The following is a 62,625-nucleotide window of genomic DNA, read 5'->3' on the forward strand; positions in this document are numbered from 1 at the left end:
AATTCTTTGTTAATGATTTTTAAAATAAATAAATATTATCTGTCATATTGAATGTTTATTTGTACACAGCTATCAAATAAATATTAATTGGATTAAATTAAATATCTTTGCTCAAAGGTAATAAAATAAATTATCTTTTAAAATACTACACGTTAAAACAATTTTAAAAATATAGAACATTGGAAAGAAGAATAAATACTTGGTTTTATTGTAATGTTTTGATTACTTTTGAGTTTCTATAGTTGTTATATTGCATTCATTTCTTAAGAAGCAATACCCCTAGAGGAATTTTCATATCATAGAAGAAATTTTAATTTGTTAAAGGCATGATCATTTCTAGGTTATATTAGGAAACATTCATACATTTCTCAAGGGAAAGGGCATTTGGTACATTTTAGTTTTTCATGTTTCAAATACTCTTCATCTTACACAAAACTTATTGATTGTTTTTACTAATTACACAATAATGCAGAGATATTAATTTGATATTTTACAACATGCTACACATGGAAATGTTCCCTTGGATATTCTGAATTAATGGTGGATGAATTTTTGTCTGTCTAATGCAGCTCTGATACTGTGTCTGGATAGTATGCATCAAATGCATACTGTCTGAGCAATCTTCTAGCAGCCAGTAATAGATCCTCAGGACATACCATTAACTCTTCTCTGGTTATACAATCAAACATGTAATTTCACTGCTAATAGTGCTCCTTAGGCTACAGAGATGTGAAATGGGTATTTTCAAAGTGAAGTTGCTAGGTAACATTAAGAAAATTGCTATGAAAGCAAAGTTAATGATCGCAGCCAGTACCATTTAGCTAAGGCATTTAAACTAATAGCAGCATCAGGGTGAATTTACTGTACATCTCCAGCTCCTTTTCTATGCTTTGCTGGAGATATCTTTATTCTCCAAACAACAATTAACAGTTAGTGACTTCATTCTTCCAATTGATTAATGAAATTAACAAATTAATACAACAGGCAGTTGTGGAATGGTTATTTTTCCCATTTCACTATTAGCAAAATAATAAGCAAAAAATATTATTTGATGGAAAATAAGAAATTAAACAAATTAGGAGAAACAGTCAAACACTGCAATTTGTTGATATTAGCAAGACAGTACCCCTAGCTCTGCTTCAAAAATTGTTTGCTATGCATACCTAATACTCAAGAAATTTTAAAAATATTTTCTCATTCTGAATTATATGTTTCCATTAGTGTTGCAGTGGACTGAATATTTGTTTCCCCAACAAATTCATGTGTTGAGACCGAATCTTCAATGTGATGGCATTTGGAGATAGGGCCTTTGGGAGGTGATTAGCTCATGAGGGGTATTCATGAAGCACACCCCTCATGAATACATTAGTGCATTTATAAAGGAAACCTTAGAGAGCCCCTAGTCCTCTTTCTACTACACAGAAAATAGTCGTCTATGAACCAGCAAGCAGGACCTCGCTCTACACTCAATGTACTGGCACCTTCATCTTGGGCTTCTCTGCCTTCAGAACTGCAAGAAATAAATTGCTGTTGTTTATAAGCTGTCTAGTCTATAACATTTTGTTATAACAGCCTAAAGGAATGATGAAAGAATAATTAATGCAAAATAGAGAATTCTCAAAATAGAAGTAGGTGACCCAGCCCCGTTAACTAGCTTTGATGATATGACTCATGTTGTTGCCATGTGGCAAATTTTTTTAAAGTAATCAAATAGCTTGTGTAAAATACCATTTGGTCTTAGAAATTATTTTTTTAAATGGCCACTTTTTTTTTCCTCTAGAATTAGTGCCTGCAGTCACTGGGGTTGTCACTTTTCTGGAGGGTTCACTAAAAGACTAGTGAGAACCAGCCTTATATGTAGAATCCACTCTTGCCTAATACGGGAAGAAGACAGGTGAACAGTGGGGAGAACAAAGGCAGCATAAGAAAGGCTAATCTGACCTCTGGTCATGACTATGATGGGGCAATACTTTTCTTTAAGAGTGTGTGTGTGTGTGTGTGTGTGTGTGTGTGTGTGTGGTGATGGGTGGTGCTTACAGAAAGATCTCATAAAATTTGAGGGTACAGGTCACACTGTAGGAAATTGACCTCTTGTTTTGGACTGGAAGGCTGCTGAGCCACAGAAGCCACAGGTTCACCCTGGTGCAGAAAGATCTTGGAAGAATATTCTGAAAACATTTGCCTAAAGTATATTTTACTTACTTAGAGTACATCTGCCATTAAGAAGGAAAGAGGGAGACATTTTACATTCATCCCCTGAGGTTTATAGGGGTCTTTTAGACAAACTAAAGTTCTCTTCAGTTTTAGACTTCTGAAGGCAGGAGTATTTGGAATGGTGTATTTGGAAGGGAAGCAGGGCTTGAAAAAATGGTGGTAGGATTTGTTTGGGAAGGATATTAAGCAATATCTAGTCTGTGTCCCAGAGTCTACACAGCCTTGCAGAGACAAATAAATGCATCTCCTCACTTAGTTTTACAGTTCCAGTGATGATGCCTGGAGTACTGGGTTGGTAGAGTGGCGGAAAGTGTGTGACCTCCAGGAAGTCAAATACTGAGAAGGGTCTGAGATGTGTATTCCAAGCTGGACCAAGAGAGACAGTGCTGTTCTCGTGATAGCATTCTTACTAGATCTGGTTGTTTAAAAGTGTATAGCACCTGCCCCGCTCACCTTCCTCCTGCTCTGGCCGTATGAAGATGCTGGCTCCGGCTTTGCCTTCCACTATGATAAAAGCTCCCTGAGGCCTCCTCAGCCATGCTTCCAGCAGAGCCATGAGCCAATTAAACATCTTTTCTTTATAAATTATCCAGTCTCCGGCATTTCTTTATAGCAATGTGAGAATGGATTAATACAGTGTCTCTCTTTCTCCTGCCTGATCGACGACACAGAGTCACAGTCTATGTTCTCTTTTCTCCACTTCAAGCAGTCAGCACCACAGCTTGGGAGAAGCAAGAGGTACATTTTGAATTGCTTGTTGTGACGTCTTTAATACCAACAGTACTCTATCTTATATTTAGAAAAGGGATTGTGCTCTAAACTAGAAGAGCCAAGTTATGGAACTTGGCAATGATGTCATTAAAGCATATACTTCATAGAATAAAAAATAAATTTGATTGTACAGATGAAATGAATGGGGAAAACTATCAAACCATGTCTTGTTTATACGTTAGTGGTTTGGGACTTTTCACTAAACTGGTATCGTTCTATTTGTGGTTAGTTACCATCCTTTAGCAATGAGGAAATAAAAATCTAGTGTTGCAGCACTATTCACAATAGCCAAAATTTGGAAACAACTTAAGTGTCCATCAACAGATGAATGGATAAAGAAAATGTAGTATATATATACACAATGAAGTACTATTCAGTCATAAAAAAAGAATGAAATCCTGTCATTTCCAACAACATGGATAGACCTGGAGGTCATTATGCTAAGTGAAATAAGCCAGACACAGAAAGAGAAACATCTCATGTTCTCACCTATTTGTGGGATCTAAAAATCAAAATAATTGAATTCATGGAAATAGAGACTAGAAGGATGGTTACCAGAGGCTGGGAAGGGTAGTAAGGGGGTGAGAGGGAGGGAGGGATGGTTAATGGATAAAAAAAAAATACAGTTTGAGAGAATGAATAAGAGCTAGTATTTGATAGCACAACAGGGTGACTATAGTCAATAATAATTCAATTGTATATTTTAAAATAGCTAAAAGAGTATAATTGGATTATTTCTAACACAAAGGAGAAATGCTTGAGGGGATGGACACCTCATTTTGCAAGACGTGATTATTATGCATTGAATGCCTGTATCAAAACACCTCATGTACCCTGTAAAAATATACACCTACTATGTACCCATAAAAATTAAAATTAAAAATTAAAAAAAGAAAGAAAATTTCCAACATAATATTCTATAAGAAATTATCTTAGAAAAATATTTAAAATAATATTACCTATGTTTAGGTTGGATACTGAGTATACTTTGGCTTGAATGAATCAAAAATAATTTTGTGCTAAACAATGACATTTTCAGCAGAAAATAAGATATTGATTTATAAAGTGTTATTTATAGGGTATATATCTAGAATAACTTAAAATAGTTTAGCTAATAGACATTTGACTCCTAAGCCTCTGACTGGATTGGAGGAAATAGGCCAATAAGGGATGTAGATTTGAGGCTTGGAAACAAATCGAAGACAGATCATGCCCTGATTGAAAAGAACTAGGTGGAGAGAGGTGCAAAAAGAACTATACAAAGGTTTGAGTTTTGACAGGAGGTCAAAGGTAGAGTTTCGGGCTATTCATCCATCCCATTCAGACAATGACCTAGGGTGCAAAATGCTTTTAAAGGAGCCATGACCTTCCTGAAGGAAAGAATGCTCTGACCACCCAAAAATAGAAGATTGGGAGATGGAGAAGAAAGAAAATGAGTTGGATCCCTTAGTTTTTCTTAAATAAACTCAATACATTAATCTTCCCCTTTGAGTTATTTATGTGAAGAAGGGTTTATAAATGTTAAACCATGCTGGTGGGCTACGGAGAAATTTCAGTATGCTAGTCTAGAAACCATTTCCAATAATTGTCAAATGTTGTCAGAATCAAATGACTATTTTTTTGAGTTCTGGTCAGAGAGTTTACGTACATAATATGAAATGTCAAGACAAACATGAGTTCGACAGTATTCAATTCACTCTTCACTGAGGAAACTGTAGCTCAGAAATGACGTTTAATAATATTTAACATTGGTCATTTCACCTAGAGTGTGAACACAGGATCACGATTAATCTGAAATTCTTACTCTGGTGATTTACCTTTTTCTGCTCTACAGAGTATTCCAGGAAGAAAGCACCATTTAAGAGAGAGTGAAGCATTATGAAAGGGAGAAAAAAATCACTTGCTATGGCCAGAATGAGCAATGCTGAAAAGTTTCTCAGCTGAAAAATACCGCTAGACTGTAGCTGTGGTCTAATGAAGGATGCAGCTTCTGTCTCATTGTCATGAAAGATTTGTCTTCCCACAGCGGTGACGGTCCCTTCGATGACCCAGGTGGCAGTCTTAATGATTTTTATGAGTAAATGAATTGCTGCAGCTTATATGCATAACTAGTCTTAAATGCTTCCCCGAGTGAAATTGACAGTTCATTTTATTTGGTTTGCACAGTCTTCTTGTCCCTTGCACAACTTTTAAGCAAAGTGAGAAGAAATTGATTAATACTATTTACATTAGACAGGCAATGTTTACTCTCCAGGGCTGCAGATAGGCTCTGTTGAAGAGGTGGTAAGGTGGGTTGATATTTTCCTAGCAATCGTCTTATACTTTCTTCGGGCAAAAGTACTGTAGATAAACTTCTTTTCAACACCTATTTTTCTACCTGTTTCTCAAAATATTTCTGGTAACTCCCCTTTCTTCCTGTTCATCATACAAAAGCTGAACATGAAAGCAAAGTGATTAAAAGCTTAATTTTGATTTGCCCAATTTCCTTGCACACAAAACAATTACTGAGAGACTCAGACTAGAATGTACTTGGTTAGTCTTACCTAAATTTTAACATTATGCCATCAAACTAAAGATAATATTTTAAGACAAAAATCATGAATATATATTATAACCCTGAACTTACAGAATATATAGTTTACACATTTAGGAATTTGATCGAGTTAGTGTTCTCAGAATCTCTAGTCTTTGTCCTTTCACTATATTGCATCTCTCCATTAACAAGCCCTCCCTTTCCTATGAAGATTATTTAAAATCAACTCATTCTCCTTCTCCCTAAACTAGCTATTCCAAATCTTGTTAAGCTTCAATAATATGATCTCCCGCCTCTGTGCTATCAACAAATAATCTGCTTTCTTTTTAAAAAATATAAGAACTTTGTTAGAATATTATTCATATACCACATAATTCACACAATTAAAGTATTCGGTGATTTCCAGTAGCCTCACAAAGTTGTACAAGCACCACCACAATCAATGTTAGCATATTTTTTAACCCCAAAAAGAAATCCCATGCCCATTAGCAGTCACTCCTCATCTTTCCCACACCCCATCTATCCATTCCTGGCTTCTGGAAATCACCAGTCTATTTTCTTTCTCTATAAGTTCACCTATTCTAAAAATGTATACAAATAGAATCATACATTTGACCTTTTCTGTCTTTTTAACTTAGCATAATGTTTTCCAGGTTCATCCACGTTTAGCATGTATCTGTACTTTACCCATTTTTATGGTAGAATAATATTCCATTGTATGATTATATTACATTTTCTTTAGACATTCATTGCCTGATAGACATTTGGAGTTTTTCTTCTATTGAGACCGGGTCTCACTCTGTCGCCCAAGCTAGAGTGCAGTGGTGCAATTTCAGCTCACTGCACCCTCGACCTACCAAGCTTATGAGATCCTCCCATGTCAGCCTCCCGAATAGCTGGGACTACAGGCATGCGCCACCACATCAGGCTAATTTTTGTATTTTTGGGGGGTGGGGGCAGGTAGAGATGGGATTTCTCCGTGTTGTCCAGGCTGGCCTCGAAATCCCGGGCTCAAGAGATCCAACCACCTGTGCCTCCCAAAGTGGTGGGACTATAGCCATGAGCCACCATGCCAGCCTGGAATTTTTCTACCTGTTTAGCAATTACAAATAATGTTGCTATGAACATTTGTGCACAAGTTTTTGTATGAATATACACTTTAATTTTTGAGGCATATATACCTAGGAGTGGAATTGCTGGTGATATAAATTTAATGTTTTGAGGAACTACAAGACTGTTTTCCAAAAAAGCTACACCATTTTATATTTCCACCAGCAGTGTATGGAGGTTCTAATTTCCCTACATCCTCTCCCACACTTTATTATCTATTTTTTTGATTATAGTAACTTTAATCTATGTGAAGTGGTATCTCACTGGGGTGTTAATTTGCATTTCACTGACAGCTAATGATGTTGAACATATTTTCAAGTGTTTATTGGCCATTTGAGTATCATTTTTTGGAAAAATGTCTATTCAGGTCCTTTGCCTATGCAGATGGTCTGCAACTTAATTATAGTTTGACTTAAGATTTTTTGACTTTACTATGGTGCAAAAGTGATATGCATTCAGTGCACTCCTTGACTTACAATGGCATGACTTGCATGAAGTGTTCTTACTTAAATAGGGTTAAATACAGTGGAGTGTACTTACTGAAATGGGGTTATGTCCCAATAAACCATCATAAGTTGAAAATATCATAAGTCAAAGTGCGTTTTTGACTTATAGTAACCCAAGTTTACATCTGTATTTACATCTGTATGTAAATACATCTGTATTTTTAATGGATTATTATTTTCTATTATTGATGTGTATAATTTCTTTGTATGTCCTACATACGAGTTTCTTATCAGATATATGTTTTAGAAATATTTTCTCCCACATTGTGAGTTGTTTTTTCACTCTTTTGATGGTATCTTTTGAAGCACAAAATTTTGGATTTTGATTAAGTCTAATTTCTCTATTTTTCATTTTGGAATTTGTGCTTTTGATGTCATATCTAATAAGGCTATGCCTAATCCTAAATTACAAAGACTTATTCCTATATTTTTTCTAAGAGTTTAAAAGGTTTAGATACGACTTTATGTTTATGATACACCCTGGATTAATTTTTTGTATATGGTGTGACGTAGGGATTCAACTTAATCCTTTTGTATGTAGATATTCAGTTGTCCCAGCACCATTTGTTGAAAAGACTATTGTATCTCCACTGCTTTGTCTTATTTTATACAGCAAATTGAAGCATCAATTCTCACTATCAAATCTGCACAAGTTGGTAGAAATGCCTCTACCTACTTTGTTTTGACCTCATTCTAACACACTAACATGCCTCTTCCAATCTGTTTTCCAGATCCCTTCTTATACCTTAAACTATCCCTTCTTTCTTCAACATTGTAGGATGACCACGTATCATCTAAACCCACACACTTTGTGATGGGAAAAGTCATCATAAATAAGTTGGCAGTAACACCAGATGTCAGTCTAAATTTTTACACAAAACTAGGATATGATGCTATTTTAGTGAGGCTCCAACCACTTCTCTATTGAATGCCTCTTAGCAGTATTCAAATATATGTCTTCCAATATCTTCCATCTTAAAATGTTCCAAAGCTAAAATTACCTCCTTCAGTGTCACCACTTATCAAAATTCCTTTTCCTCACACAGCTACATTTCTTTAAAAAGCCATCTATATTTGTTTTCTTCATGTCTTCATCTGTAATTTATGCTTAAATGTGTCTTCAATCTGCATCCTTCCATAGAAATGTGTCTGGCAAATTCTCCAAAAACCTTCATGTCACTAAACCTAAGAGGTGTTTTTTCCGTGGTCATTTGCATGAACCCTCATCAGCATTTAAAATTGGTTCATCTTTCTTGATATGATCAAAGCCCCTCAGGGCATGCACCTAGATAGGTTCTCATCATCCAGTCTGTTCTGTGTAGCTCACTACAATGGCTTATATTATCAGTCCTCTGCTATTACTTCTTACTTATTTGCCTCCAGTTGAGACCTTCCTCTCAGCATCAGACTCATATCTAATTGAAGACTCACTCAATATCCTGGCCTAGATATCCCACAGACACTTCAAGCTCAATATTTCAGAATGCTACTCATAATATTACCTGCAAAATCCTGCTCCTCAGCCAGTGTTCTCTCTCAGTCAAGAGCGAATTCATGCATCCAGTCATAGAAGCTAGAATCGTTCCTACACTCCTTCAATTCCCATATCCAGTTTTGGACTAGATACATACAACTGTATTTTCTAAACATATCTCACACCTATCTACTTTTTCTTCGCTTGCCCATTGCTCCTTTATTTTAGCCTCCATTGGACCACATTAATTATTTACTAACTGGTATTTCACATCAATTCAAGGCTTCCTCCAATTCACTCCACTCTCTGGAGTGTTCCACTAAAAATCCTTTAAAAATAATGCTTCTGTTTAAAATCAATTAACTGAAGCTGCCAGAAAGATAAAACATATTAAATCATGAACATGTTTTCAAAGAGTATAGTCTCACTCCTGCCCAGCTCCCCAGCTTTATGTTTCTCCCCTCTCCCCCTTGCTACTCCACATTCCAGCTTCTCTTTCTTCCATTTCCTTCAGTTATTTGAACAGGTGCACTCTTCCTCTCCCAGCCTGAGAGCTTGTTTAAATATTTCTTTTTCTGATACATGCCAGCCCCATTTAGAAAGAAATCCCTTGATATGGTATGAACGTCTATATCCCCCAAAATTTATATGTTGGAACTTAATCCCCAATGTGATAAGGATTACATGGGGCCTTGGGAGGTGACAAGGTCATAAGGGAAGAGGATTTACAAATGGGATTAAGAGGTCCCACACCCATTCCACCAAGTAGGACACAACTAGAAGGCATCATCTATGAACCAGAAAGTGGGCCCTCAGTGGACATGAATCTACCACTGCCTTAACCTTGGACTTCCCAGCCTCCAGAATTGTGAGAAATAAATTTTTGTTGTTTATAAGTTGCACAGTCTAAGGTAGTTTGTTATAACAACCCAAACAAACTCAGACACCCTTACTCATCTTGGATTTCTTAGCCTAAAAATTACACCCTGAAGCATCTGTCCCTGACTAGATCAATTCCCTGTTATATGCTCTCAAAGTACTCTGTACTTCTTCATAAAAGTTTGTTTGTTTTTTTTGTTTTTTTGTTTTTTTTTGAGACAGAGTCTAGCTCTGTCGCCCAGGCTGGAGTGCAGTAGCACAATCTTGGCTCACTGCAACCTCCGCCTCTCGGGTTCAAGTAATTCTCATGTCTCAGCCTCCTGAGTAGCTGGGATTACAGGCATGCGCCACCATGCCCAACTAATTTTTGTATTTTTAGTAGAGATGGGGTTTCACCATGTTTGCCAGGCTGGTCTTGAACTCCTGACCTCAGGCGATCAGCCCTCCTCAGCCTCCCAAAGTGCTGGGATTACAGGCATGAGCCACTGTGCCCAGCCTGAAGAATTTAACTGGATGATTATGTAATAAGTGGTTTACTCTCTGTCTCTGCAATAAAATGTGAGCTTAATGAGGAAAGTGACCCTGACAGTCTATATTACTGCATTCTCCGATTAGCAAAGCATCTGACCTAATAAAAAGTACTTGAGAAATATTTTTGAATGAATGAGTAACCCTCCGATTCACTAATCATTTAATTTAACTTATAACTCCTAGTTATAGAATAAAATATGAAAAATTAGAAACAGAGTTAGAAAAACAGCATCATGAAAAATCAAAAATGGAAAATTTTGGTAGATTATATCATCCTTAAAACACACATAATAACAAACATATTTAATGCTTCTTAAAAATGAGGAGCCCTAAGTGTTCATCCTATTCTTTAAACTCTCGAATAAGCCTCATCTCAGCCTCCCTTCTCATCCTGCTTTTGCAAAGATAAACCTTCATGGACCTTGGATTACCTATACCCTTTACCTTGAAACAGCCTGTTTATCTGAGTTCTCTATTTTTATCTGAGCTCACAGCTCACTTTTCTCTGTGGTTATCAAAGCTGCAGTCCTTGATAAAGTCAGTTCTGTTTTCCCTACCCTTGATCTTCATTTTGGTTAAACTTACAACCTCTTATCTGTCCCACTATTCTCTCACCCATTCCATCAATTCGTTCTAAAATTTGTTTTACGAAAATGAATGGTAAGTAACTGATATCCCTGAGTAAACATAAAAAAGCTTAGATGGAGTTTGATTTTTATCAAGCGTACACGTTGTTCATATGATAAAAGCAGTCTAAATCATTAAGTAGGGAACATGCCCATTTACAGAAACTGGCCAATAAGATAATCTTCATTTATTCATTTCATTCTGGATTTAGATGGTATTTCACACTATTTCAACCCAAATTGCTGATAACACTTAAATTTCAATGTTGCTTAATTGCTTAGCAGTGTTAAGGAGCTGTAAAACCAATGCTCAGTGTAATGCGTGGCTTAGAGTTAACTCTAGGGTAGAAGGAATAGCACTGGATTTAGAGTAAAGAGACCGAAATTTAATCAAGGTTCAACCACCCACCAGGTTTGCTGTGATCTTGGGCAAGTCACTCAAACCACCTGCATCTTTGTCTATAAAATGGAAATAGAAATACCTATTTCAGTGGGTTGCTTTGAGAACTTAGATAGTGTAGCCAAAGCATTTGGCACATAGGAATTCTATTATTGTTATTTCAATGCAAATCAAATTTTAATTCTGCATTTATCTGACAGTAATGTGTCTATTAATGAAGATACTTAGGAGATTTGACAGGCTGTCTTTAGGTTTCTTACCACCAACCACCCCAATGTTTAAATTTTAATTTGAAAAAGCTTTTAGCAAAATAATGTATTAATGAACTGAGATCTAAATATTAATGTAACTATCTATATAAACACATTAATATTTCGGTGGAGAGGTAAAGTATTACTAAGTTATTTAACTCAGGGGTTGGCAAACTTGTTTTGTAAAGGGCTAGAGAGTAAATAATTCAGGCTTTCCAGATCATATGGTCTGTTTCTCTCTCAACTACTCAACTCTTCTGTTGCACTGCAAAATCAGTTATAAACAATGTTTAAACCAATGGTCATGGCTGTTTCAACAAAACTTTATTTATGGAGACAGGAATTTTAATTTCACATAATTACCACATCACACAATCTTGTGAAGTTTTCCAACTGTTTAAGAATGTTAAAAAAAAAAAAAAAAAAAAAAAAAAAAAAAAAAAAAAAAAAAAACTTAGCTCAAGGGCCATACGGACACCAGTGGCAAGCCTGCCTTGGTCCACAGGTACTAGTTTCCTACTGAACACGCCATATCATTTACTGAATTGTTATGTTTATTTTTGTTGATCCTCCATACTTCCTAAAACATAAGATCCTCAAGTATAGGGTTCTTTGTCTGTTTTGCTCACTGATATATTCTGAATTCCTTGAACAGTGACTAGTATAAGGTGACCTAGCATCAGGTAGACAGTAAATATTTGTGAAAGAATGAATGAATACAATGTTCTGTTCCGCAGCGAACTTTTTAAAATAGGAATTTCTAGTACTGCAAGCATTTTGAACTGTTTTTTTTTTTCACATATTCTCAGTCTTAGAGGATTAAAGATGTCAAAAGGTAAATTTTGACTTAATGATTATTACTCCAAACTAGGGTGATAATTTGAATCATGGTAAGAAGAGAACCATATGTCAAAGGTTATTAATCTATTTGTGTGTGGCCGTACAGAGTGTGCAATCATGGATAGCTACATAGAGATAGATATTTAGATTGGTGCAAAAGTAATTGTGATCTTGCCATTACTTTCAATACTTGTAATGGCTAAAATCGCAATTACTTTTACATCATCCTAATAGAAAGATAACAGTAGATAGATAAAAATATGCATAACTATTTTATAGACATACACAAGCTCTATTTTGATACCTATATTTGGCAGATATAATTTATTATGGATTTATATACATCATTATGCACATATAAAGTAGTTCTTTGAGTATGATACTTGTTTAATTAGGGAAGCTAAATTGTAATGACACCAATTAATCAAAAACTGAAAAATTATTAACTTTAGAAAAACTAACACTATTAAAATTACAGAGGTTGGGCTGGGCACAGTGGTTCACGCCTGTAATCCCAGCACTTTGGGAGGCCGAGACTGGTGGATCACGAGGTCAGGAGATCAAGACCATCCTGGCTACCACGGTGAAACCCCGTCTCCACTAAAAATACAAAAGATTAGCCAGGCGTGGTGGCAGGTGCCTGTAGTCCCAGCTACTCAGGAGGCTAAACAGGAGAATGGCATGAACCCGGGAGGCAGAACTTGCAGTGAGCCGAGATTGAGCCACTGCACTCCAGCGTGGGGGACAGAGTGAGACTCCATCTCAAAAAAAAAAAAAAAAATTACAGAGATCAATTGGTTTTCTTTTAAAAGCACACATATTAGACCTAAAACCATAAAAACCCTAGAAGAAAACCTAGGCAATACCATTCAGGACATAGGCATGGGCAAGGACTTCATGTCTAAAACACCAAAAGCAATGGCAACAAAAGCCAAAATTGACAAATGGGATCTAATTAAACTAAAGAGCTTCTGTACAGCAAAAGAAACTACCATCAGAGTGAACAGGCAACCTACAGAATGGGAGAAAATTTTGGCAATCTACTCATCTGACAAAAGGCTAATATCCAGAACCTACAAAGAACTCAAACAAATTTACAAGAAAAAAACAGACAACTTCCATCAAAAAGTGGGCAAAGGATATGAACAGACACTTCTCAAAAGAAGACATTTATGCAGCCAATAGACACATGAAAAAATGCTCATCATCACTGGCCATCAGAGAAATGCAAATCAAAACCACAATGAGATACCATCTCACACCAGTTAGAACGGCGATCATTAAAAAGTCAGGAAACAACAGGTGCTGGAGAGGATGTGGAGAAATAGGAACACTTTTGCACTGTTGGTGGGATTGTAAACTAGTTCAACCATTGTGGAAGACAGTGTGGTGATTCCTCTAGGATCTAGAACTAGAAATACCATTTGATCCAGCCATCCCATTACTGGGTATATACCCAAAGGATTATAAATCATGCTGCTATAAAGACACATGCACACGTATGTTTATTGCGGCACTATTCACAATAGCAAAGACTTGGAACCAACCCAAATGTCCACCAATGACAGACTGGATTAAGGAAATGTGGCACATATACACCGTGGAATACTATGCAGCAATAAAAAAGGATGAGTTCATGTCCTTTGTAGGGACATGGATGCAGCTGGAAACCATCATTCTCAGCAAACTATCACAAGAACAGAAAACAAATACTGCATGTTCTCACTCATAGGTGGGAATTGAACAATGAGAACACTTGGACACAGGAAGGGGAACATCACACACCAGGGCCTGTCGTGGAGTCGAGGGAGAGGGGAGGGATAACATTAGGAAATATACCTAATGTAAATGATGAGTTAATGGGTGCAGCACACCAACATGGCACATGTATACATATGTAACAAACCTGCATGTTGTGCACATGTACCCTAGAACTTAAAGTACAATAAAAAAGAAAAATAAAATAAAATATCAAAAAAAATACCACACACATTGCAACATGATTATCTTAGGGCAATGTCAAGTGTCCTGTTGAATCTATGTTTGTCCTTAATAAACATAAGGTCCAAATCATTTACCATAAATCAAAATTCCCATTGGTGGCAGAAAGGAAGAGAGTATGTTTCTTCACAAAAATATTTACATGGAACAATTCCCAGTAAAGTATAACAAAATATATAACAAAATATAACAAAATATATTTGTGAAGTTAGTCTTTACATTTTAACAAGTAATATTGTCTACAAATATTTTTGAATGGATATTTTCTATTATACATTATCATGCATAATGTTAGAGAAAACTTAGCATAATATCCCTATCTCAAGTATCCCAAGTAATCTTTTTTTTCTTTTTTTCTTTTTTTTTTTTTTTTTGAGACAGAGTCTCACTATGTCACCCAGGCTGGAGTGCAGTGGCGCTATGTGCAACCTCCACCTCCCGAGCACAAGCAATTCTCCTGCCTCAGCCTCCCAAGTAGCTGGGACTACAGGCACGCACCACCATGCCTGGCTAATTTTTGTATTTTCTTAGTAGAGACAGGGTTTCACCATATTGGCCACACTGGTCTCAAACTCCTGACCTCAAGTGATCCATCTGTGTCAGCCTCCCAAAGTGCTGGGATTACAGGCATGAGACACCGTACCTGACCTCAAGTATTCTTTTGATAAGGACAGATGGAATATATTCTGCTGTCAGAATTGTAGCTCATCTTTAATAAATTCAGTACTAGAGAAAATAATAAGTAGTTCTTAAATTTTTATACAATGGAGTCATTGCTGGGAGATTTATTTAAAGAGTATTAGCAAAACTCATAATTTAGAAGTTGCAAATCTACTGTTAGAGTTGCATGCTTGAGGAGAACAATGTAACCCACCTTTTAACTCAAGTTAATTAAAATGATTTTATATTATATGCAACAAAAATCTTATGAACATTTTTGCACTCCTTTTGCATCACAACAGTTCTCAATCCTCATCTTTTTGTGTTTCTGTTATCACAGCTAGAGAGCTTAGAAAATACAGTACTTGTTTTTCCTTTGAACTGGAAAAAGGCATTAAGATGAATGGGTTAAATAAAGAAAATTCCATGCAATGCTTTGAACATATTTAAATGTAACATCTAGTTCCCCTACTGGTAGTAATGTTATCCTCAAATGAGTGAACAGGATAAGAATACCTGAGTCACACCAGGCGTGCCTAGTAAATGGCACCTGCAGGTTAGGCAACAGATTGAAGTAATGCATGTAGATTAATTATTCCAAGGTTTACATTTTGAATCATAGAATCAGAGAGTATCAACTGTCATCTGTTCCCTTGGATACTGCACTCCCTTTCACGGAGCCATTGTTAGATTATTGTCCAGCCCGAAAATGAATATGTTTGGGCCAGCTATACAATACAGAAACCCTCTACATTGCTTCTCTGTACCTTTCATCCACTGGTGCTTATTTTGGCCTGAGCATTATACTGCAATGTTCTGAGAAAACATCAATTATTAAAGAAAAAGTGTGTGTGCTCAACTAATACATGAATAATTATTGCAATACATCAAATAATATGAAATATGTCAAGGTAACTGGGAAAGCCCCTCTCTTCATGCATGCACAGGCACGTGCGTGCATACACACACACACATCTCTTATGTTTACATAAAAAGGAATGTACTTTGTGGATTCTTTCTTGTCTTTTCCTCCTCCTTAAAATCATATCTTGACAGTTGCTCTGTGGCAGTATTTAAAGCTCTGTAACATTTATTTTAAAGGCTGCACCATAAATGTATCTTAATTTATTAAAATATCCTTACTGATGGGAAATTGGGTTGTTTTCCATTTCATAGTATAGATAGTACAGAATAAACAATTCTGCAGTGAACATCTTGTGCTTACACCCTGTTTGTAATGTGTGACTGTTGCTCTAGGATAGATTCTTGGAAACAAAATCCTAGGTCAAAGGGGATGCACATGTGAAATCTGAAAATAGGGCTAAATTTTCCTTCAAAAGTGCTTTAACTATACATTTTCTGCTTGTTTCTATTTTATGCATTCTCCTTCACAACAGATACTAATCTTTTTGATGATGGTGAGTTATACGGATTAAAATGACACATTAGTGCATATTGAAGTTCTTTGAATATTAGTGTGGCATAGCACCTCTTCTTATAATTCTTGGAAATTTCTGTAATTCTTGCTCACTGAACTACCAACTACCAATTCTTTTCATTTATTTATTTATTTATTTATTTTTATTTTTTTGAGATGGAGTCTCGCTCTGTCGCCCAGGCTAGAGTGCAGTGGCCCGATCTGCAACCTCTGCCTTCCAGCTTCACGCCATCCTCCTGCCTCAGCCTCCCAAGCAGCTGGGACCACAGGTGCCCGCCACCACATCCAGCTAATGTTTTGTATTTTTAGTAGAGACGGGTTTACACCGTGTTAGCCAGGATGGTCTTGATCTACTGACCTCATAATCTGCCCACCTCGGCCTCCCAAAGTGCTGAGATTATAGGTATGAGCCACTGCGCCCGGCCCCAACTACCAATTCTTAATCTTCATTCATTTTTTCATTGGGTTTCTGCCATAGTTACCTTGGTAATGGTTCTATGTCTACTGTATTTATTAAAAATATTTTCTTTTAATTGTTCTTTGTATTTTTATAATTACATTTTAGCATCGAAGGATATTTAATTTTTCTTTAATCAAATCTGTCAATATTGCCATTAAGGCTTCTGGGGTTTCATTCTTACCTAGAAAGATCTTCCCTATCAAATATTATAAAGTTATTTTCCACTAATATTTCTTATTTGTTTAATTTTAGCGCTTGACAATCTGAAATGTACATATGATTCTATTCTGTGTGAATGTGTGTAGTATAAGAAAAGGGTTGAAGTTTATTAAAATTATTTATTAATATTTCACTTAATTTATAAAGAGTATTCAAAACATCATTTATTGAACAAACCTTTGATAGTAATATTCCAGTTTTATCACAAGTTATATACCTGATGAAGACTGTTTGGTAATCTAACGTGTATTCCATAGATCCATTATTTTCATTCATGTATATGGCACACTGTTTCTTTCATTGTAGGTTAACATACTTCGGGGGGATTTTGTAAGAGAATACCATCATCATTGTACTGGTTTTCAAAACTACCTTGGTTATTCTTTCATATATTTTTATCCATATGAAATATGCAATCAGTTCATATTTCATAAAAAATCTTTTGGCTGTTGATTGGTATCGCATTGAACATATAGAGAAACGTGTGTGTTTGTTTATTTGTATATATAAATATACAGAAGGTGAATAGCAGGAGGTAAAACACTTTACCAGATGCCAATCACTTATTCGCTAGGCCTAAGATGCCATCCTGTCATTGCACAAATATAGATTGAATACAGAGACTTACTTAGAGATGACTTAAATATATAAAACATAATGCTAGTATTTTAAACTTCTCATGGAAAGGATAATTGAGTGAGTTAAGTCCTATTGTCTTCTACATATTATATTGTCTTAATATGTCGTAACAAGCTACAGGGGAACACAAATTGTAATAAAAAAGTTGATTGAGCATGAAATAAGAAGAAAGAAAGTCCATTACTTAATTCAAATATTTAATGGCATAATGGATCCAGCTACTCAATGGAAATTGACAAACCACTTGGCTTGGACAGATAAAGTCCCTGTGCCAAGTTACCCTCTCCTGTGAGAATTCTTGGAGGCCTGTTAACAATATTTAACTTTTTTCACTCTTGTATTTCTAAATGAGTGGACACAAGTTTTCTTATAGATATTTTGCAGCCGTGAAGAATGTGATTGACTCTGAGTAACTGAAATCCTGATGAAGAGCAGCATCAATGGCTACATAGTGAATGCAGCTAAGAAGAAAATAGCTAGGAATAGGCACAGCACCACCTAGCCCACAATATCTGCCACATAGGTTCATGGCTCATCAGGTAATAGCAAATCTCACCAGCCTGGAGGTCACCTCCTGGCTAAGATAACTGGGAATATCAATTCTATAGTGTTAAATGTTATTATATCTAATTTACATTATTCCCAGGTTCTTGAGAAGGACTTCATTAGTTTTCTCATGGCATAGATATGTACTTATACTTTTTTCTTTCAAATTAGACTTCTTCAATTAATTAAAAAATAATTATCATATCTCCCATGGTATTATTTTATGTTTTGTGCACTTGTGTGTTTTTCAAATATTTTGATACATGATATGATGTCCAGACACACCTAGTTACTCTCTTTGGCTTGAACTTAAACAAGTTAGTGGACATCAAAAGCATGGAGTCCATAACTAGATACAGTGTCCCTAGTTAGCTAGTGTATTATTCTGTTTTCACACTGCTATAAAGAGCTCCCTAAGACTAGGCAATTTATAAAGAAAAAAGGTTTAACTGACTCTTAGTTCCACATGGCTGGAGAGGCCTCAGGAAAGTTACAATCACGGCAGAAGGCAAAGGAGAAGCAAGTACCTTCTTTATAAGGCAGCAGTAGAGAGAGAGAATGAGGGTGGAACTGCCTCACACTTTTAAACTATCAGATCTCATGAGAACTCGCTCACTATTATGTGAAGAGCATGGGGGAAATGACCCCCATGATCCAATCTCCTCCTACCAGGTTGCTCCCTCAACACATGTGGATTACAATTTGAGATGAGATTTGGATGGGGACACAAAGCCAAACCATACCAGCTAGAAGCGAGCTTGGTGTTAGTTAGCCAGCATGGGTCCCTACCCTTTACTTTGTCCACTCTATGCCCAGCCTATTCTCCTTTCTTTGACATAGTATGAAAAGAGCCCTGAAGCAAAACTTGGCTGGTATTGTTTGGGCCTAAATGTTCTTGTTCCTCCTAAATAATCCCATTGGCTGGTTATAGCTGAGTACACTAGTGAACACCTGGCTCAGGACATTTGCCTTAGAGAAATTAATTTCATGAATCCCAATTTATCCAAATTAAATTCATGAATCCAAACTTATCCAAAAAGATTATTTTCAGAAATTTGGAGTTGAAAACTAAAAAGGCAGAGACAATTTGATTAATTCAATGGTAGAAATGAAACATCTTATAAAACTAGGCCTAGACAAAGTCACATTGATATGGTTTGGCTCGGTGTCCCCACTCAAATCTCATCTCAAATTGTAATCCCCACATGTGGAGGGAGGAGACTGGATCATGGGGGTGGTTTCCCCTTTGCTGTTCTTGTAATAATGAGTGAATTTTCACAAGATTGAGCTGTTTACTAAGTGTCTAGCACCTCCCCCACTCTCCTGCCACCATGTAAGACATGCCTTGTTCCCCCTTTGCCATCCACCATGATTGTAAGTTTCCTGAGGCCTCTCCAGCCATGCAGAACTGTGACTCAATTAAACTTGTTTGTTTTATAAATTACTGAGTCTCAGAGGGTATCTTTATAGCAGTGTGAGAACAAACTAATACACACATGTAATTCAAAGCTCTGGCTCTATGAAGAAGCCAAAGAAGGGAACAGAGTGGTTCTTCAGAGAAAAGCTGGAGAAGGAAAGAGAGTTGAAGAAAGAGGAGCTATCTGCCTCTGAGGGCTGTGAGGTAGAGATGGAGCCTTGACTCCTGCCTTTTCATTTGGCCATGAACTAAAAGTATTTTGTGGCTTGGATAAAATGCAAATGTTTTGGGTTTTGTCCATGGAAAGCTACAAGCTTTGCCTTTGCCCCATCAATAAAGTCCCTTCTTATTTGAACTGCCTTGATAGGACCTTTCTTCTTTATAATCACATTATGAGTGTGTAAGTCAGGCATTATGAAAGTAGAGAAGGTAGCCACTGATTTTGCTTTGGAATATCACAGAATATTTCATTGAGAAATTAGCATTTGTACTGGTTCTTGAAGAGTAACACAAATTGATAAAACCATGAAGGGAATAATTCCATGCAGGGAGAAATAATGAAAAACTCTGGAATAACTAGAGATTGGTAAAGAAAGAGCTGATCACATTAGTTTCCTTAGATAGCCAAAGCCAGTTAAATTCCTACTAGCATTGGACAATGAACATGAGGTTTTGTTCAAAGACCAGAAAAAATAAAGGTACAAGGCATATGGATATCTAGAGAAAAGCCCTCTAGCTACAGCGAATAGTATGAAGAGAGCCCTGAGGCAGAACTTGGCTGCTATGATTTGAGAACTACCAGAAATCGAGTGAACAGGGGGAAGCATGGTTGAAAATGAGATCAGACAGAGCCTGATAGCCAGAGCATATCAGTTCTGTAGTCCAGCCTAAGAACCTGGGCTTTATGATGATAAACTCAAGAAACCATGGAGAATTTTTGAGCAGAGAAATGATAGGATATGAATTTTAACAGAATAATTTTAAAATGCTCTTCAATGAATCATGAAATCATAATGACTACTTTAAATTTACCAAAGGCAGCTCCAAGTGTGTAATAATGATGCAATCTTACCATCTGGCTTAGCTGATACACAAGCTGCTGAATAATGAGATCAGTGGACATACTGGGTATCCTTCAAGGAATCCACATCCCTTTCTCGGTATAAAAATTTTAGTATCAATTTAATAGCAAATATATGACATTATATTCTATAGCAAAGACCTAAAGCAAAGAAAAAAATATGTATTTTTCAGATTAAGTAAAATCTAACACAAGTGAATCAAAGAATACAAGATAGACTGCCAGCCACAAAAAATGTACAAAATAATGCCTGTCTTATTATTATTAATGTAAAATATGAGCAAATTCATATATTTTGATAATAAAGCTACAGGTAAAGGATCACACTGATATTCTATTTTAAAAGGGCGGGAAGGTCGCCGAAGGCCAGGAGTTCAAGGTTACAGCATGCTACATTTGCATGACTGTATTCCAACCTAGGTGACAGAGTCAGACCCTGTTTCAAAAAATAAAAATATTTAATTCTGTTTTCAGTTCTTAGTTCATATGTTTGTGTTTTACTGTTATTTGGTATAATAGGTATTAAATATTTAAATTAGTACATTAATTGCCACCATGTATGGTCTCTACACAGGAGCAGACATCCTTTCAGAAATCAGTCAGACATGCACATTGACTGCAATTTTATTTTTCCAAAAATGATTACAAGCAAAATTCCCCCACTAAATAGCAATGAATTTATTTTTAGGGATGGCCATGTAGTTTAGTAAAAGCATCTTCATATAAAGTTTTGAAATTATTGTTTAGAAATTAGAATAATTAAGTAAAGGTTTAATATGTTTCTCTGAAAAATCATAAACAGAACAGAATCAAAAACTGAAGGACCTTCTTGTTTATCCAGCCAAGTTTATTTCATTTTATATAGCAGGGAATGAAAGCCTATAGAATCAAATGAATTGTGCACCTTCACAACGCATTACATAGAAAGGCATTTTTGCATTTTCTAAAGGGAACAGAAGAGTTCAAGATGTAAAGAAATAATTTTTCATCTCAGCATGTCCATAAAGTAAGCATATTTATAATTTACTCTCTGTGCCAGAATTCTGGGGGGAACTTAAATAAGGGCATATATAATAATAAAGCTCTGGGCAGATTCTTTAACTTGGTAGTGTTATTAAATCCTTCATCTGGTTTTCAATGTAAGCAATCATGTTAATATTCAAGAAAATAATTAAGTTCAATTAATTATGAGCCACATCAAGTGCTTTGCTAAGATCCATGAACATTACATTTGGGCTTTTTCTTTATAGACCAATCTTTTACTCACCTAAAATAAATTGATTGAAGTTAATTTTTTTCCTAAACTTATATTACTTTTCAATAGTTATTATCTTTATCTTGTTCATTCATAGTTGCCTCTTTAAATTTATTATGCAATAAAATAAGACTAATCAAATAATCATTACTGACATTTTTTATGTCTTCATGTTTTCTATCAGATTTCTCTCTACTTTTTCTCAAGTCTTTAAAAGAATTTTGTTTGAGAGTAATTTGCATTTCCCAAATGCAGAGCAATGCTATGTACCAATTTGTGTAGCTACATGTTAGAAAAATGAGACATTATTTATTCAATTTTATTGATGAATAATAGAGAAAAAGAGTTATTATGACACATGTCTCAAGAAGTAGTACCAAAGTTTGTATCAAGAGAATAAACTCAGAAATTCTTACTATAAACTTGGATTTATTACCTAAAAAGGAAATAAATAATGACTATACATGAAATAATGGCCTCTTTAATTTAACTTAGGAGTAGCTGGCTTAATATCTCAAACACAAAATCACATTAGAAAACTATAGAGAATATCTTGTCAAGGTTACCAATGGGCCACTTTATCAATTAGTGATTAAAAACAACTTTGTGGCTTTTCCTTTAAGGAAAGGAATGAAGTTATTCAAAGAGTTAAGTCATTAAAAGTAGTTTTATGATAAATCTTCCTCTTTCACACATAATTTGGATAGTGTATCTTTAATAAATTTTTACTCTTGTATATCAGCCTAGAAACAGATGAAAGAAATGTTGATGAATTCAATTTTCTATGTCTCCCTGTTTCAAAGTGAGTCAAGAAAGAGCTGATTTAGCATCACACTCTCAGAAAAATAGCTTAATTCAGTTGCTTTGGGATATTTACCCATAAACTAAAATTGTATCTTATAGAGAATTTCAAGAGCATAATTTTTGCTCTTCAAATTTATTATTCAAACCCTAACTAGCAAATGGGCAGTGGAAGTTAATACTAATTAGATTTTTTAAAAATCTGCAAAGAGATGAATAATATTATAGCCAGTAAATGGTTCTCAGTGTCCAGTAATTGAGAAGTTGTCTCTATTAAAATTTTATTCTTCAAGAATATTTATCAGGAGACAGGAGGGTGAACTCTCTCCAATATGTGGCTGAATTTTATATTCACCTGACTGCTTATCATATTGAGTACTCTGAAATTTGTATGGCTTTATGTAGTGAGAATTATCGAGATACTTGTCTCTGAGATAAGAAAACACACAATTGACTGGGAAAACTATGACTTCTTTTGCTCATATACTTTTGAGTAAACATGATATGAGTTAACTCATACACTTTGATGCTGTGAGGGGGTCTCTTTGTGTTAGATTTCCCAACCAACTAACCGATCCAAATAACCAATTCCCATCCAAATGACCCACACACAGTGGAGCAGAGCACCTGGCTCATACTAAGTACACAAAGATCTTCATGAACTGTGAGACTCGGTGTCTTTGTTTTCCCAGTTGTAAAATGATCTCCAAGTTGATATAGCTCCACATATATTTTGGCAGTGGAAGAAAAATTTCTCACTGCTTTAATAAATATAAAAAGGGTTGAAACAGGAAATTTAGAGGGAATTAATGATTTAGCATGACATTGTTTTGAAATAGATTAGGTAATGGGATTCAAAATTGGAGTTTCGCAAAAAATAGCAATGAATGCAAAGTTTAACTGTACATGCATCTCTCTTGGTGATTGCCTTGATTACAATGATCTTTTTCATCTTAATTATATACAGTTAAATAGACACCTTTATATGAAACAAAATCAAATTTATGGTAGAATAATTCACAGGCAAGTTAGTTCCCATTTGGGAAATGTAAAGTGGATTTGCATGGCATCAGTGCAGAACACAAAGGGTGAACAATAGGTTAAATAGAAATAATGAACTTAGATATACAAATACTTCCTAGGTAAAGAGACCTGGTATATACTTTAGTCATAATCTATATAAATCTGTCTATTCTCTATCGATCTATTTTGTGTGTACACACTTAATTCCATCTGTTCTCTCTGACACTTGGAAGGATACCACAGAAGACTAAGGGAAGATAGGTCAAATCTAAAACACCAGAAATTTCCAGCCACCTTCCTTTTAACTATTTGCGCCTAACTTTCCAATAAATGTGTGATTACAGAGGACATGTAAATGTAGACTCTTTTTTCCCAGTGGTTTAATAGACTTTATAAATACTTGACAAAGATATGAGAGTCTAGAGATTTTAAACACCAGTTTCATATTACTAATTTAATATCCCTATGAAAGATATGTATATATCTTTATATATATTATGTATCTTATATATAATATATAAGATATAATATGGAATATTAGGAGCTTTAAATACTTGCACAAGGACAAGACAGCTTTGAAAAGAATTCACTCTTTTTAATTTAAATCTAAATTTCACTTATCTGACTTTGCAGACTCAATGTTCATATTAAGGAATATATGAAAATTTTGAATATTAAAAATGGGTTCTATATTTACACTTACATGTACAGCAAGTCCTCTAATAGGGATGTTTCATTCAATGTTATTCAGTTATAACGATGATGACAAAAAAATGTTGATTCCCAGTTGGGTCCACTGCCTATGTTGTTTGCACTTCTCCCCATGTTTGCACGGGTTTTCTACGTGTACTCTGGTTTCCTCCCACATTCCCACATTCCAAAGATGTGCACTTTAAGTTAATTAGTGTGTCTACATTGTCCCAGTTGTAGCGAGTGGAGGGAGTGTGTGAGTGTGCCCTCCGATGGATGGCATCCTCTCCAGGGTTGTTTTTCACTTTGTGTCCTGAGCTGCTGGGATAGGCTCTGGCCACCCATGCGCCTGAACTGGATGGAATTAGCAGGTAAATAATTGTCTTGTTTTTATTATTCTTTCTTAAATGCATGCGTAGCTCACATTTATTTCAATGTTTAATTTTAGAAGTGTTTTGGTCTTTATTTAGAAGTGTAGTTATATTTTTGTAATCAGAAATATGCCATAGGAACTTAATTTGCCTATGGCAAAATCAGTTTCGTTATACGTTGTTTTGCTTAAACTCCCAGTTTCCAAGAACCTATTGACAATGTTAAGTGAGGACTGCCTATACATTTACAGTATATTATCTACGATGTACTTTTAATGTACCACCTTAATAAAGAATTTAAGATGATCATACTTAGGGGTAATATATTTATCCCTATTAAGATAGCTTCTGTTGAGCTATCTTGGGGAAATGTTGGTTTAGTAGAAAAAACACCGGACTCTGTCAAAGATTGGGTTCAATTCCCAGTTCCAGTATGCCAAGACCCTGGGAAAGACATTCAGTTTAGGCCTCAGTTACTTTCTGTAAATTAGGAATAAGAATGTAATCCATTACCCAGTTGCTGTGAATGATTATTTATTAACCGAATATTTGTTCAAGGTCTTAATTCGTATTGGAATTTAAAAATTAATAATTTTTTATTGTATAAATACAAGGAATATTATGCATTCCGTTTGTGCAAGGCATTCTGCTGGGTACAGAGCTCAATTATCTTGCTTTTGTCCAATTTTGTTTGTGAAAATGAGCTTTGAATCATTGGGCAGATGGTCCTAAGACATTCTTCCCTCAATCGTTTTTCAGCAACTTTTTATTGAGCACTTCTGTGCTTGGCACTGTTTCTAGTTTCTGGTGACACAGAGGTCAACATGACTAACAATTTCCATGCTGTCAGGAACCCATTTATCTTTAATTGTTTGAAATTAACACTAAAACAATCAGAAAACATGAGTATAAATCAGAAGGCAAAAAATAAGATAACTAAAATAGGAGGATAAAGGGGAAAATATTAGCTATTCTGAAAACATATTTTCTGTTTAACTTCCTTTTTAGTAATTTCTAATTGAAATCACTCACACTTCAAATATAAAGCAATTTATAGAACATTATGAATATTGGACAAGTTAATAACACAGTTAAATGAATAAACGTTTATTTGGAAAACTCATATGTAATACAATACTGCTAACTAATTTGTTTTTGACCAACAGAGTTTCATATACCCTTTATTTTTAAAAGAAAAATAAATATTTTTTCCAACAGAGAAAGTTGCTAATATATGTATTTGTGCTTGTTTCTTTTGAAGAAATTATTAGCTCTGTGAATAGTCCCTTTATCATTCAGCAAAATAATGTAAAATCAGCAATAATAAGAATGTTTATGATATCTCTATTAGCATTTGTATTATACTTTTACAGTTTATTGATAGGAATCTACATCTTCTCTTCTACTTACTCATTAAGAAGAAATGAATAAATATTGTATAATCATGTAACAATGACTCTAGAATGCCTTAACAAGGAGGTCCCCAACCTTTTTGTCACCAGGGACCAGTTTCACAGAAGACAATTTCTCCACAGACCGTGCTGGGGGATGGTTTTGGGATAAAACTGTTCCACCTCAGATCATCAGGCATTAGTTAGATTCTCATAAGGAGCACACAACCTAGATCCCTCACATGCACAGTTCACAATAGGGTTCGTGTTCCCATGAGAATCTAATGCCACTGCTGATCTGATAGGAGGCAAAGCTCAGGCAGTAATACTGGCTGGCTGCTTACCTCCCACCATGCGGACCAGTTCCTAACAGGCCATGGGCCACGGACCAGTTCCAATTGTTGACCATGGCTTGGGGACCCCTGGTTTAACATGCTAATGGGTTACAAGTTGCTTTTATAGTACTTAATGCATAGTTTGAAAAACTACATATGTTTTAAATTACTTTAAGGTAGTTCATATAGCCATTAAATCCTTAAACATCTACCATTAATATTTCAGTGGTTCAATACCATTTTTTTTAGGCATCTTGTCTTAAACTTTGCAAACTTAACAGCATAGAAATGTGTTAGGTAAAGTTGAATATGAGAATACAGCACAGCACTTCTACATTGAAATAGCAAATTTGAGTCGTAGCTACCGTTGTCTATTGATTTGAAAATAATGAGTTAAAATTTGACATACTTAACATTCTCAGGTAATCATTCAAAAGATTTGAGAAGGCATGAGTAAATTATTCTTTAGAGAAAAACAAGCAGAGCTATGCTGCTGCAATGAGGAATAAATCTCAAAACTTGCATTAAGTTGAGTGGAGGAAAAGCATGAGGAGAGCTTCTATTCATCCTATGAGTCATCTATGGCACAAATAAGATATTCCAAATGAGCACAATTAACCCAGGGATAGATTTTAATTGACTTCAAAATTCTTACAGATTTGTCAAGAGCTTCTAAGTGACTTTCATGAGAAGCTTTTTGGCTTCCACTTTGACTCAGCCAGAAGCCTAACCAAATAGAAAATACAAAGACAAGCAAACACACACAAAAACAATACGCTTTGATAGTCTTGGATATTATACTGACAATCCTAAGGTACAAAAGGGGTCAAGATCATAAAGAAAACAAAAAGCCAAAAATGTATATTACCATTATGTTATAAAATACTAATGTGGCTCAAAAATCTCTCAGAAACCTATAGACTAGAAATGTGAAGAATGCTTAGATTCACATGTTGATTGCTTTGTAGAAATAAAAAAAAAAGTTGTATCTCACTGCTTATTTACAAGTTTGTAATTATTGTTAGAAAACAATAAAAGTCAAGTGTATGCACGCTATGTAGTGATTTTGTTTGCCCAAACTGGCTGCTATTAATAAGTGATCATTGATTTCAGTATTAAGGAGGTAGAATACAAATAAAATAATATTATCTAATACTGGCTAATTTAAATTCTGGCTACAGTCATATCTAGTCAAACAATTATGCTCACCAACTTCACACTTACTCAACAAAGTAGAAGGGGGGTGTTATTCCCAGAAAAAAAGATTAACTAGTTCAACTGCTTTCAATAGGGGCCTTCTGATGGCTTAGCAAAAGCAGTTAGATACTATTAAGAACTCTTTTTCTTTTAGCAAACAGAGCGTTCAAATTATTCTTCCTACAAACCTAGGGAGCCTGCCATTGTAAACTAAGCAAGATGTCATTTTAAACCATTTACCTCTTGACAAAGGAGGAGAGTATGCAACCAGAGCATTGGAGCAAAGACCCTGTGTTCTTTTATACACAACAACGTAATGTCTTTTTAGCGTATAGATTCTCTTTCTCAATTTATACTTAGGTAATTAAAAGCAAAATGTTGGTATCTCCAGTAAAATTCACGGTAATTACATCAACTTTTAATTCTTTGGATTTCTGTAAGAATTTCATAATGAAATAACTTCCAGAAAGCTTGCTGTGTATTTCTAGTGTTTTAGACTTTCTCTTTTGAATTTTAATTCTACTGTTCAAAAGTACAATTTTTGCAGGACACCAAAATAACCTCTGTGAAATAAATTATTGCTTCAAATTTTTCTATTTTTATGAAATTTATACAAATTTTTGTTATCCATGAAATAATTAAATATTGAAATTTGATGTGAGTTATTATATTGCTGGGTAGCAATCCATGGTGGTTTTATTGAATTGAAGCAAATAAATTAGGAAAGGAAGTACAAGTACAATATGGTACTTTGATTTCTAATATAGTATGTAGTCATTTTTATTAACTCTTCATTACTTATTTAATATACATCTACACAGGAAAGGTCATAGAACTATGCACCTAGAAGATACAAAGACTTCTATCATTTCCATAAAGAGCTTAAGTATTATGGAGAAGACTAAGATATGTTATTTATTTTTCATAAATTTCCTCAAAAAAATAACTCTTAGAAGGCTAGTCAAAGAAGAATTAGAAAACAAAAAAAATGGTAGCCAGTGTATATATTATTGGCCAATTCAACAGTCTACTCTATAAGTCTGTCACTGGAAGCTCCATTTTGGGAACAGAAAGGGTCGTGGAGTCCCTGGCTCCCAGCCGGGGTGCGTGTCTGTCCCCCTGAAAACACCCCAAAGTTGCAAGAAGCCCCACTTGAAACGTGGACAGGCGGCCAGGTTTTCAGGGGGAGGCTGAGGCAGGCCTGGGACAAAAGCAGCGAGGCCGAAGAGGAGGCTGGGGTGCCCCGCCTGAGGTCAGGGCCTTTCTGGCAGCACCCGCGCCCAACCCGGGGGAGTCATGGAGTCCCTGGCTCCCACCTGGGGTGCGTGTCTTCCCCGACAGGGGCATCCCAAAGCGGCAAGAAGCCCCCGGGTGATGAAGACATGCGGCCAGGCTTTCAGCCGGAGGTTGAGGCAGGGCTGGGAAAAAGCGGTGAGGCCAAAGAGGAGGCCGGGGTGCCCCGCCAGAGGTCAGGGCCTTCCCAGCAGCCCCCGCGCCCAACCCGGCGGTCATGGAGTCCCTGGCTCCCACTTGGGGTGCGTGTCTCTCCACCCAGGGGCACCCCAAAGCAGCAAGAAGCGCCCCCGCTGGATGGGGACAGGTGGACAAGCTTTCAGGGGGAGGTTGAGGCAGGCCTGGGAAAAAAGGCCAGTAAGTTAACAACTTGTAAGCTGTCACTTCTGTCCTTACAAGAAGAAAAAAAAATGAACAAGCAGAAAATCACTTTTTTTATTTCATTACAGAACTGAGGTTGCGGAGGAAACCACCACCATGAAATTTAGAGAGAGGGGCCAATTCATGGAGTTGCAGCAGAGATTTTGCTTACCTGGAGCAGAAGCTGCTGAAATCATACAAAGATAGAAACATACTGAATTAGTCCATTTTTACGAGGCTAATAAAGACATACCTGAGACTGGGTAATTTATAAAGAAAAAGAAGTTTAATAGACTCATAGTTCGACATGGCTGGGGAGGCCTCAGAATCACGGTAGAATATGAAAGGTATATCTTCCATGGTGGTGGGCAAGAGTGAATTAGAGAACCAAGTTAAAGGTGTTTCCCATTATAAAACCATCAGATCTCATGATCTGATTCACTGTATTCACTCCCACAAGAACAGTATGGTGGAACCCCTCCCCCCACCATCCTTCAATTATCTCCCACAGGGCCCCTCCCACAACACATGGGAACTACAATTATGGGAACTACAATTCAAGATAAGATCTGGGTGGGGACTCAGCCAAACCATATCACATGTATGAGGTAACTTTGACAAATTGCTAGAGGTTCAGTGGGACAAGTGTAACAGTGAGAAACTCCTGTGAGAAGTCCACATTTTTGTGGTTTTAACTCCAGGTACACTACCAGGTGCTAACATTGAAGACCCAAGAAAGATCCCCTCTTGGCATTAGCACATAGAGGGAAACCAACAAAATTCATCTGAATTGAAGACTGTAACAAAATAAAAAATCTCAAAGAAAATAAGTAAATTGATTTTAATTGAAATTTAAAAACATAGCTTTTTTAAATTTTTATTTTAGGTTTAGGAGTACATGTGAAAATGTGTTACACAGGTAAACACATGTCATGGGGGTTTGTTGTACATATTATTTCATCACTTAGGTATTAAGTCCAGTACCCAATAGTTACCTTTTCTGCTTTTCTCTCCCTCATCTCTTCCAACTCTCCCTCATCAAGTAGACCCCAGTGTCTATTGTTTCCTTATTTGTGTTCATAAGTTTGTTTTTTGCTTTTAGACAGTCTCCCTCTTGTCACCAGGCTGGAGTGCAATGGTACAATCTCAACTCACTGCAACCTCTGCCTTCCAGGTTCAAGTGATTCTCCTGCTTCAGCCTCCCGAGTAGCTGGGATTACAGGAGTGAGCCAACATGCCCAGCTAATTTTGAATTTTTAGTAGAGACAGGGTTTCACCATGTTGGCCAGGCTGGTCTCTGCCCACCTTGGCCTCCCAAAGTACTGGGATTACAGGTTTCAGCAACCACACCCAGCCTGTGTTTGTAAGTTCTTATTATTTAGCTCTCATTTATAAGTGAGAACATGAGGTAATTGGTTTTCTGTTCCTGCATTAGTTTTTTTTTTAAAAGAATAATGGTCTCTAGCTCCAACTATATTTCTGCAAGACATGATCTCATTCTTTTTTATGGCTGCATAGTATTCCATGGTGTGTATGTACCACATCCTCTATATCCAATCTGTCATTGATGGGCTTTTAGATTGATTCCACATCTTTGCAATTGTGAATGGTGCTGCAGTGAACATTCACATGCATGTGTCTTTATGGTAGAATGATTTATATTCCTCTGGGAATCTACCCAGTAACAGAATTGCTGGATTAAATGATAGTTATGCTTTTAGCTCTTTGAGGAATCACCAACCTACTTTCCACAATGGTTGAACTAATTTACACTCCCATCAACAGTGTATAAGTGTTCCTTTTCTCTGCAATCTCACAGCAATCTGTTATTTTTTTTATTTTTTAACAATAGCCATTCTGACTGGTGTGAGATGGCATCTCATTTTGGTTTTGATTTGCACTTCTCTGATAATCAGTGATACTGAGCACTTTGGGAGGCCGAAGTGGGCGGATCACGAGATTAGGAGATCGAGACCATCCTGGCTAACATGGTGAAACCCCGTCTCTACTAAAAATTAAAAAACAAAATTAGCCAGACATGGTGGCAGGCTCCTGTAGTCCCAGCTATTCGGGAGGCTGAGGTGGGAGAATGGCATGAACCCAGGAGGCAGAGGCTGTGGTGAGCCAAGATTGTGCCACTGCACTCCAGCCTGGGTGACAGAGCAAGACTCCGTCTCAAAAAGAAAAAAAAAAAAAAAAACCTCAATGAGCTTGTTAAGCAATAGAAAGCGGAACTTACCTGTAATTAGAAGTTAACCAGAGCCGGGCGCAGTGGCTCAAGCCTGTAATCCCAGCACTTTGGGAGGCCGAGACGGGCGGATCACGAGGTCAGGAGATCGAGACCATCCTGGCTAACATGGTGAAACCCCGTCTCTACTAAAAAATACAAAAAACTAGCCAGGCGTGGTGGCGGGTGTCTGTAGTCCCAACTACTCGGGAGGCTGAGGCAGGAGAATGGCCTAAACCCGGGAGGCAGAGCTTGCAGTGAGCTGAGATCCGGCCACTGCACTCCAGCCTGGGCGACAGAGCGAGACTCTGTCTCAAAAAAAAAAAAAAAAAAAAAAGAAGTTAACCAGAAGCTTTCAAAAATGTAATAGTTGACACGGAAATCAAGGAAAAGAGAAAAATCATTTATGTGATTCCTAATAATAAAATATATCAAAATCAAGGTAGATTTAGAAATAGAGGCATTTTCTAAATGAAATTCAAGGCTGCCAGATTAGAAGGACAATATCAATATAATACAATGTCTTTTCCATTAATTTTTAAAATTTGTCCTATAATGACCTATAAATTTGCCCCACTGATAAAATGGAATCTGAAAATCGGGATACAGATACTGTGGGAAGAATGATAAATTGAACTTAATTACAGCAACAGTCTAGTCCCTGGACCAGGCCCAAGAAAACAAAATGGAACCATACTCAACTAAGATTAACAATTCAGTTAGCAAGTGGCAAGAAGGCCTATTGTAATTGAGCAGTTTTCAGTCTTTGGAGTACATGGAATCACCTAGAAGCTTTTCCACACCCATACTTTTCAGATGTTCTGATTTGTTAGGCCTGAGCCAAGGTGCAATTCTTATATTTCTGCCTGTTAAATTGCTATAGGTAATTCTGATATATACAAAGACTAAAGACTAAGAACAATTCCTTGAGTACAGTGACAACCTCCACTTGGAATAGTCCAAATCCTAATTACCCTGATTCCTCCACCAACAGCACCAACAGTTCCCAAACTGTTGTACTAGAAAGTCTTGTGAATGCTCTTTGAAAAAAAATAAAATAAAATCATGGCCATGTAAATTCATTGTTCTGAGAAATCCTGTTGAATTTACCAAGCATTTCAAAAATTGATTTATTAATCAATAATCCCAAAGTGCTGGGATTACAGGCATGAGCCACCATGCCCAGTCTTCCATAAGACATTTAAAGGCACTTCCAAAGGTAGAATCAACAAACTTGCCAAAAGTCAGTGGCAAGATCTCTAGACTCAGACCCACCTTCAAGTTCCAACCCCCGCAATTTAAAGCCAATCAATTGTCCTCCCAGAATAATATCAGATAGCAATTAACACGTGGTCCTCGACTTCTCCAGATTAGCTACAAAAAGATATATACTGTTAACAGGGGAAATAGTGTGAACTGAAGTCTTTAACAGATAACATTAATCAAAAACATTCCTATGGATAAATGATTATATATAAAAAAAAGTTTCTCACCAACAAAAGCCTCTATAAATTTCAGATTGATCTGATGACAATTTAACTTATTTTTTAAATGCGTAATTATGTCAAATAAATTTCACTACAAAGGCCTGAATACAGTCTCTGAGTCTCAGGTCCTCCCCATCTTCTCCTCAATTTCACATTTGATTATACGTATATTTGAGAGAACATCACTCATTATGTATTTTGGAAGCATCATTGGACATTATCTGATATTTCGAAGATTATTTAAACTAACTGATTGGAAGTCAATGGTACTGTTTGTCCTAAAAGGGTAGGATCCTCATCAGTAGACAGAGACATGTAAGAATAGTCATACTACATCTCCGAAATGTCAGTATCAGGCGGTGGCTTCAAAGCCAAAGTGGTGGTTGGATATAAAGTGGAATTTTAATTGGTGAAAGAGGCAGATAGTGAGAAATGTTGATTCAGTAATAACATGAAGTCCATGAAAGCCTGTGGTTGTGAAGAATGTTGAGCCATAGAGCCCATCAGAGATAGGAAAGGGGGCCTTGAAATATTCAGAGGCTTGTAAAAGGCTAAAGTAAATACCTACGGTAATTGTAATGAATAGTGCTTGAAGTATTTGCTTTTGACTACCTTCTACCAGGCTGTCTACAACCTTGGAAGTTTCTTGAGAGCAAGAATCAAGTCTTTCACAGCTTCTAGCATGCCTCTGTGTACCCAACAGGTCCTCAATAAATAATTTGTTACCCTGCTTTGTCATAAAATATAGGACATACTTAGTCGTACAGCACGATGTGATTTGATCACACACCCAGCCTATGAGTGGAGAATAACAGTGTTGAATCTGTTTAAAAACAACACTCCCTATTCCCTTTTCACCTTCATAGTATGTTTGTTTGGTTTCTAGTAATGTTGGTTCTATCCATATGTTTTTAGGTAACAGTACAATCTGTGTTGTACCTAAGTAAAATTATATCAAGAATTTTATGGGGGAAAATCTAACACGCTGCTCTTAGTTTTGATTAAGATTTTAGATGTTTGAAAATATAAATTCAGATATTGGACAGTGAGGGTTTTATTTTGGAAGTTGGAATAGATTGAGTAGTAGTTGGAATAGTAGTTTTGGGGTAAGACTGCTAGGCTCCTTTGGCTTCTTGTGTATGGGGGTGGGGAGAATATACAAGTTTACCAAATCTTTTAAATTCTCACAGTGCTTAGTTTTGTGACTGTACAGAAACTGGCATTGTTTTTCCTAGGTCTCAGTGAAGAAATGTAAGCTATGAGTTTAACATCCTGTTTACTGTGTTTTGGCCAGGATTTTGCAAGTTTTTGTGGAGAAAATTATATTTTTTTGTCCTATTTGTAACATATATGTATATCAATATGCTTCCTTGTGTTTTACTATGGTAAAATTGTATCTTGCATATAGATAAATAAGTCTATTAGAGTGAATTTTTAATATAAAATCTTTACTCTGAGGTGGCAGCCTTGTCTAATGGACCGTATGTTTAACTCTTGTTAATACGTCACACTAGAGCCCAGCTTGGTGGTACGCTTTCAGCCACTTGGGAGGCTGAGGCAGGAGGATTGCTTGAATCTAGGAGTTTCAGACCAGCCTGGGCTACATAATGAGATCCCATCTCAGTCAATCAACTAATCAATAAGTTACAAAAAAAGATGAAGATCTTTCTTGCTCTTTTAGAATGTCTTTCTGAGACATTCTAACAAATGTCTGGGTGTCTAAAACAAAAGGGTTTATGACAGAGTTACAGCAGTCATCAGAGAAAAATCCTGGACAGATTGCAAATGTATACCAGTTGTGAATTTCTATGACTGCAGTTGAAATCCAACGTTATTTTTGTACAGTCTTTTTGGGTGTATCTGTGTTTAATAACTTGTTTTCAAATTTAGAGGACTGTAGTTATGACTTCTTCTTAGAGACCTTGACCTTGAGGGACTCATAGTTTAATGGAAGAAAGAACTAGAAACCAATAATTTAATGCAGAGAGTGAGGTTCTGTGGTACAGGGTGTATACAGGGTGCAGAGAAGTGCTGTGGCACCGTGTTCTGGCCTCATCTTCTACTGCTGTAGACTTCCTGAAATGCCATTTCCTGACTCTACCTGTTTTTTTCCACCATCTAGACCTCTCTCTGTAGGCACCATTCTCTCTCCTCGCAAGCCTTTTCCACACCTTAAGTGCCTGGCAAAGTTCTCTTTCTTCTGAAGCTTCTTGAAGCCTGCCTCTAGCTCATCTAAATAATTGTTTTGTCTACATCTCTGTTATTTCTTTATAAATAATTACAGTCAATTCTTATTAGTTGCAGTAGTAATATTCTATAAAGTTGCCTGGAACACTGAATTAATCAAACACTAAACCCTTGTTTCCAGGGTAAATATGTGCATACATACGTATCTCACATAGGTTATAATCTTAATTCCTAAAAACAACTCATCCTGGTAGATTGCGTTTTCTTTATTTCCGAAAGAATAAAGGAAGTACAGAAGTGTTAAGTGATTTGCCTGAGGCCACTCCACTAACAGGTGCCAGAGTTATGATTCAGACCCTGCCCAGTTGGCCCCAAAGCCACAGCTTCTTCCACTACCCTGCACTGTCCTCTAGTGTCTCTGTCCTCAGGTCATGTTTGCATGAGAGCTGAAACAAGAAGACCAAGGGTCACCTTATTTAACCTTAGCTTGGGACGTGTGCAAGGAGTGACAGAGTTTTCACTAATGTGTGTCTATCCAGGAGCCACCTTGAAAGCTCCACAAGTATTAATTTGCGGATTACAAAGACATTTTAGCAAGTAAGCAAATTTGCGAATATGGGATTCACAAATAATGAGGGTCGACTGTATTTGTAAGTGACTGCTAGGGTCTGTTTTCATGGTAATCCCTTCCCCCAAGAGTGTGGAATGTTTCTTTAGCTTCTTTGATAGTTTATTTATTCATTCATGTATTTATTAAGTACTTACTATAAACCAGGCTCTGCTTTAATCTGTGATGAACAAGCTAGAGATTAAGGTCCTGCCCTGTGAATTTTATATTAGAGTAAGAAAGACAGTTAAGTCTGGAACTCGGCGGGTGAGGCCCAGGTTGGAATTACAGATTAACTTGACCAAGGTGAAACCTGGTGTGCCCCCTCCTACTTCACATCCCCAGACATACCTCCAGAACATTTCTGTTCTATTCTTGTGTATAAACTGTTCCTTTTGAGCCTCTCTCCATTGATGCATGTCAACCTCCACTTGTCTTTTGTTGATTTTGAGACCACTTGCCCATGTTACTAGCAGGATATTGAAGAAGAATCATACTGACCTGGTTCTGCTACCTACCAGCTGAGTTACTTTGGTCAAGCTCTTGGACTTCTGAGCCTGTTTCCTGATTTCCGAAGTGGTGATATGATGTGTTAGACCCTGGTGGTTTGCAAGGAAGAGGCACACACATAGCACCTTTGATGATGAGGGCTGAATGTTAACTTGTATGGAAAGTCATCCAAGCAGCCATGTTGTCTTTGGCCCTAGTACTTTCAAAACCTCACAGAACATTAGTTTAGCAGTGTTTAGGATAGGATTTGAGCTCTGAAGACCTATAGTGTGGTTATTTGTTCATATGTCTGTTTTCCATACTAGACCATGAGCTCCATGAGGGCAGGGTCTACAGTTTCATCTTTCTATCCTAGGCATTCAGTTCAGTGCCTGATACATAGTAATAGAGGAACAAATGTTTCAAAAGTTTAGGAATTTTCAACTCTTCCTGAAAGAATAGGAAGATACAAAGTCTTCTCAGAGAAGGTATTATTTAAGATTTTTTGTTGTTTTTTTTTGAGATGAAGTCTCGTTCTGACACCCAAGATGGAGTGCAATGGCACGATCTCAGCTCACTGCAACCTTTGCCTCCCAGGTTCAACCACTTCTCCTGCCTCAGCCTCCTGAGTAGCTGAGATTACAGGCATCTGCCACCACACCTAGCTATTTTTTGTATTTTTAGTAGAGATGGGGTTTCACCATGTTGGGCAGGCTAGTCTTGAACTACTGACCTCAGGTGATCCACCCACCTTGGCCTCCCAAAGTGCTGGGATTACAGGCATGAGCCACCATGCCCGGCCTATTTAAGCTGATTCTTTAAGGGTGAGTACAAGTTTTTTCCAGGTGAATAAAACCTTGAAACGTTACTCCAAGCAGAGGCCAGCAGGTGCAAAGACGCAGGGATATAGAGATGTTGAAGTTTACTAAACACTACTAGATTAAAAAAACAAAAAGGCAACAATCAAAATCAAAAATTGAAAATAAAAATCACCTAAAAAAAAACAACTATAAATGGGCTTAGCAAGAGGTCACGTTGCAATTAACTATGACCACAGACTCTCAGTAATGGATGGAAATTTTAGGAAAAAAACATAACATTCTCAGGTTGTTGGGAGAGTGTCTAAAACAATTTAGAAATACAGGTATTGAATTCTAGGAATAATTACACTGTAGTGAAATCATTTCCTTCTCTGTGTATGAAGCATGTGTGAAGCATGAACAGCACACTGTTCAAGGTGCTGAAAATCAGACTCTTCTCAAGGAGCTCATGAGCAATCAAGGGAGATGGATGGGTAAGCAACTGATTATCATGTGACAAGTGAGGTAATAGAGATATGACTAAAATGATATCTAAAGAAGAGCAAAGGAATTATTCATAATATAAGGAGTGCTGGGGAAAGATTTCTGCAATGAAGCCAGCCGGGCATGATGGCTCACACTTGTAATACCAGCACTTGGGAAGGTGGAAATGGGAGGATCCAGGAGGATCTAGGAGTTCAAGGCCAGGCTGGTCAACAGAGCAAGACCCTGCCATCTCTATATTTGAAAAATAAATAAATAATTTTTTTTAAATGAAGTGATATTTGAGCACTCTGGAGCACCATGCAAATATAGGACAGACTGAAGGAATTTATGCAGCTTAATTTAACGTTTTTTGAAAATTTATATTGCAGAAGTAGTACATATTTACTGTTGTGAAATTAGAAAGAATTGATAGGCAAGGAGCGCAGTCTACAAAGCACTCCATAGATCCACCATACTGAGACAATGCTTAATGCTTTGATAGATTTATTTATTTTATACTTTCTATACATATGCATGTATTGCATACATACATGCACATGGTTAAATAGAAATGATTCTCCTTGGTATTCTGTTTATTCATTTATTGTTATGAAGTAAATCCCCAAAGAGTACATTTGCTTTGCCCGAGGGAGTCTTTTGCTACATGCTGCTGTACATAATGAAAACTAAAAAAAGGGCTAACTTTTCAGCCTTGTGACCTTGTGGTGATTCAAACAGAGGCTTCATGAAAGGCAGATTCAGAAATGAACTTGGTGTGTGTGGGTGGTTATGCTTGGCATTATTGTTTGTAATAGTATGATAGGGACGATTTCAGAGTCCGCCAACTGGAAACTGGTTAAGTAAAGGGTGGTACATCCAAACGATGCATACTCTGCAGCTGAAAAGAAGAATGAGAAAGACCTCTGTAGTCATGCAGAAGAACTTGAACCTATAGTGTGTGTTTTTTAAAAGGGAGAAGGAATGGTATCGTATGTATGGTGTGCTACTTTTTGTGTTGAGAGAGAAGAGTAGAATAAGAATATACATGTGTATTTGCAAAGATAAATTCTGAAAAGATATGTAAGAAACCAATTAAAAGTGTTTGGCTGTGGAAGGAGAATAAGACTGTGAATGGAATTTTGCCACATACTTTTATAGTTAGATTTACAAATTTTCTGAACTTTGTATTTGTACACATGACCCATTTAAAAATAAGTGAATGAAGGAATGAAGTAGGATTATGAGAAAGAGATAAGAAAAAAGGATCTAAGGGGCTGCCCATCTTTTTAGTACCCAGTGAATATTAATACATAACAATAGCAGCAAATATTGGAAGAGTACCCCTAGAAGGGTAGGGAGTCAGCCTTTCCTTAGTCTTTTCCTCAGTTTCATATATTTAAAAATATATATTCTGAGAACAATAAAACAATTTGAAATAAAAATGTCTCCAGATCTCTTAAAATGAAAGGAAGATGGAGCAGCTTTATGTAGTGCACTTCCCAAAAATGGACTGATTTCCCTCAAGAGACAGGGATTCTAGCCTACATGGGATACATATGGGAGAAAAAATAAGAAAAAGAAAAGAGATTTAAATATAAATAAATGAAAATAACACTTCTCCCTGATTATAAAGGAAATCACATTCTTTTTATAATAATTTGGATGACAAATATTATGAAAAATCTTTAATTTGTCACTCAAAACATTCTGGTTTGTTGCTTTGTATACTTTTTTATGCATGTAAACATTTTAAAAAGTGGAATCATAATAGATAGTCTTTTGTCACTTACTATATTTTGGGCATATTTCTGTGGCAGTAAATATATCCTGGCATCATCATTTTTAATAGCTGGATGTATATTAAGTTAATCATTGTCACCCCAGAGGTGAATTTTCTTATATATATATTTTAATGGACTCGAGCAAGCATTTTTGGACTGAATTCACAGAAGTAGAATTTCTGGAGGGTAATAATTTTTAGAGTCTTTAATAGAAATTTTCAAATTATCCTCCAGGAAAAGTGGCTCAGTTTATATTCCCACCAAGAGGGACAGAGCTCCAGGTTCCCCCTTCCATTTTTCACCTTTGCTGCCTTTATACAGAAAATATCAGTGTTTTCATGACATTTCTTTGATTTCTAGTGCTTTGAATCTTTTTTATATATCTATGGGCCATTTTTATTTTTGTGAGAAGTGCCTGTTTCTCCATTGCGCATTTTCTGCTGAAAATCATTTGTTTTTTTTTTTTTCTAAGTAATTTTAAAGATTTCTTTATAGGCTAAGGATACAAACCTTTTGTCATTGAGGTTTCAAAAACTTTTTCCCAGTAAGTATTTGTTATTTCATTTTATTTTTTCTTTTCTTTCTTCCTTCCCTTCTCTTTTCTTCCCTTTCCTTTCCTTTTTTCCTTTCCTTTCATTTCCTTTCCTTTCCTTTCTTTTCTTCTTTCTTTCCTTCCTTTTTTCCTTCCTTTCCTTCCTTTCTTTCCTTTTCCTTTCTTGCTTCCTTCTTCCTTTCTTTTCCTTTTCCTTTTCCCCTTCCTTCCTTCCTTCCCTCCCTCCCTCCCTCTCCTCCTTCCTTCCTTCCTTTCTTCCTTCCTTCACATTCCAAACTCCAAAGTCACATTTCACTTAATTTTTATCCTGCCAAATTTGAAAGCATTTTAACTTAGTGATTTTCGTGTAAACAGGAGCAGGAGAGAATGTCATTATCTAGGTCTTGCTCTGTCACCCAGACTGGAGTTCAGTGCCATAATCATAGCTACTGCAGCCTCAAACTCCTAGGCAGAAGCAATTTTCCTACCTCAGCCTGATGAGTAACTAGGACTACAGGTGTGTGCAACCACGCCCAGCTATTTTTTAAATTTTTTTGTGGAGATGTGAATTCACTATGCTGCCCAGGCTAGTCTTGAACTCCTGACTTCAAGTAATTCTCCCACCTTGGCTTGTCAAAGTCCTGGGATTACAGGTTTGAACTACTGCTCCCAGCCGAGAGTTTAGTTTTGTTTGCTAGTGGTGTTCTTGGTATCTTTTCATGCTTGAGGCTTTGGTGCTAGTGCTGAAGTATTACACTCACCATCCAAGGTTTACAGGACTTTTGTTTTGACATGGAACAGATGGAACAGTTTAGTTCTGCACCTTTGCAGGTATACAAAATGTGCCTACCAGGACTCTGCTTTATATCCATTGAAAGCAAGAAGTAATACAGTAAAACTTTGCCTGGCTAGAGGCTTTGAAGGAATGGAGTGTTCTGGATGAATTCTATTAACTTGGAAGTATGAAGGTGAAAAAATGTCAGAACTTAATTTTCTTTTGAATGCAATTTAGAAATACAGCCAATAATTCCACTTTTCTTCTCTAGTAAGTTTGGACATTCTTATCTACTTGGTATTTTATTATAGAACTCCTAGTGTGCCTGAGACTTACATTGTGAAGATAATTTTATAAAACTTTAGCTATAAGAGGATGTAAATAGTCTTGTATGAGATCAGGCTGGATGAGAACTAATACTTGTAAATATACTTTTTAGACTAAACTTCTGATTGCCACTTGTTTTCTTATTGAACTCATAAAAATAAAACACATTGGATGGAGGGTGTGAGTAGGAAGGAGAGTTATGTGTTTTAATTGCATGTCATTGTTTCATATCGAGATAGAACATATAGTAGCCTTGGCTTTGGACCTACAGAAGGAAACACCATTTTCTACCTGCTGTATGGCAGAGGTTCTTAAATACCTGGAGGGATGACTGCAGCACAGATTGCTGAGCCCTACTCCAGAGTTTCTGATTCACCAGGTCCAGGGTAGGGCCTGAGAATTTGCACTAAAAAGTTCTCAGGTGCTTCTGGTGCTGCTAGTCCAGAGACTACATTACTGAGAACCACTCTTGTCTACTAACTGTAAATTGTAGAACTCTAGACAAAAGCTTAGTTTGGTCTGGGATAAGAAGCACACAGGTTATGGAGCAAATCATGAGAGATTCAACCCTTGATCCCAGCTTTGTGTGAAATTCAAGTAACAAGCAGTACACAGTGACATAACACAATTCTTAGTTTTCATGATTGCAAGTCATAGCCAAGTATCAAGTGAGAAATTTAGTTTCATTTGCAAGACTTAGAGAGGACAGGTGATGCTAGAAAAACGGGCCTTGTATTTGTTTTAAACTGGTAAAGAGCTTTGAGTGCTTATTAAATTGAAAGCTTTTAAAATTTATTTTGTATTTTATTTTATTTATTTTGAGATGGAGTCTCACGCTGTCTCCCAGACTGGAGTGCAGTGGCATGACCTTGGCTCACTGCAACCTCCATGTCCCAGGTTCAAGTGATTCTCCTGCCTCAGCTTCCTGAATAGCTGGGATTACAGACACCCACCACCATGCCTGGGTAGTTTGGTATTTTTAGTAGAGACAGGATTTCACCATGTTGGCCAGGCTGGTCTCAAACTCCTGACCTCAGGTGATCCACCTGCCTTAGGCTTGCAAAATGCTGGGATTACAGGCATGAGTCACCACATCTGGCCCAAAAGCTTTGTGTTTTTACAGATATTAGACATATTTCTTGTTTAAGAAAAAAAATCTTAACAATAACCTAGGAGAATAAGAGAAACATTTTTCTAAAAAAGAGAAATCATTGTGATTACTTTGTCTTATTAGAATGTTAGATAATATAGTCTACTTCATTAATCATCAAGCATGCTATGGATTTTCCATTTTTATGGGATCTGTATCTCAGTTAAGGTAATACTGGTAATTTTTGTGCTGTATTTGAAGATGAAAAATATAGGCCAAAATCATAGACCTTGCATAGAAGCTGGGTAATGAAGACAGTTCTGGAGGCACACATAGATACACACACAGAGACACACATATATAGAGAGAAAGTATACATACATAAATTTTTTTAAGTTTTAAAGGTTTTAAAGCAAAAGCTGGCCCTTCCCCTCTCCCAGAGTGGGCGGGGACAGCGGTTGCATGGGTAGCTTTCCTTGTGAGCCACAGGTCCCTCTGGACACACTGTTGCCTGGCCACGCCCCCTTTCCTTTCATCTTTCTCATTGATCAATGGGCTTGGAGCATTAAGGCCACGCCCCTATTCTGCATTCTACTGGGGCCCTGGCTACGCCTCCCCTGGCTCACTCCCACAGCTGCCTGTTAGGCGACTGGAGGTGTTGATCAGTGCTCACTGGGATTTCACTGACGTGGCCCCAACCCTGCCTCCCTCTCCACCCAGCGGTGGCAGAAGAAACTCGAAAGAGCAGATTGGCTGCAGCAAAGGAAAAGGTAAAAATGCACCAGGTCATGGCCCCCCAACCCAGCCACAGATCCCCTCTGACAACCAGACTGCTAGGATCCATACCACTCCTGAGGCACACCGGACTGAGCCCCCCAACCCGGGCGCCTCTGGGATCCCCCCACCAAAGTCTTGTCAGTCAGCCCCACCCTTCAGCAAGCAGCCCAGTCCCTGAGCTCGCGAATCACTCTATGGTGACTTTGGGTGGGTGACTCCTGGGGCTTCCTGCTCCATTACTGGGCCCTCACCTCCTGCTGCCCCAAACTCGACCTCCCTGGGCTCTTTGGGCTCACGTCTCCAAGGACCTGGGTCCCGCAGCCCCAGGCCCCACTCTGGCCAGTTGTCCCTGGGAGACTTTGGGCTGGTGACTCCTGGGGCTCCCTGCTGCAGACTCTGCCTTCCACTCCTGCTGCCTCAAGGTCGACCTCCCTGGGCTCTTTGCACTGGCATCTCCAAGGACCTGGGTCCCAACCTGGTGTTTCCCTCCCCCATCGTAGAGTGGCAATGCGGACATCGTGCTGATGTGGTCCCTACCCCCGACCAGGAGGAGTGGAATGTAATGAGGTCACAATCTGCCTAGGAACTGTCATTACTGCAAGACCAGCCTTTGATCTTACAATCCAGTCCCCTAAGCGTTGTCACCCCATTTCTGGTTCCTCTGGTCACAGCACAAATTTCCAGCTGGAAGGGGAATGGAGACTATGGGACCCAGGAGCAAGAGGTTTCAGGCTGCCTTACTCCCTTCACATAGACACTGACAATGGGGAAAGCCTACACTTCCCCCGTGAGTGCAAAACATTAACAGTGTCTCTGGGTGGCAATGGGGGATGGGTTTGGTTTGGTTTTTCTCCCAGGCTTTTACTTTCCAGGCTTCTACTTCTATTTTTTTCTGAGTTCTCCACCTCATATTCTAATTCTCCATGGTTCTGGGACCAGACTGCCCTTCATTCAGTGGTCTCTGAAGTGAGATTTGCTCATCTTCTGTGGAATAGATCTTGGGAAACTGAACTTGACAGCTTGAATCTTCCTCATATTATCTGAACCTGGGGTACTCTGAGTGCCACAGGATAAATGTGGGACATCTTTCTGAAGCATCAGTTTCCCTTGATTCTCTTGAGATCAAGAGAAAAAACATTAAGGTATTTAGGGATGACAGTCACATAGGTTTCTAAGAGTATACCAGACTTCTCTCTGAAATGAGGTTTGGGTTGTCTTCTTTCTGATAAATTCCCAGATTTAACAGAAAGGCTTCCTTCTGCCATGAGGACACATTGATATAAAAGTTTGAGAGGTACTGTCACAATTCTCCACACTAACAGACATGTGAGGATGTATGGCTCTAAACCACACGACATACAATTCATGCCACTTAATGTTTACTTTTCTGCCTCTGCCTCTGGTTTTGGTCCCTGGCAGCTGCTGATTCTTGGCAAAACCCCAGAGCTTAGAGTCAGAAGACTTGAGTTTCAAAGTTTCACTGTCGCCTTTTTCTTTTTTGTTTTTTTCTAGCCATGATACCAATCCCTCTCGGTCACTAAATGATTGTGACAACACCTTGTACAGTTGTTGGTATCATTAAATCAGGTGGTATATAAGAGTATTTTGTAAAAACTGTAAAGGAAGATGTGGCCGTAGGGGCTGATAGTTCTCAAGAGTATTACTGCTCTTCTTTCCCACAGTTAAAAGAATACTGGCAGAGAAACAACCCTGGTGTTCCAGCAGGAGCAAAGAGGAACAGGAAACAAATGGCAGTAGCCCTGAGACAGCCACTTCTGGTGGTTGCCACTCACCTGGGAATGGAGTCTTGGCTGGCCAGACTTCTGGGGACAGGGGGCCCAAGGGGCAGTACAGGGTAATTGTTAAGATTGTGGATGGACTGTTGGGTACTGGTTAAGAATTCTGGGTTTGTCTGGGCACGATCGGCCACGCCTGTAATCCCACGACTTTGGGAGACTGAGGCAGGAGGATCATGAGGTCAGGAGATAGAGACCATCCTGGCTAACAAGGTGAAACCCCTTCTCTACTAAAAAAATACAAAAAAAGTTAGCTGGGCGTGGTGGTGGGCACCTGTAGTCCCAGCTACTCAGGAGGCTGAGGCAGGAGAATGACGTGAACCCGGGAGGTGGAGCTTGCAGTGAGCTGAGATTGCGCCACCACACTCCAGCCTGGGAGAAAAAGCAAGACTCTATCTAAAAAAAAAAAAAAAAAAAAAAAAAGGAATTCTGGGTTTGATTCCTGCCTCTCCGACTGCTAGGGATATGATTTAGGGAAAGTTGCTTGAACTCTTTGGGTCTCTTTTTACATCTGTATAATAGAGGTGGTATTTTTTTACTTCCATTTGTGAAGTTTAAATGAGATTTGTTATTGTTGTTTTTATGTTAATCCCTAGTACATGGCCTGCTGTAAACACCCAGGACACCCAGGATATGGTCATTGCTCTTTGATTTTCCCCATGCCCAGTCTCAAGGGGAAGCCAGGACAATGAGAACAGCCACTTGCCATCAGGACTCACTGAAAGGGTCCCAGGGTGGGATGGTGGGAGATAAGAACCATGAGAGAAGTTTGCACAAAAGAGTTATGGGACAAAGGGCCCAAGATAGGCAGAAAAGAAAATGTTGCCAGTTGATGGGGAAGAAAGGAAGTCAAAGGGCTTAGACATTGAGGGGGACAGAACATCTCCATGTGCACTCTCATCTCTTGTAGTCAGCAACAGGTATCCACGGGGAGGGCCCTACATCATCTGCTACCCTGAAGGATCTGGAGGTAAGTGGCTCTGGGTGGAGGTGCAGTGACCCTGCAGGCCAGCCCTCCAGCCTCCTCCCACAGCGGGGACTGGGTGTCCCTCTGCCAGCTGAGACAGCCCACACACACCCCAGCCCTAATGATTGTTCTCTCTATCTCTCCCCCCACTCCTCCTCCACCTTCTCCTCGCTAAATGTGCCTCAGAGCCTGTGCCAAGAACTAGCAGTAGTCCTGGGCTCGAGGTCCGTAAAAATCAGTTAACTGAATAACACCATCAAATCTTTGGTAAGAATACAGTGGGGTCCCCTGATTCCACACTGCCAATCCTGGGCTCGTTTCCCCTTGGGGTCCCGAAGAAAGGGGTTGGGGGACCCTGGTTCCAAGTACAAAATGGGAACTGGGGCACCCAGGCCTCACCTGGAGGGACCCCCAGAGCATGCAGCACGGCTCTCTTTTACTGTCCTCTTTGCGAACTCTTTCCTCTCCAGATACCCCTGCTCCAGTCCTTGCTACACACACCCTGGGGTTTTTGCCTCTCGGGGAAGTGCTGGCCTGACTGGTTGTCAGGGGCCCCATATTTCTGCTGTGACTTGGTCCCTAATTTGCTGTTTGATTCTGGACAAGCCACCTCTCCTTTTTGGGTTCGTGTTTCCAGAGGAGGTAGTGAGTATCAAAGGTCTCTGTTAACTCTCAGAGCCTGAGATTTAAAGGCCCCCTTCAATGGAAATCTCAGCACCAAGGGCTCCTGTCTGTCCTTTTCCATCCTATATGTGCTGTGAAGAACCGTACCTGGTCCGTACATGCTCAGTAAATGTTTATTAATGAACGCACTTTTCTAAATCACAAGCTGGCAGAAGGGGCGGCCTTTCTCAAACTCCATCTCTAGAGGCTTATGTTACTCTCCTCTCAAGAGATTCCAGATTCAGACTGAGTTCTGTGGCTGTGGGCAAAAACCAACAAAGACCCAAATCCTCTGTCCTTGGGAGTTTCAGGAGAGTTTACTAGTTCGTGTTCCCATTATGTCTGAGAACTTTGCCTTTAAAATCCATTGCTGGCCCCTGCCTACTCTTCCTGGTCTGGGGAATAGAGCTGAGGGGGCCACCGTCCGTCACCTTAATTTGACTCTCCCCAAAGAAACAACAGAAGAAACAAGTGGGACATCAGCTGGAAGTAGTAACGTGATTTCTTTGTTTCCTCGCGACATGACGGCTGGGTTTGGGGGGCACTCAGATGTAGAGGCCCCAGTCTTGTATCACCCACTCCCAGCCTGGGGAAGAAGGCTCAGATTCCACCCCATCCCCACAGGGTCCCTGATAACCTGGTTCCATGGGTGGGCCTGTCCTGGGGCATTGGTGGCATTCTGGGGGCCTGTCTCTTGCTGTGCCATCTCTGCCTCCCCCTGGTAAGAGCTCTGTCTTCCTCTTCCTATAGGAAAAGAAATCAAACAATGAGAAACAAAGCCAAAAGGGAGCTAGAGGTGAGTGGAGGCTGTGCAGTTCCCTCCTGTCCTCCGGAGAATGTTTCTTTCCTTCTTTTTCAGCACTTGCTTGGCTTTTCTCCCAAAGGTTCAAATCCAGAGATTGAACACACAGAAAGGGAAACTAAATACAGACCTATATCACATGAAACGTTCTCTCAGATACTATGAAGGTAGGAATCTGGGCACCCTGTCATCCTTCAACCTGGTACTTTGACATGTCTTTAGCGGGAGTCCTTTGGGCCCCATCTCAACTCTCTCATTACAGATGAGTCCAAGGATGTGGCCGGCTGCCTGCAACATTCATTGCAGCGTATAGCAGAGTTAGAGCAGGCTCTCTGCTGTCACCACCACACAGGAGAAGAAGGAGATCAGTGTGAGTTCAACCATTTGCCCTGTCCCCTGAGAGCCTGGCTTCACAGATGGAGGAGTGAGCCTAAAGCTCCTTTTTGCAGGATGGAGTGTCCTGCCCAGAACGCAGCATGGCCTTTTCCCACTTCTTTTGTGTGTGGTTGTTAGAGACAGCCTGGGGCTGATTTAGCTGCTATGGGTGAGTTGAGGGGCACTGTGGGGACTGAGCACTGGACGCAGAGCTTGGAGGCCAAGCTCTTACCTGGCTGTGGTCTTGGCCAAGTCCTAGATGGGGTATTGGGTACTTGTACTGCAAAAGTACAGAAGAGTATCTTTAATATGTTACTATTTCTGTAGAGAGAGGAAACGTGTGTGTGTGTGTGTGTGTGTGTACACACTATGATAATATACATAACACATGTCTGCAAGGGTTCATAAAAAATTCAGGAGAGAGCAACAGTGTGGCTGGGAGATATTTCCCTTCTGTACCTTCTGAGTTTTGGGCTATGCGAAGGTATCATCCTTTCAAAAAGTGGAAAAAAGATTAATCTTCCCCTTCCTATCTGTGCCACCACCTCCAGCAAGAAAAATGGGCTTAGAGAATCAGATAGACCTGGGTGTTCAAATCCCAGCTCTGCCTAAGTGATCTTAGACAAGCACTTAACCTCAAATACTCCATGTTTTTTTCATCTACACAATAGAGGTAACCATAGTAACTGTTTCCTATGTTGGTTGCAAGGATTAAATGGGATTGCTAGCATGGTACCTGGTGAAGCACTCCATAAACGTTCAAACAGTGGTAATAATAACAGTAATAACAATAGCAATATTATCTGATCTCTCTGGGCCTCCGTTAGCCAGCTGTAAATTCGATCTCTTTCCCTGTCCCTTCCAACTTGACTGAGTTCTTTTAAAAACCAGACCATGGGCTTGGAAATGTCTTGATCTTTACTGACCAAGTTGTATATTGAGCCTAGCCCTAGCCCTTTTTAGGGGGCAGTGTGTGGAATGGCCCAGGCTCCCCAGATCGAAACTTCTCACTCTTCACCATCCAGTTCTCGAGCCTCAGTAAAGCACTTATTGAGTGGCAGTTAGAGCAGTCCATACAGGAGAAGGCATGGTTGAAAGCACACCTGACATGGGTGAGGTTTTGCAGAGGGAGGGATGTGGAAGGAAGATAACCCCAGGTGGTGAGGAGCAGGTGAGGACCAGTGACAGCCCTTCTTAACTTCTCTGCCCATTCTTGCAGTTGAAGGAGTCACTTAAACAAGTCCAGCTAGAGAGAGATGAATATGCTCAACATATAAAAGGAGAGCAGTGGCAGCAGAGGATGAGGAAAATGTCACAGGAGGTGAGATCTGACTCTTCAGCCCCCCACCCTCCACCTTAGATAGGTCACTGGATCTTTCTGGGCATCTGTAAAGTGGGAATAGTACAGCCGGAGGTGGTCATGGGTCTGGGTTTTGTGGAGGTGGGGGCAGAGAGGGAGATGGTAGCCTGTCCAGCCACCAGCCCCTCTCTCCAGGGCCATTTTCCACTGTGCTTTGGGCAGGTTTGCACATTGAAGAAGGAGAAGAAGCATGATACATGTCCGGTAGAGAAGCCGGAGAGGAGCTTGTCCAAACTCAAAAACCAGAGGGCTAAGATGGGGCTGGAATGACCTAGGAGCAGGCCTGTCATCAGAGGGCCCTGGGGGTGGCTTAGAGTGCCCCAGGGATGTGGGTGGATGGAAGGGCTTTGAGGCAGAGGGAAAGAGTTCTGTGCCAGGGGATGGCAAGTCTTGTCATCTCCATGAGCCTCAATGTCCCCATCAGCAAAGAGGGCCCAGTGTCAGCCACCCACAGTGCTCTCTATCTGAAAGTGGCTTGGAAGATTGGCTACCATCTGGGTGCAGGGAAACATTTGCAGTGAGTCCAAGTTTGGGGAGCCTGAGAGGAGCTATGCACCAAGAGGAGGGTTTTTTTTTTTTTTTTTTTTGGCAGGGGGGAGTCCAGAGTCCCTTATTGTCTGCTTCCTTTCTCAGCTGAACCCCTGCTCCCAGATCCCCCAGCAGTGCCCTCCGAGGTGGAGCTGCAGAACCTCAGGAAGCAACTGGAGAGAATGGCAGGAGAACTCCAAGCCCAGCTGGAAAACAATCAGCGCATGAGTGTCCTGAACTGGTGGCAAAAAGAGAGGTTTCAGGAGCAGGAGAAGAGGCTTCAGCAGCTGGCCGAGCCACAGAGTGGCTTCGAGGAGCTGGTGCGTTGCCCCACCTGGGGAGCTTGCCCTCCTCCCTACCCCTCCAGGCCTTTGTTTCCCCACCTGTAAAATGGGGCAGTGTAGCCCTCATGTGAAATGTTACTTCTAAAGGCACCTGTGAGCCAGAGCTCTGCTCTGGTGGTTGTGGGATAGAGGAAATGATTTTTCTAACCTGCCTCCACCCTTCCCGGTGCCATGGGAGGCAGACACCAAGTTCTTGGTTCTCCAGCTGCAGTGGGTGGCTGCTGATTGCTTCTCTCTGTCCAGAACAATGAGAACAAGAGCGCACTGCAGTTGGAGCAGCAGGTAAAGGAGCTGCAGGAGAAGCTGGGTGAGGTGAAGGAAACAGTAACCTCTGCCCCATCCAAGAAGGGCTGGGAAGCGGGCACCAGCCTCTGGGGAGGGGAGGTGCCAGGCCAGAGGCAGCTCCAGCCTGGGGGCAGGTGATGCCAGCACCCTTGAGGGCAGTCCTGTGACTGTTTCTTGCTTCCTGCCTTCTGACTTTTAGAGGTGGGTAGCCCTGGGCTCCTCCCAGGTCTGGACATCATCATCCCAGCTAGAGGCATGGAGCCCCCAGTCATAGGGGAAGAGACAGTGGTATAAGAGGCTCCTTATGCCAGACACGGTTGCTCGTGCCTATAATCCCAGCACTTTGGGAGGCTGAGGCAGAAGAATCACTTGAGGTCGGGAGTTTGAGATCAGCCAGGCCAACCTGGTAAAACCTCATCTCTACTAAAATTACAAAGAAAAAATAGCCGGTGGTAGTGGTGCATGCCTGTAATCCCACCTACTCAGGAGGCTGAGGCAAGAGAATCACCTGAGCCCAGGAGGTGGAGGTTGCAGTGAGCTGAGATTGCACCACTGCACTCCAGCCTGGGCCACAGAGTGACACTCTGTCTCCAAACAAAACAGAAAGACTCCTTAGATTAAAACTGGATTCCAGCCTTGGTTCCACTGGTCACCATTCAAGTACTTTGCATCTCTAAGTCTCTGTTTCTTTAACTTCAAAAGGAAGTTAGCATTCTCCTTACAGAGGAGTTGAGGATTAAATGACATAATACATGGCAAACACTAGGGATGTAGCACACTTAGCAGATGGTGGTTGGCTCCCACTGCTTTTCCACCAGTCTGTGGCCTACAGTTTAAATGGTGAGAAGAGGGTATGAGATTCGAGGCTGGGGAAGGAGGCATGGGGTTCTAGGAAAGGGAGGCCGTCACTTAGGCCTGGAGCAAGGGGCCAGGGGCCTGGGCAGGCGATAGAGCCCCAGGGTCCTCGCTACCCTATTAATGGGCCCAGAATCTGGAAGCCAGCCACCACATGCCCTCATGCCCAGGGTCTTCCTGCAGGTGGAGCTGAAGAGCCAAGAGGCTCAGAGTCTGTAGCAGCAGCCAGACCATTACCTGGGTCACCTGCAGCAGTATGTGGCCACCTAACAGCAGCAGGTGTCCGCTTATCAGCAGCTGACCACTGAGAAGGAGGCGCTGCACAAGCAGTTACTGCAGCAGACCCAGCTAATGAACTACCTGCAGCAGCAGGAAGCTTGGGGCAAAGTGGTGGCCGAGACGGCCTGCCAAAAGTTGCAGGACACCCAGGGCAGGGAGCTGCTGAGGACGGGCAGTGAGGGGGATGACCTGGCAAACTCCGTGCCTTCTCACTCTTTCCTGGGCCCTTAGGAGCATCTGGAAGCTGCTAGGCTGCAGAACCAGCAGCTAAAGGCCCAGTTGAGCCTCATGAGGGCTCTCCCTGGGGGAAGGCATGGGAGATTGCTCAGAGGAAGAGAAGAGAGCCCAGGAGGAAGGGGGGACTGTTAGCAGCATAGGATTGAGGAGTTGGAAAAGACCTTTAGAACAGCTGGTCATTATGCTGACCCGGTGCCTGCACTAAGTTCGGCATCAATATGGTGACCACCTGGGAGCAGGGTCCACCAAGTTGCCTAAGGATGGCTGAACTGGCCCAGGTCAGAAAGGGAGCAGGTCAGAACTCCCACACCAACCAGTAGTGGGACTGTTCCTGGGCAGTATAGCAAGATCTTGGTTCTTTGAAGTAAAAGTAAAGAACAGCAGCTTATTCCTCTCTGGGTAGGGACTGGCTCAGGCTTATATAGTGATGGTGGAGGTAGAGGTGGGCCCACAGTACCTCCCTTGTTGGGTTGTCTGAGGACCCTTTTGGCCACCCCCCACAGGAGATGGAGGAGGACATCTGGACAGTGAGGAGGAGGAGGCACCTCAGCCCATGCCGACCGTCCCGGAGGACCTGGAGAGCTGGGAGGCCATGGTGAGCCTGACTCCCCCTGCACCGATTTTGCCATCTTCTTCTGTGGTCCCTCCAAGACCCCTTTATGCTCTTGGTTTCCCTGCCTTCTGATTTCTCTGGACCCTCACCCCTTCTGGGTGCCAGTGGTCAGACACCATTTCACCTGTGACCAACAGGTGCACTTTCTGAGGCCCCAAGGAAAGGGGCTGCACTCCACCTCTCTGCCCGTTTGTTCTGTGTATGCCCCTACAAGAATGCTCACCTCTTGCCCTCAGGTGGCATTTTTCAAGTCCGCTGGAGCCAGTGCCCAGGAGGAGCAGGCACAGTTCCGAGAGCAGGTGAAAGAGCACAGAGTGTGCTGCCAGTGCCTGGCTCACCTGGTGGCCTCTGCCCAACAGGAGCCAGACGCAGTGATCCCAGCCCCAGTGACTGGAGGCGAGTCTGTGAGTGGGGAGACCCACCAGGCCCTGCAGGAGGTCATGGAGAAGCTGGAGGTGAGTGAGTCCTGGCATGGTCCAAGAAAGGCAGCGGTGGGGCAGGTCGCTGCCAAGATGTGACACCATTATTTTGGCTCCAGAGTGGCTTTATGGACCTCCTGGAGGAGAAGACGGACCTGAGTGAGCTGGGGGAGAAACAAGAACTTCGATTCATCTAGTACTGGAAAGACAGATGCCATCAGTGAGCTGGAGGACAGGGCATGGCAGTGGGAGCTGCAGGGCCATCAGAGGGGCCTCAGCGTCTGAGCCCTGTCCTCCCACAGGAAAGTTCATCACCTTATAATAGAGCCAGGGGGTAGTGCCAAAGATGCGGCACCGGGAGGAGGACTTCATCAGGATGGCCCAGGACAGCAAGGAGGTGAAAGTAGGGTGTGCAACATCTCTGCGGGGGTGGGGGTTGGGGGTGGGTGTGAGGGTGGGCACCGGCAGCAGCATGACAGCTGAGGACCCCTCCCTCCAGGTGAAGCTGCTGGAGCTGCAGGAGATGATGCTGTGGCTTGTGGTGACTACAACAAGGAGCACAGCAAATTCCTGGCCAGTGCCCAGAACCCCGCTGATGAGCCCAGTCCAGGAGCCCCAGCCCCCCAGGAGCTTGGGGCTGCCAACAAGCATGGTGGTGAGTAGAGTCCTCAGGCAGGATGGGCAGGCAGGGGCAGGGGAGGCTCGCACTGTGCTCAGATCCCCGCCTCCCTCTCCCCAAAGATCTTTGTGAGGTGAGCCTCACCGACAGCGTGGAGCCTGCGCAAGGAGAGGCCAGGGACGGTTCTCCCCATGGCAACCGTACTTCACAGCCAATCGTGCAGGACCACCAGGAGCACCCAGGCTTGGGCTTTTGCTGGACTTGGCTGCTGAGAAGAAGGAGATAAACATCACCATCATCAAAGAGCTGGTCAAGAAATTTTACAAAAGGAAACAAAGTTATGGGGTTAATTCCCTATACCATTCATTTACTTCATTTGAATGTGAGAGACACTCATGATTATTTGTGTTTCTAATTTATAGTTTAAGTTTATTTGTAAAAAGTTAAAGGAGAGTGGGTCTCAGTGGCTTTCACTGATGTTCACTCTGGCATCCTTTAGCATTTTTCTTTTTTAATTTCATAATTTTAGGTCATTAGCATGCATATCGAGTTTGCCCTTACATGGTGGGAGGTCAAACACACAAAGACCCACTGTTTGCACAAAACTATTGTTGCTGGTTTGGAATAGCCTGCCATGCTTTTTTAATGTTATTGCAGCACGTATATTCATTACAGAATTTAATTTGCTTATGTTCTGCTATTGTTTGACCTAATCTTAGTCACAGTGAGCCCTTCATTAGCTCAATATGTGGTTTGCCCTCAAGTGTGCACTGTTTATTACTTTGTAATATGCCACTGTGAGTACTGACATTTAGAGTTGTTTAAAGGCCGAGAACTGGAAACAGCCTTTCCCCCATTTTCTGTGTATTGATGATGGGAGTAATAACATTTTGGGGGAGCTTTTTAAATCTCACAGAAGAGGAAAGTGGCCTGCTCTGGCAGGTGTGTGCGGGATAGAGTGCGTTTCATTTGTTCCGGTACCAAGAATGAGCGCTGTACTGTGGTAGTTCCCTCAGGATTTGTATGTGCTCTGGGCTCATGAAGATGTTGCACCATGAGCTGCAGCAGTTGTACTCTTTCTTGATGACCTAAAAAGGGATTATTTCTGAGGAATGAAAGGCTCCCATCATTGACTGTGGATGTGGAAAACCTTTCCTAGCTTAGAGCATTTGTATCTATAATACATTAAAAAGAGTTCATGTTACCTGTTTTAATCACATGACTACATGTCCCAGTACACAAAAGGGCATTGGTTGGCATTCTTCTTAATGTATTTAGTAAAGATCATAAGAAATCCTCTGAGAGTTTAAATGTCCCTGGAACAGGTATACAGACTCTAGTCAAGGATGAATTAGAGTGAAGGAAAGCTGTGTGACACCTGGCATTCCTCTCTGTTCACGGAGCGTCTTTGAGGCTTGAAGATTGATTTTACCATCTAGATCTCTCTGGCTAATACTTATTCTTCAACCACCTTGGTTACTCTGACATAGGAATTTACTTCTTTTCCTTTAGTGGAAAACATTTTTAAAAATAATAACAAACATTATTATAAACTAATATGTGTGAGAGTACTTAGTTAAAACAAAAAGAAGTTTTAATAGACAGTATTATACTATCTTTGAAAGTCAAGGAGAAGTTTATGCAACTTAAAATGTTTACAAACTGCAGTGCAATCTACTGTTTGTGAATGTCAATGTATTATCAGGAAACATGTCTATACAATCACAGAGTTATATTTCCTCACAAACTTCTTTACGAAGGGTGAACTATGTCCTGTTCTTGACTTTTATTTTCTGAACTTGCCACTTTTGCCTTCTTTGAGTTCAGTTTAAAGACAGTTACTTTAAGTCCATTTTAAACTCTCAGACTGGAATTGTATCACTGTTAATTAGCCACATTATTTGGTCTAATGTTTTTTCTTTATCATTCTGAAACTGGCTTTATCCAATACATTGATAAATTATTTCAAAGGTACTTTTATCATTGAAATCACTTCACTTTTACCCTGATAAATATCAATGACTAGGAATGACCTTCAGATAGCATTTAGCATCTGTAACCAATCTGACAATAATGTGTTCATCAGCTGCCTATGGATTAAATCACATACTGGCATATTTAAGCTGAATGTCAGTCTGGAAAATAAATTTACCATATTAACTGAAATATCACTCTTTGTGTAGGCATTTGTCGTATATTTAAGAGAAAGCTAAAAGCAATGGAAATCGTATGACAATAACTTAAGTCTTTCTTCAAAGTGCATGCAGTCTTTTGTGATACCTCATTCAGCCAAGTATTTGTGCTCTACCTCATTCAGTATAAGGTCACTTTTGATTTGCTTAGAAGGCAACATTGGAAGGTTAGAGTTTATCAGAAACATAGAATTTTTAAATGTGAGTTCAACAGAATAAATTTGAATTTCTGTAGGAAGAGTCAAAACACCTATTTGAAGATTGCAATATATAATAATTATTTTTAAAGTATTTGATTAAACCTGCGAGGTTTTCCAGAAATGGAAAAAAAAAATAGTTCTAAAAGCAAAGATGATTTTTAGAAAATTTGAAAATGTAAATCAGCCCTATCCATAATATAGTTTCTCTAAAACTTTATCTTAGTCATTTAAAAATATATAACTCTTAAAAAAGTAACTGCTATCTTAACGTTCTGAAATAAGTTGAAACATTTTAAAATATGAATGCTGTAATTTAAAAGAAATGGTGGGAAGGAAAAGTAGAGAAAGAAGTGCCAATTCCAGTCCAAAGCTTTAGTTGCCAAGTTTTCTTAGAATAAATTTTACCAATTTATGAATTATTGTAAACAGAATGTATAATGGAAATACTGAAAAACTTTTGCCTAAAGTGGCATTATTGACTGCTGGTGTGATGCTACTGTAATGTAATAAGCTATTAAATTGTTGCAAAGTGCTGTTTTTGCCTAAAAATTTTATTTTGTGTGTCTTGAAAACTATAGTATTAAACGTATTGATATTGAGCAAACACTGGCCATGTTTGGCATGTGATACCCTTTCATTTTTGCAAAACTGTAATATAACTATGCAAGTGTTTATTAAAAGAACACAAAAAAGTTATGGGATTAAAAAAGTTATGGGGTAAAAAAGTTATGGGATTAAAAAGTGTTAAAAAGTTGTGGCAAAAAAAGTAGAAAATGTTTTATGAAAAGTTACAAAAAAAGTTATGAAAAAGAAGTCACGGGATTTTTGAAAAAGTCATGGGATAAAAATAAAAATTAAAAGCAGGCCCCTGTCAGCAAAGCCTGGAGAAGTGGGGCTGGAGTCTCCACCGCCACCATGTCCCTACCACCCCTTCCCAGTCACCCCGTTACAATTAGGGTAGCAACACACGACCTCTGTCTAATGGGGAAAGACAAACAGACCCTTTGCCACCTTGACCAGGGTTGAGTCCTTAAATTTCTGAATGATGATGATTGTTATTTAAGAGCCAGAGGCTGGTGGAGTTGGTTTGTTCGGAGGAAGCCTGATGGCCTCCTTACTCTCACCATAGCAAGTTTTCCCTCAGGGGGTCTCTCATCTTCCTATTCAGAGAGGTAGCTGAGGCGGGACAGTGGGGCAAACTGTGGACCAAGTGAGGGCACAGGCTGCTGGGGTGGCCCCCTTCCCCGATGTACATATTGTGTCTGTGTAATGTTTTGTATATTCCAGAGGGTAGGGCCACCCCTGTATCGTACCTAGCAGAGGTTGGAGCTGGCACATGGGGAGGAGGGTCTAATAATTATTTGTGGCTAGAAAACTTATTTATTGCTGGCATAGGACAGAGGAAGGAGGCGGGAAGGGGGTTGTGGCTCCCTGGTGATTCGACTCCTGTTTACTTTGCTTTTTATTTGGAATAAATGGATTTAGTCATACCGTTCAGCCTGGTGTGTTCCCATTTCCCTCACTGGGTCCTGGAGTTTGTGCCACTGAAGGAGGAGTCCCAGTGTCTGAACATGTCCAGCTGGGCTGTTGTGGACCTTTCAGGCGTGTTACCTGTATGCTGCCTGGTGTCACCTAGGGGATTTCACCGGGACTACCATGGCACCTAGGGGGCACAGTCCGGCCCTGACAGACAACAGGCTCAGAAGCCTGATCTAGCCATGGCCGGGAAGACAGGTACCAGCACCTAAGAGCACTGACCTCCACCCACCCCAGGCATCTTCCGTTCCATCCCCTCGCCTCCCTCGCCTGTCTGCACCTGGTGGCCTGTTCCATCTGTCCCTCCAGAGTGTCCGCTGGCTGCCTCACAGGCTCCCTCCAGGCTGAGTTCATGGCCCTGCCCCCTGTTGGCCAGAGCCGGCTTCACAGGATAAGAGCCAGCTAAGCTCCAGGGGCTTTCCAGGAAGTGTCCCTTAAGGGTATGGCCTTTTCACCGCTCCCAAAAGCACCCTAGAAATGGCTTGGCCTTTCCCTTCCTCTGAGCTCCACAGAGAACGCAGTCAGCAGAGGACACATTTCCCCGTCGTCCAGAAATGGGTTTGATTCTCAGCCGAGGGACAGCAGGACTGGTAGAGACTGTCAAGCCACACAGCTGCCTGCACAGGGAGGGATGGCAGGGGCTGGCTGTCCATAGGTCGGGCAGGACAGGGAGGTTCTCTGGAGGTGGTGCACTTTGGAGGGGCAATGTCAGGGGACAGCTTTCTCTTGTTGGGCCACAAGAGTCCAAAAGGACAGCACGGTGACTGATTCCCAGCACTAGAGGCGAGATGGTCAGTCACATGTAGGTGTACGTGTGTGTGTGTGTGTATATGTGTGTGTGTGTATATATATATTTATATTATAGGTATTTATACATATTTATATAGATGTGTGTGTGTGTGTGTGTATATATATATATATAGGTATTTATAGATATTTATAGACCAGGGCAGGGGCGTACCACAGAGTGGGCACAAGTTTTCAGCAATGGTCACACCTGGATGTGTCCGCTCACCACTACAACAGACTAAGTCACAGATGTAGGGGGCTGGCTTTGGGGCTGGGGGAGCCACTGTCGAGTCACAGAACAGCCACTCAGGCAGGCTTGGAAAGGGAGGCTTCTGAGAAGAGGAGGGATCTGTTTAGAGGTCAAAGAGGTGCCTGGGCTCTGAGGATGGGATGGACTTGCCGGACCCGATCGGCTGGCAGTTGGAGAGAAAGCAGAGAGAAAACAGGAGAGAGAAAAGTGAGCAGAGAGCTGGTGAGGTAAGTGCAGAGCACAGGTGTGCCACAGCAGCTGTGGGAGGGTTGGGGAGGGGAGGGCGCAGGTGCGGGTGTGGCAAGCTTCCTGGAAAAGAGGGGCTGAAGGGGAGAGGGGAGGAAGATGGAGGGAGGAGCCGGAGCTTCACAGGTAGTGCCTGGGAGCTGCAGCGGCCCTCCCCACCCCACGCACGCTGGCCTCTTCCACAGCACCCAGGCAGTGCACCCACCGTTCAGACCAGTGCTCAGCCCATCGGGCTTCCCTCTTCTCTGGTCACCCTGTCTTCCAACCCACTGGCCCTGGGCCACCTCTCGCATTTGGGAGCCCAACGCAGCAGCCACAAGGCCTGATAGAGAAGGAACACTGCTTGCACCAGAACTATGAAGCTAAAAGGGATGGATGGCTGGGGTGATCACTGGAGCCCCCTCTGGGCAGTCAGAAAGCCCAGGACCCTCTGAAAGGACCCTGGGGAAGGCAGGGAGGGCAGGCAGCCGGATGCCACTGGCTATAGACTTATAAGTCTAAGAGGGGAGCCTCAGCTTGTTGGGGGTTGCAGGTTGCATAAGTGAGGCTGGGCCCTTCCTGCTGGGAAAAGCAGAAGAGGGAGATTCCATGGCAAGGGAGGTGGGCGGGCTTGCTGGGCGGAGCTCAGCCGGGCCAGCAGGCACTGTGGTCCCCTTGGCTGAATAGCAGAGGCGACCTCTAGGAGCAACAGGCCAAGGTGCGTGACTCTGCTGGCTGGCGGTAGTGCATCAGAGGGGGCCAGGGACCCTGCCTTCAGTCACAAGCTAGCAGCTATGATGGTACCTGGGAGGGAGAGAAGGGGGCTGTGTGTCCCTGCCTGGCCTGTGAGGTGTGTTGTGGGTTGATCATGTGTATGGGACTCTCGAGGTTTTATCCTCAATCACCACTGAATTGCCGACAGATAGAAGAGGTGAGACCCTGACTATCACCCCTGCTCTGCAGTGGATTTGGCTCTCAGCACTCCCAGGCTGGGAGCTGGATGGCCTCCCCTGGCAGCATGACTCAGACTGCACAACAGGTACGGTGTGCCCAGGATGACATTCCTAGGCCTCTGGCCACCTCAGAGTACAACCCCACACACAAGCCTCTCCAGGATCTCAGCCCTTACACCATAAACCACGAGCTCTCTGATGGCTCCAGAGAACACCCATGTCTTCCGGCTTGGGCACAGAGCCTGTTCCTAGAGCCCGCAGGCTCAGCCATGGAGGTTGGGGAGTTTTGGGGCCGTGGGAGCCAGCCCTGGTACCTGCATCTGGCAAGGATGCTCTGCACCTGCAGCCAGGAGTCGTCCACAGGCCCCCGTGGGTGTGCTGATGGTGGTCGCATTGACGTAGTTGATGATGCTGACCTCCTCCTTCAGCACATGGTGCATGTGCAGCATCTCATCGCGCCGCTGTGCCTGCTCTGCTGACTCCTCCATCAGCATGTTCTGGTCCCCACGCGAGTACAGGTGGGACAGCAGCTCCGAGAAGATGAACTCCTCCATCTGAGAGTGGGCAAAGAGGGAAGGAGTTTGGGACCTGATGCCTGTGCTGCCCTGGCCTCCCGCCAGTCCCTGCTGGGACTGTGCCCTGAGTATGCCTCTTCAGATGCGGCTTTTACACCACTTGGACTGAAAGATCTGCCTCCCCACTGCCCTTTTCTCACTCAGATAGGGACACTGAGGTCCAGAGGAAAAGTCACTTGTCCAAGGTCACAGATCTGGGAGGGGACCCTGGACCTATCATGCCACCATGACACCTGTCTACTTAGTTTTGTTTTTGTTGTTGTTGTTGTTGTTGATTTTTTTTGGAAATAGGATCTCGCTCTGTTGCTAGGCTGGAGTACAGTGGGCGAAATCACCGCTCACTGCAGCCTCAATCTCTTGGGCTCAAAGTGATCCTCCAATGTCAGCCTGTCGAGTAGCTAGGACTATAGGCACGTGCCACCACCAAGCCCAGCTATTTTTAAAATTTTTGTGTAGAGACCAGGTCTCACTATGTTGCCCAGGCTGGTCTTGAACTCCAGGGCTCAAGCTATCCTCCCGCCATGGCCTCCCAAAGTGCTGGGATTACAGGCATGGGCCACTGACCTCAGTCCCATGTTATATTTCTATAAGACAGCTCTGATCTGGACCATGCCTCCCTCCCTGAACCTGGTCCCATAGGGCTGGTTGGCATCTTCCCCAGGCCAACATGGCCACCAGCATCTCCAGTGCCACAGGAGGCCCCAGGGGGCAGTGCATGCACATTGTTGATTATGACGTGCATGATGGTCTTGAGCATGACATCAACCATGAGGTCCCATACAGTCTTGTTGACAATGGCCATGTAGGAGTCCACCAGGTTCTGGGTGTTTTCCATTTGCTGCTCCAGTTGTGGGTCCATGGAGTGCATGAAGCTGTTGGAGCCATTCTTCTTGGCCTTGCTGTCCTGTCATGGAGAACACAAGGGCATCAGGGTGGCCAGGCCATGCAGCCAGGCTCCAGGAATCCCTAGGATCTCAGCCCCTCCAGGGTACCTGGAACATTGAGGCACAGAGAGAAGCAACTGGCCTGAACACACACCCAGCTCCCCACATGCTGTAGACAGTTTCAGGACTCTACTTCTCAGGACCCCAGACTCCCCCTAATTCAAGTGTCCTCTTAGTTGTGACTCTAGTGCCTAGAATTTGCCTCAAGTTACCAATCCATAAATTGGAAAAGAACATCTCCAGGTCCCTTGCTTGAAGACCTGGTCAGAGCTTGTGCCAGGCTGCAGACGCCTGGCAGGAGGCAAGAAAAGGGCATACTCACTTTCCCCTTGTCCTGGGAGGCCCACACACCAACACTGCCACCCCCGCTGCCACCAGGGAACATAGCAAAGTAGACACACACAGCGAGAAAAATGGGAAGTGTTGGGTGAACCTGGGACACTGCACCCCAACTTTAATGTGTTGTTGAATTCAATTAGCTAATATTTTGTTGAGGATTTTTGCATCAATATTCATCAGTGATACTGGCCTGTAGTTTTCTTTTTTGGATGTATCTTTGGTTTTGGTATCAGGATAATACGAGCCTTGTAGAATGAGTTTGGAAGTATTCCCTCTTTCTCTATTTTTGGAATCGTTTGGGTAAGATTGGTATTAGTTCTTCTTTAAATGTTTGCTAGAATTCAGCAGTGAATCATTAGGTCCCAGGTTTTTCTTTGCTGGGAGACTTTTTATTACTGCTTCGATCCCATTACTTGTTATTGATCTGTTCAGGTTTTGGATTTCATCCTGGTTCAATCTTGGTAGTCTGGATGTGTCCAGAAATTTACCCATTTTTAGTAGGTTTTCCTATTTCTTTACATACGGTTGCTGGTAATAGCCACTAGTGATTTTTGAGTTTTTTTTTGTTTTTGTTTTTTTTTGCTGTTGTTTTGTTTTGTTTTGTTTTGAGACTCACTCTATCACCCAGGCTGGAGTGCAGTGGCATGATCTCAGCTCACTGCAAGCTCCACCCCCCAGGTTCATGCCATTCTCCTGCCTCAGCCTCCTAAGTAGCTGGGATTACAGGCGTGCATGAGCACGCCCAGCTAATTTTTGTATTTTTAGTAGAGATGTCATTTCACCATGTTGATCAGGCTGGTCTTGAACTCCTGACCTCATGAGCTGCCCATCTCGGCCCCCCAAAGTGCTGGGATTACAGGCGTAAGACACCGCTCCTGACCCATATTTTGTTTTTAAATTTTACTTATTTATTTATATATTTATTTATTTATTTATTTATTTAGAGACAGGATCTCATTCTGTTGCCCAGGCTGGAGTACAGCAGTGCAATCATGATTCACTGTAACCTTAAACACCTAAACTCAAGAGATCCTCCCACCTCAGCCTCATGAGTAGCTGGGACTACAAGCCTGCACCACCACATCTGGCTAATTTTTCTAGTTTTTGTAGAGACAGGGTTTTGCTATGTTGCTGAGGCTGGTCTTGAACTCCTGGCCTCAAGCAATCCTCCTACCTTGGCCTCCCAAAGTGCCGGGAGTACAGGCATGTGCCACCATGCCTGGCCTATATACACATTTTCTTTTCTAAGTTATATAAAGTATGCTGCATGCATCCTTCTAGAATTTGTTTTCTTCACTTAATATTATATTGCTAAGATTCTTATTGTTGTTTATAGCTGGCGTTCATTCTTTTTGACTGCTTGTGACCTCACCAGAAGATAGAGATCCTGAGATCTCTTAAGAACTGCTGCTGGGAGTATACACTGGTATGACCACTTTGGAAAACAGTTTGGCTCCCTCTCATAAGGTTAAATATTCACACTCCTCCCAGCCCATCAATTCTACTCTATATCCAAGAGAAATTCTTGCCTATATAAAACAGGGTATGTGGACAAGGGATGTTCCTAACAGCTCTGTTCAAAATAACAAAAACCTTTTGCCCA

At 40.6% G+C, this 62,625-nt stretch overlaps 1 pseudogene; it reads left to right on the top strand.

Annotated features, from left to right (window-relative positions):
• The first annotated feature begins 44,418 nt into the window (after positions 1 to 44,418).
• LOC126959219 (golgin subfamily A member 8C-like) lies at positions 44,419 to 53,392 on the top strand (annotated as a pseudogene).
• Positions 53,393 to 62,625: the final 9,233 nt, after the last annotated feature.

Source organism: Macaca thibetana, chromosome 7 (genome assembly GCF_024542745.1).
Source record: "Macaca thibetana thibetana isolate TM-01 chromosome 7, ASM2454274v1, whole genome shotgun sequence".
Taxonomy (NCBI): domain Eukaryota; kingdom Metazoa; phylum Chordata; class Mammalia; order Primates; family Cercopithecidae; genus Macaca; species Macaca thibetana.